This window comes from Benincasa hispida, chromosome 8 (genome assembly GCF_027475165.1).
Source record: "Benincasa hispida cultivar pf3 chromosome 8, pf3_genome.v1.1, whole genome shotgun sequence".
NCBI lineage: Eukaryota > Viridiplantae > Streptophyta > Magnoliopsida > Cucurbitales > Cucurbitaceae > Benincasa > Benincasa hispida.
The window spans coordinates 15,857,568-15,929,656 of record NC_143485.1 but is presented as its reverse complement, the minus strand read 5'-3'; the positions used below and the strand labels follow the sequence as shown (position 1 = coordinate 15,929,656).

The following is a 72,089-nucleotide window of genomic DNA, read 5'->3' as shown; positions in this document are numbered from 1 at the left end:
ATGAATAATTGGTTTGTGATCCAACCACCAAACCGAGTTCTTCTTGGGCCAATAAGAGAGTGGGACCCCTTGTTCAAGACCCAGTGACAACACTTAAGAGAATAACTTATCTACTATCTCTAGAAGTAGGTGGGAGCGAATTCCATCCTGCATAACTATGTCCCCAACTATTTACCTGATCTTATCTTTAAAATGGGAGGTTTATTGAATCGGTGATGATGAGCCACTCTCACCCATGCATATTAAAGGATAATCCTGAATAAACAAGAGTTCATAGTTAGCTCATGATTAAGATCGAGTTGAAGAAAATCGAATATGAGAATTTCCACGGGCAGCGGAATGATCGTTTCAAATTTCATTCGTATTTGAACAACAACAATTACAGTCAAGAAATTGAAACTAACAGGTTCTACACAATATGAAATTACAACGTGTTTTTTATAAGAACAAGGGATAGAATTATACATACCTTTGAAAACTCATCTTCAAACACCCTCGATCACGAACGCTCATGCAAACTCCAAGCCATTTGTCTGGATAAACTTCATATATGTTTAATATTTACAAACTACGAGTTTTAGAACATACAACCCAACATGTTTAACAGAAGCTTAAAACATCATATCTGATGATGGAATTGATGATCCATTATCTTACAAGAAGGCAATGGAAGATGTTGACAAGGATGAATGGATTAAGGTCATGAAACAATAAATGGATTCTATGTACTCCAATTCCGTCTGGGAGCTTGTAGATCAACCTGATGGGGTAAAACCTATAGGTTGTAAGTGGATCTGCAAGAGGAAAAGAGGTGTAGATGGAAAGGTACAGACCTTTAAAGTTAGACTAGTGACAAAGGCTTATACTCAGGTGGAAGGAGTGGACTATGAAGAAACTTTCTCACCTGTTATCATGTTAAAATCTATTCAAATTCCCTTGTCCATAGCCACATACTATGACTATGAGATATGACAAATGGATGTCAAACCTGCTTTTTTCAATGGTAATCTTGAAGAGACCATCTTCATGACTCAACCAGAGGGATTCATTGAACAAGGTTAAGAGCAAAAGGTTTGCAAGCTTAATCGTTCCATTTATGGACCGAAACAAGCATCTCGATCTTGGAATATAAGATTTGATATTGCAATCAAGTCTTATGGCTTTAGTCAGAATGTTTATGATACTTATGTCTACAAGAGAATCATCAATAGCCCAGTAACTTTCTTTGTGATGATATCCTACTCAATGGGAATGATGTAGGCTTACTAACAGATGTAAAGGAATGGCTAGCTGCCTAGTTCCAAATGAAAGATTTGGATGAGACGTGGTTTGTTCTAGGGATCCAGATCATCAAGGATCGTAAGAACAAAACATTGGCCTTAGCTCATACATCGTATATTGACAATATGCTTATCAGATATTTGATGCACAATTCTAAGAAGGGTTTATTACCTTTCAAGCATGGAATTGTTTTATCTAAGGAACAATGTCCTAAGATTCCTCAAGAGGTTGAGGAAATGAGACGGGTTCTCTATGCATCGATCGTTGGTAGCCTTATGTGTGTAATGTTATGTACCAGACCTGACATTTGCTATGCAATAAGGATTGTCAGTAGATATCAATCCAATTCAGGATTAGATCAATGAACAATGGTCAAAACGATCCTCAAGTATCTACGAAGAACAAGAGACTATATGCTTGTGTATGGGGGCTACGGATTTGATCCTTACAGGATACATTGACTCTGATTTTCAGATTGATAAAGATTCTAGAAAATCCACATCAGGATCAATGTTCACTCTGAATGGAGGGGCTATAGTTTGGCGAAGCATCAATCAATGATGCATTGCAAACTCCGCCATAGAAGTTGAATACGTAGTTGCTTGTGAAGCTAAAGAGATTGTTTTGCTAAAGAAGTTCCTTACTGATTTAGAAGTCGTTCCAATTGCCCATCACCCTTTATCATGATAATAGTGGTGTCATGGCAAATTCTAAGGGATCTAAAAGTCATAAAAGAGGAAAAATATATTGAGTGCAAGTATCATCTCGTTAAGGAGATATGCAACGAGAAGATGTGACTATCACATAGATTGCCTCGGAGCAAACGTTGTTAATCCATTTATAAAGTCTCTCATGGCTAAAGAGTTTAAAGGTCACTTTGAGGGCCACTTAGAGGGTCTCGGTCTATAAGATATGAGTCATCTAAGCTAGGACAAGTGGTATATTTTATCGAGTATATTGTATGCCCTGATTTATTGTATAGCATTTGATATTGTACATCCCACTCATGGTATTTGATATTATTTATACTCCATTTCGTTGTAATGCATTTGACATTGTACAACCCACTCGTTTTAGGACAAGTGGGACATTTTGGGAGTTTATATCCTAAATCTCATGTATCTTGTGGTTTGTAAAGACAAATTATACATATAATAAAATAAAAGGTATTTTATTGACGTTAGACTGCATTAATTCAATCCAATAAACTAAGATCCAAGGTTATCTGATGAAACTTAAACATGTATGTGGTGACATACGAGCGGATCATGTTTAAGTGATAACCTAAATGTTTGTAGTATATGGATAAGGTTGGGTACCTTATCCTGGTGACACTATGAATATAGCTCGTTTTGTAGATGTTACAATTGTTGTAAAGTAGTACAAATTATTTGATCATGATCATTCATGTAGATACATGCGAGCAGAGGTATTTTATACAAAGAGTTTGTATAAGACCAAACTATGAAATGAATAGTCTCTTTTTATAACACCATTGCTAGAAGAGGCTTACATTTCATTGTGATGACTATAGGTGACTTGACCTTAATCTTGAGTGAGTTGTGAACTTCTGTCTATGAGGACGATCTTTTGACTTGTATGGGTAGAGTAGCTAGATTCGCCTACTCAACAAGCCCACTATTTTGGGGATTTGTCCGAGTAGGGAGTTGGGAACATAGCTACACAAGATGGAATTCACTCATTCCCGTCATTAGGGGAAGTAGATAAATTGCTCCCTTAATAGCCGATTCTGGGTCTTGAACATTGAGGCCTCAACCTCTTACTGGCCCGAGAGGTGTTAGTTTATAGTTAGACTATAAACTGTTTGTTCATTAAAGGGGTCAGTTGTCACATCCCCTCTCGAGCTTACCTCTCGAATCTTGAAAGAGGCATGATGACAGTAGATACCACCCTTTTATGATATTTATTGCCCAATTGTTCTAGTCTTAGTTATATTTACGAATGAAGTATGAATTCCACATTTACAAAAATTCATTGCCCAACAAATTAACTTAACAATTTCGCACAACTTAGCCTATTGTTTTTACAGACTATAGTTTACTCATGATATCCTAACCTTAGATTTAAGCACATAGCTAAGCAGTGTTGGGTCTTAAGTATGTGGCAGATCTTACCTCTTGTGGCAATTCAGGACCAATATTTGAAACTCCTTGTATGGCTACCTAGGAGGGAAATTTTTTTGAAAACATAAGCCGACAAGATTAGTGAGTGGCTTTCTAAAATAAACTCATAATTCAAAACATTATGGAATCAATAGCTAACATGTGATAAAACTGTAAACATGTTACTGAACGTATGAAAATTGTACTCAAACCTGTACCCTGGGAGTAAACCAACTCAATACTCCATGGTAATGAGGTGGAACCATAATCACACTATCATTTACTGAGGTGGAACCAACTCGATACACACAGTCTATGTTAATGCGGAACCAACTCAATGCATAACATTCGTCGTACGTGCTCGTATAGCTCTTGTCTTGGTATTAGGTTTCATGGATTGAAACTTTCCTTTGGGAATCTTAGCTCAACATTCAAAGTAGAGTTTCAAATAACTCAAATCAAAACAATATGTCCTAAAAGGTTACTAAATCAAGATTTCCTTTTTTAAAAATAGTCACTCACAATTAACTGGTAGCAACTCTCTTTCCCAAGCCTTTGGTGCCCTCTCTAAAGTCTCCCCAAATCTTGAGCCTGTAAGGATTCAAAAACAACTAAAAGTATTGAGTTTAAGCCCAAACTGACCTTAGAATAATTACCAAGTCCCAAATTTGCTTTACCAACCCTAACAAGTGAAAACTTGCCCTCTGGATTAACAACCTCAGATGTGGACACGACGTTGACTTCTCATAACCTTATTTGATAGCCCTTCTCAATGCACAACCTAATTTCTCAATGCCCAAATAGCATTTTGGATGCTTAGTGGGCCCTTCTCAATGCTAGTTGGTCTCTCACCTCTTTTTAAGCCCTTTTTGGGAGGATTTTGAGTTGTGAGGTGAAATGAAAAACTCCCAAGGTATTTATAGGCTCTCTAAATCATCCTTGTCATCACCTACTATCACCAATATCATGATACCTCCTTCTTGTGAACTTTTGAAGTGTCTTTATCTCATTGTGCCACCACATACTTCCATATTACCTCCTACTTACATGTGGGCTTGAGGTGCCCACCTCCTACTTGGCTTTACCAAGATTCCATTTGGTTGAGACACCTAACTCACCTTGCTATCATTTTGTTCCTTAATGCCTAATAATACTCAATCTCAATGCATGTTACATCATCTGGACATATGGTTCTTATCTTCTGCGTACCTTTATAAGTGTTCAAAGCATAGTTCTCATTCTCAACGCATAGTTTCCTAGGTATGCGTTCACTTGACCATGATAGGGTTCCTTGGTATTACTTCTTTTTAAATGGTTGTTTTATGATTTATTCTTACTCCTTATGTGCTTAGAATGGAGCTCTCTATGCTTCTAATTCACCATCTATGCGTTCAAACCTCAAATCCCTAGGATTTCCTCACTTGTGTTATATGTTGTCTAACACTTGGCAAAATTTCCAACCTAAAATTGCACTATGCGTTCACTTTTACCAAGGCTATGCGTCCACCCTAAATTTATGGTTTCTCATCGCATGGTTTCATAGCATACTTTAGATACTTAGGCAAATTTCTTCACTATTTACTATGCTATAAGTTAAACTAGTAATTCTCACGGCATAGTTTGGATACTTAGTCAAATTTCTTTACTCTTCACTATGTTATGAGTTCAACTCTTAATTCTCATACCATAGTTTGCATACTTAGCCAAAATTTAAGATTCCACCCACTATACTCCCATTTTATTTCCCTCAATTTGTCCACAACACTTTTCCTAAATTCCACCATATGATCTCAACACTTAGAAATTTCTAAGTGTTATTGTTTTCTTCAAAGTGTAGTTTAAACACTTAGTTAAATTTTAGCTTCCTTAGTCTAGCCTTCACTTCCTTTTAACTCCTTAACTCGAGTGGTTGCTTGATTTGTACTCTTAATCTAGGTCGGGGTCTTACAACAGTGGTACTTAAGGAGTTAGATATAACTACGGGGGTAAAACCGTAATTTGACCCAACTTTAGTAATGAGCGATTTATGAAGAGTTGGCTCACTGTTGATCGGTTATATCCGTGGACACAAAAAATAGAGTTGGCAATAGACCAGGGTGGGGCAGAGAGTGTCCCCCGTCCCTAACCCCGTGGGGGAAATTCTCCCTCATCCCTGCCCCTGAGTTCCCCCTGGGGATTCCCCATTTTTTAAATTAAAATTTGATTTTATTTAAGTTTTTTAAGTTTGGGCTTGGCTTCTTAGGCTTAGAGTTAGAATTTGGATATTTAATATTGGGCTCCAATTCAACACTATACATTATAAACATATATATAAATAAATTATTTTATATATTATAAATATATCAAGTCGGGGTCGGGGTCGGGGCGGAGATATCGTCCCCATCCTCGCCCCGTCCCTGGACGGGGCCCTAAAAATTTTCCTCAGTTTGACCTCATCCCCGGTCAAACTGGGGATTCCCCACCCCGGACCCAACCCCGCGGGGAATTTTGTCAACCCTAACAGAAATATATCTACAGTGCAACTATCAGTCTTTAATGGAGTGATCGGTAGTTAATGAATATTGATTAATTAGATTGAAGGAGTTTAATCAATTAATCTCATATCATTGGAGCTTCTAATCTGTAGGTCCATAAGGTCCCCTTGTTAGCTCACTAAAAGATATTAATAAGGAATTATTTGAATTATTCAAATCAAATGAGAGAATTTTATATTAATGAGATCAATATATAATGGTTAATTATAAATATGATCTATAATCCAAATTTTGCAAGAGAGATATATTTGAATAAGATTCAAATATCAGATACATACGAATTAGATTCATAAAGAGAGGTATACATATAAATACGTGATATTTATATATTAATTAACTCCATATTAAATATGATTTAATATAGTTAATTAATTAATTAATTAATGGTTGATTAATTTATTAAGAAATAATGGAGATTGGAGGTTAACATAAATATATGATATTTATGATGATTAATTAAACGTATATTAAATAGGATTTACTATATGGTTATTTAATTAATGTGTCAATTAATTAAATAAGGGTTATTTAATTAATTGGCACTAAGGGTATAAAAGAAAATTCTTGGAGAAGGGGTTAACCTTTCTCCATATAAATACATCTTTATAGCCATTTTAGGTAAGGTTTTGATATCACACACGAAAAAAAAAACTAGACTCCACCTTCTCTCTAGAATTCTCTACCCTTTTCCTCCTCAAAGTTTTTGGAGACCACATTTCCAAGTTCTTTGAATCCTAGAGAATAGCAAGGTAACTTCATTGGTGTGTCCTTCTACGATGGAGAAGTCCGAGATTATTAACAATGGTGGAAGAATAAAACTAGAGGAATCAACAAAGGTAAGTTGTGATTTCTCCTATTCTTCTTTTTTCAAGCATGCCTATGTTTCTTTAAATGTTTATCCTAAAATTACATGTTTTATTTTACTTTTTTTTTTTCTTTAAAAAATCGGATTTCTAAATGCAAGGCGTTCACACACTTCCACTTGGGATTCAATCCCTACAAGGATCTCGTACGTGAAGGGTTCAGAATGCCCCGAAGCGGAAGCAATTGACTGCTGTTGTGTCCCATTTTTATTTTATAGAACATGAAATACAGAGGGACAAAAACTTTGATAAACAAAATTAGTTAAGCATGCATTTTTTACAATGAGTTATAGAGAAGAGAGAGTGATTGAAGGACTAACCCTTAAAGAATAAAAATCTTCACGTTTCCTCTCCTCAGCACAAGCACGAACAAAAGTCTTTTTTATCTCTCGAACTCGGCAAAACCAACAACAACATTTGCCCCAAAAAAATACCACAAAAAATCTTCCTCGTTATTCTCAATGATGAGAATCAGTAGAAAGGAATGAGCTTCTATTGAATAATTTTGGTGAGGAAGGGAAAGATTTCTTTAAGAAAAAAAACATAGAGAATTCTTGCAAAAAGATAGTAAATGAAGATGAAGCAGTTGGAGTTCTATATTTCCACGATCTTTATATCACGTTTATATGAGATAGGTGAGTTGATCCCCTTTTATTTTAATTTAAAAATTCAAAAAATTAAAAATCTTAAACTTTAATATATATATATATATATATATTCAACTATATGTTATATCATATATAACATATAACCTACAGTTTATTACTCTCTCATATAACCTATGGTATTAATATAAATCATATTATATCATTTTTAATATATAGTTTTTATATGAGTCACATTCATATAATTAATATTTAAATCATATTCAAATATTGATTTCTCTCACTAAAACTTTATGTTATAATGTATCATATACATTATATTATTTAGTTCCCTTTAATTAATTCGAACGATTCAAATTAATCCAAAATTAATTTGATTCTCATTAATCCTTATTGAGTTAACAACGGGACCTTATGGACCTATAGATTGAAGCTCCAATGATACTTGATCAATTAATTAAACTCTTTAATTAAATTAATCGACTTTCATTAATCGTTGTTCACTCCACTAAAGACCGATAGCTCACTATTCGCATTATACATATATATTTTGTGTCCATTGGATATAACCAATCAATAGTGTGTTGACCCTTCACAAATTGCTCGTAAGTACAATTAGGTCAAATTTACTAGTTTACCGCTATAGTTATATCTAACTCCTTAAGTACCACTGATTATAGACCGAACAGTGTCCAACAAGGTTCAATTTCTCATTTCCGATACACCATTCTGCTGAGGTGTATTAGGTGATGAGAGTGAAATACAATTCCATGTTCTATCATAGTCGTAGAATTTTAAATCCATATACTCTCTACCTCGATTAGTTCAAAGTGTTTTAATTTTTTTATCCAATGCATTTTTAACTTCAGCTTTGTACTCCTTGAACTTTTCAAGGGTTTTAGACTTATGTTGCATACATACCCATACCTCGAATAATCGTCTATAAAAGGGATGAAATATTCAAACCCTTCTCTTGGCTTAACATTCATAGGACCACAGAGGTCCAATTGTACAAGTTTCAAGGGTTCTTTTGCTCTATGGCCTTTTCCAATAAAAGGCTTTTGGTCATTTTGCCTTAAAGGCACGACTCACACAGGTAGGGAATTTTCTTCTAACTCGCTTAGAAGTCTATTCTTAATCAACCTCTTAATCATATTGAGTTTTATGTGACCTAATCTTAGGTGACAAAGTTGGACATTTTCTTGAGGAGAAACATTTTTTCTTTTATTTTGAGTTATTGTAGTTCTGAATATTTCAGTATTAAGGAAAGCCTTATATGCTAACGACCTTATCACATAAAGATTACTTTCTAGGTTTGTTGAACAAATATATACACCATTCTTATAAACAAACGATTTATTTATAAGAAAATTTACAAAATATGATTGTTCAAACAAAACTTTAATAGAAATAAGGTTTCGTTTCATATCCGGAACCACACATACATTATCTAATAATAAATGTGTTCTCTAAGAAATTAATCGAAGGTCTCCCACTGCTACAGTTGAGGAAACTTGCCTAATTCTAACACATATAGTCATCTCACCAGTCGTGAGCTACTGCCAGGAACTAATTCCTTGAAAAGAATAACAAAGGTGATTATTGGCACCTAAATCAATTATCCAGGCAGAATCATTATTTTCCACTAAACAAGTTTCCAGTACTTGTAAATCAAATTACCTTGTTCCTCTTTTCTGCTAAATACTTGGCACTATTTCTCTTCTAATATCCCTCTTGGTTGCAACGAAGCAGCTTTCTTTGGCAACCTTGACCTTTTTGCCCTTCTAGGCCACAACAGGATTAGCTTTCCTATGACCTCCCTTATTTTTTTCCACTTTTTGGTGCTGGAAGAAGAAGGTATAAACTTTGTTTTAGAGCTCGAACCTTATGGAACTTCTTAGTGGAAGTGACAACATTTTCCTCTCCCTTTTGCTCATTGACTTTCATTAAGGATTGATAAGTTTGTAGTTCATTAAAAAGGATGGTCAGATTGTAGTTTAGCTTGTTCATGACAGCGTTACTATGGAATTGGATGAAACTCTCAGGTAGAGTCTTCAGGATGAAGCTAACCTGACTGACTTCGTCGATGACAGACCCATTCATCTCAACCATGTTAAAATGGACCGTCGTGTTTAGAATATGTTCTCGAACAGATGCCCCTTGTTTCAAACGGGCATTAAAGATGAATTTAAGAGCACCATGTCAGAGTTGGGTGGACGATTGTCATATCATTTAAGTATTGATGATCAACTCACAATTGAATTTCAATTAGAACTACATAACATGTTTTCAAACCTATACAAAATGTATAAGATCTATCATTTAAAAAAATAAACAAACAAACAAACATCTTCAAGAACTTGACAACCAAATAATGCTATACAATATGTATCAAAACTACATAATGCCTATGATCTACCAAAATTTCAAAAAATTCTTCAGCAACTATACAAACAAAATGCCCAAGGGATACCAAATGTTTAAAGCAAAAGCCAAATATTGTAGCACCATGCATGCAATCTGATCAAGTGTAGTTTAACATACACTCCGCCTACTGAACTCGGACCTCATCGAGTTCTTCTTGGGTAAAAGGGTTTTTTGGTATTAAACTACATCAAAGTAAATAAATAAAAAATATTACAATAAATTCATTATTGCTAAGTTTGCAATATGTAAAAAGTTAGAACGATGACATACAAGAGACTTGATAGGAGTGTCTGGATGATGTAAAACTTCTCTCCTGAACCTCATCACATAATATCCACACTCCACGCAACCTTTTTGGCGAGGGCACTAAACCGTAAAGTTAAATAACAATAATTAAGATTTTTTTTACATGTAATAATAGCTAATTGATTATTACTCAATTTTATTTACCTTTACGGGGAGCCTGTTCAAGTTGATGCCCTAAAGTCTCGTGTCATGTAGTTTGTAAACAATTTGTACGAACACTTGTGTTGTATAATATATGATATTTTACTTAACATCTTGTATTTTGCTTAGTTGCATGTTTTGTTTGCTTTACCACAAACCAAAAAACTTAAAATCCCTAGTTATCTGTATGTGACTCAAGCATGTATGTGGTGATATACAAGTAGATCATGTCTTGAGTGATAACCAAAATGGTATGTAGTATATGGATATATGAGGGAAATCTTATCCTGGTAACGCTACGAATGTGGCTCGCTTTGTGTAATGGTCACAAGTGTTGTGACTTGTCACAGATAGTCTGATCTTGATCATTCATGTTGGGGACATGCGAGCGGGGGCGTCCTATACAAAGAGTTTGTATAAGATCTGACCACGAAGTGTTAATGTTTCGTTATATAACACCGTTCATGACAAAGACTTCACTTCACTGGAATGACCATAGGTAACATGACCTCAATCCTGAGTGAGTTGGGAACTCCTGCCATTAAGGACGGACTTTTGATTTGTATGGGTGCGAGTGGCCAAGTCACCAATTCAAACCTACCATTTTGGGGATTCGTCTGATCTGGGAGCTGGAAACTCAACTATACAAGATGGAATTCATTCCTTCTCCGAGGTAGGGGTAAGTAGATAGATAGCTCCCTTAAGGGCTGACTCCAGGGCTTGAACGATGTGGTGCCACACACCTTCTCTTGGCCCGAGAGGTGTTCACACATAGTTGGACTATGTTATATTGTTCATTAGAGAAATCAGTGGTACTTAAGGTATGAGATGTAACTATAGGGGCAAAACGGTAATTTGGCCCAGCTGTATTTACGAGCATCTATGAAGGGTCATCGTACTCATGATTGGTTATATTTGATGGACACAAAAATATATCTGTGTAAGATGAGTTCAGCTGTTGGTCTTTAGTGGAATGTCTGACAATTAACGAATGGTGGATCTCGTGGCTAAAGAGTTTAGTCAGCTATTCACGGACCGTTGGAGCTTTGAGTCACAGGTCCATTAGGTCCCCTGGGTAGCTTGGATAAAGTCGAGAATCAATGTTTGGGTTAATTTGAAATGTTCAAATTGACAAGAGAAAGTTCAATTATATATGATATAATTGGACTGGTTAATTATATATGATATAATTGGACTAGTTAATTATATATGATATAATTGGCTAAATGTATGAGATACATTATTTTGGAGGAAATTAGATAAATATGATTTATATCAAGCAGAAGAGAAATTACTATAGTAGATATGTGATATCAAACTATAGGGTAAAAATACAATATGATTATATTTATTAATAATTTAATTGGTTAATTAGATGATAATTAACCTAAAATCTCTCTCGGACGTGCGTTAGTGGGGAACATCCTCGGTTATTGTAACCAATTAATAAAATAAAATTTGTTTCATTTTGAATGGTTTGGAAAAAGATCGGAAGGTTTGCGTTCGTATGAAAACGTAACCGATCGCTTAAACTCGATAGCCTATATGATAGTCGCTCAGTGCTTAAACGATCGCACAATAAGTCCTAAACGATTGGTTAGCTTTCCTAAACAATCGTATAGTGTGTCGTGTTTGCTAAACGATCATCTACTGTTTTCTAAATGACCGTCTAGTAAAATCTACACGTTTGTATAGTTTCTTTTAAGTGATAAGCATTTTGCAATGTGATAGCTTCATATTCTATCCCACTTGCTTATCGCCTACACGATCTATTCTTCCTCCTACCTCTACCAAACTCACTAAAGACCATGCTTTGGGTTCTCACTCCGAGAATACTTGGGGCTCTTTACTGGCGGTATCGTCCCCACTGCGTTCGTTGGTTTGCGGTTGCTCATGCTGCTGTAATCGACGCATCTGCTGGGCGTTGGTTGATCGGGTAGAGGTCTTCCGCTGCATTGAGTTCAATAGTTTGAAGAGCGTCTTCAACTGGTATGAGAACCCTCTCCCTTATTTTTTCTTGTTCAAAGCATGCCATTAATTAATATTTATTAGCATAACTGTGCGTTTGAATGTATATGGTGTATTTCGGTTATTGTGAAATTAGAGCGATCCGAACGCGTTCGTGGAACTCTTTGCTAAAAAATCCTTCAATTGGTATCAGAGCCAGATTCTGATACTCTAATTTCATATTGCAACGAAATGACATTTACGTTCTTGGTGGGTGCATTTCTACATTGTTTAATCGTTAAATTGTTGTGGATGTGCGGGATTAATGGATGTTTTCGTGGATGATTAACATCGGTTTGATTTAATTCTTTTAGATTTGCGGTTGTTTGTAAAGGCTCCTGCATTTTTGTGATTAATAATCGTTATCGAGTCTGTATTCAAAGTCTGTTTGAAGTTTTGAGTCGTTCGTGAAGAAGATCAGAGCAAGCGTTGCGGTTCTTCGAGGAAGGAAGCGATCGAGAGTTGATCGCATCGTGCAGACGATAGGGTACGCGATCGTTGTTGATTGCATCGGTTAAACGATGGGGTATGCGATCAATGGTTGATCGCATCGTGTTGACGATAGGGTACGCGATCACTGAGTATCGCATCGTGTTGACGATCAGGTACGTGATCGCTGAGTATCATGTTGTGTAGACGATGGGATTCTCACGTATCGTTTAACGTGCACGTGCACTGGACGATCATTTAGGTCAACAAGCTTCATCGCTTAGTAACTGACTAAACGATCGTTTGATAACGTAAGGTAAATTGTTTACCTGTTGCCGCGTTAAGCGATCGCATAGACAATCAGGCTTCGCAAGCTCATTGTCGTCTACGCGATCGTTTAATTTTGTTTCTATCATCTAGTGTGCACTGGACGATCGTCTACCTACGACGTTTCCTACACGATGGAGTCTTCTCGACGGTACAAGACCCGATTTGCTTGTGAACCAGTTTGCTCGATGAAAAATGTAATAGATAGGGTTATTTCATTCCGGTTTTTGTAGAGGCTCATCTTGGTCCATTAATCCTTTATTTATTACATGCGATGTATGTTTTTTTATATGTCATTTGGTATGCACATATAGTAAATCCCACCTTAGGTTATGCAATGGTCATGCATCATCTCTTTATTGTAATTGTTATAATGTAGAGAATAGTGATTTAATTATGTAAGAGCATGCTCATGCAACATATAATATAAGAGTTATATTTATGCATGCACATAGGTGGGATTTACTATATGGGTGGATGTTAGCATGTTTGCTTGGTTGTTATGCATTATAGTAATGATCGGAAATTGCATGAAGCATGACACATAGGTTACTTTATAAATATTATAAACACCTCGTTGTGCGCAATGGTTTTAGTTGTTTCTTTTTTAAAGTTAAAGAGAAATTAGAACTAAAAGAAATAAGAAAGACATGCATGCTCACTTAGGTTTAATTCACAATTTTAAAGTGTTTAAAACTTAGATCATATAAACCTAAGATCACGGTTATAATATGATTAGCAACCCTGAGGCTTTAATCTTTTAATCAGTTTAATATGATTAAATTGGCTAATAAAAGGTTAAAGTGTAGCAAATCTATCTAAATACCTCAACCTAGACAGAACCCGCCTTAGACAAAAGGTCCCTTATAGATAGATTTGTTAGGGTTTTGAAGTTGACAGAAACGTAACACCCCTACCTAGGAACTTATCTAGAAAGGTGAATTAGATAGATTTGATGCATACATGCAAGTTAACGACAGTCCATTAAAGTGTTTAAATGTGACTACTTGAACTTGTTCATTTTTCATAGACAAACGTTGTTTATGAGCAAAGATTAAAAAGAAGACTTAGACTAAAATCAATAACCGAATTGTCTATGTTAATGAATCCTAGGTAGAACATTCAGTGGGAGGTACTTGGGGTATAAGATGCTTCATTTAAACCTTTCACGTTTCTCCTAAATAGTCCACACCGTGAGATCTACCTTCGGCTTCGCGGCACCTTTGGCGTGTCCCCCTAACGGATGGTGTTTAGATAGGTCAATATCAAGGTGGATAGAGAGAGTGTTCATAGTAAGTGGGAGCGGGAAGTGTGACAGCATATCTCTCGGTCTCCCTCGTTAGGTTGAATAAAGTTACAGCGCATTGCCTCGAGGCACCCTGGGAGTGTCCCCCTAAAGGATGGCAGTTTTGCACGTTTCTTTTTTTGATCTCTTGTAAGAGGATAAGGTAACTCAGTCTCTTGTCCTAATCTGCTTCTTCCCTACGGTAGGCTCATTAGGGCGAGACTCTGGCACCGAAAGCGAAGGGTCACACTTACACAAAATTGTTAAAGGTTAACAGTTCTGGACCGAAAAATGATGGTTGTTAGGTTCAGTTCCAAGAGTTGGTTCTGCCTAATGGTTGAGAATGTCTCATACCAGCGAAGGCACAATTGAACACCCCACTGATGACGTTTGTCCTGCCTCACTGGGCATCATTGCAAAATAGAAGTCTATAACTTAGGATACTTGAAACTGTTTTGCAAAGCTGATTGGTTTAAAAGTGGTTTAGCAAAATCTAATAAATTTTTGTTCGTATTTTCAGCAACTTTTTCAATGGCAACAGCCACGCTGGCATTGTCAAGCGCCGAAAAACTTATTGGCGATAATTTTGCAACATGGAAACACATGGTCACGACGATCCTAATCATTGAGGATCTCATGTTCGCTTTCACGGAGGCTTGTCCTCCTATTCCAGCTCCTAATGCTGCTCGAAATGTTCGGGAGGCATACGAGCGATGGCAAGGGCGAATGAAAAAGTTTGAGCCTACATCTTGGCAAGTCTTTCTGAAGTCTTGGCCAAGAAACATGAGTTTATGGTCTCAGCGCGTGAGATCATGGAGTCCCTACGGGGGATGTTTGAAGAACCGTCTGAACAACTTTTGCATGAGGCTCTTAAATATATATTCAACTCCAAAATGGAAGAAGGCACCTCTGTTCGTGAACATGTGCTTAACATGATGGTCCACTTTAATGTGGCGGAGTTGAATGATTCTACCATCGATGAGGGCAGCCAGATTAGCATAATCCTGCATTCATTACTGAATAGCTTTCTGCACTTTGTTAGCAATGTGATTCTTAACAAAGTGAAATATAACCTAACAACTTTCATCAACGAGTTGCAGACCTAGTAATCTTTACTGAAAAGTAAGGAGAGGAAGAATGGTGAAGAAAATGTTGCTTCATCCTCCAGGACGTTCTATAGAGGTTCGACCTCAGGAACGAAGTCTGCACCTTCTACTTCTAACTCTGGAAAGGGGAAGGAGAATAAGGGTGGTAAGGGAAAAGGGGAAGGTACCTGCTAACCCACCGCCTGTCGCCTTAAGGAGGCGTCCACCGGTTGCTAAGGGAAAGTGTTTCCACTGCAACCAAGATGGATACTGGAAGAGGAACTGTCCTTGATATCTGAAAGAAAAGAAAGCAGCCAAGGCCGATACTGGTATATATGATTTACTAGTTCTTGAAACTGTCTTAATGGAGAATGATGGTTCAACCTGGATAATTGATTCGGGTGCCAATAACCATGTTTTTTCTTCTTTTTAGGGGATTAGATCTTAGCAACAGCTGGAGACTGATGAGATGACGATGTGAGTAGGCACCAGGCACGTCGTCTCAGCTGTGGCAATGGGAGGGCTCCAGTTAGCTTTACAGAATAGGTTTCTTATTTTGAATGATGTATATATTGTTCCTGAACTAAAAAGGAACCTCATTTCTGTAAAGTGTTAATTACAATGTAAATATACTATCTCTTTTAATGTGGATAAAGCATTTTTCCATAAAGATGGTATTTTTATTTGCACAGTAAATCTAGAATCGAATTTATATGTGCTAAGGCCGTTAGTCATTAATTCCCTCCATAATACTGAATTGTTTAAAACTGTCGTAATTCAATCAAAACGTCGATGTATTTCTAACTTTGGCATCTTCGTTTAGGGCACATCAATCTCAATAAGATATAGAGATTAGTGAAGTGGACTTCTAAGTGAGTTAGAAGAAAATTCTTTACCAGTGTGTAAATCTTGCCTTAAGGGTAAGATGACTAAATAACCTTTTACTGAAAAAGGTTATAGAGACTAGGAGCCTCTTGAGTTAGTACATTCTGACCTTTGTGGTCCTATGAATATGCGAGCCCGAGGAGGCGATGAGTATTTTATCGGTTTTACTGATGATTACTCCAGGTACAGGTATGTTTATCTTATGCAACGGAAGTCTGAATCCTTTGAAAAGTTCAAAGAGTCCAAGGCTGAAGTTGAAAACGCATTGAATAAACGGATTAAAACACTTCGATCGGATCGAGGTGGAGATGTAACGACCCTCCCCTAGGATTTAGGTTAGGTCATTACTAAAATAAATGCATGCATAGAATTTGAAACGACACTCAGTTATGTTGAAATAAATGCTAAATGGACAAGAGAAGTTCAAAAGCCATTTATTAAATGCAATTGTTAAAACAATAATAGGGTACCCATAATTCGTAAATACTATTAAAAATATAAAAAAAACAATCATTCATAATAAGTTTCAAACAATAAAACTAAACATGAAGGGAAAAATAAGGACTCTAAATTTCACGATGCGGAAGCGTAAAAACTAGTCCCGGTGGCATGATCACGAATTTCGCTGCGCCATCGCCGGTGCATCTCTACCCTTACCTGAAACATCAACAAAAGAAAGAATTTACATGAAATACTCAGTAAGTAACCCCACCACTGGGGTCAAACGAGGCATATATATCCTCTAGATACCCACCTATGACACTTTTACACACATGAAACAGGTAAGAGATTGAGTCCTATCCTACTGTAGTTAAGTATGCCCACTACCTCTGGTGAATCCCGTAGGTTACACAAACTGGTGAATCCCGAAGGAGACACAAACTGATGAATCTCGAAGAAAACACAAACTGGTGAATCCCGAAGGAAACACAAAACTGGTGAATCCCGAGGAAACACAAACTGGTGAATCCCGAAGGAAACACAAACTGGTGAATCCCGAAGGAAACACAAAACTGGTGAATCCCGAAAGAAACACAAACTGGTGAATCCCGAAGGAAACACAAAACTGGTGCATCCCGAAGGAAACACAAAACTGGTGAATCCCGAAGGAAACACAAACTGGTGAATCCCGAAGGAAACACAAAACTGGTGAGCATCTAACTAATCAGTGAGGACATTCACATAGTCTCAACATTCAAAAATCAACACCGTACGAACCTATGACATACATGTAATCCTCGATACCATGGCTCTACCATATACACATAATCCTCAACAACATCTTCTACAACATTCATGTATACCTTAACATCATAGTTCCACAACATACAAGTATGCCTCAACATCAGCAGATCAGATACCAACATATGGAAACACATACCATCTCATACTAACAATCAAGTGCCTAGGTGTATATTTAAACAAATCAGAACTCATGCTAGAATATACTTTGATTAAGGTCATACTATCAATCAACATGCTAACATTTACCATAACATACACTCATCATGCTAGCATACAACTAAAGCCTGGCCTGTAGGCAGTTCCAGTGGTAAAATTACTTACCTTAATCGAAATTCCACAGATAAACTCAGACAACCAAACGATGACCGCGGTTTGAAGTAATGCCCTAACATACGAATACAACCATTAAATTTCAGTCCAATAATAATTGCGACATCTCATCTTCAAAACCACAATACCCAAAAGCTTACCCGAAGAACTTGATCAACAACCACTCCAAAATCTCCTTCTAACAGATTTTAAATCCCAATGGACGACAACTTGGAACCTTAAAGATACAAGGGTTAAGTCAAACTTAATTCAGTAATCAAAGCGTGCCCACAAACCAACAATAAGGACTATAACTCTCACCAAAACTCTAATCGAATGATCTTGAATCCGCTGGACAGTCGCTGCTATAATTTCCCAAGCTCAAATCTAAAATCAAAATAATGCAACTAATTTAACCTTTAATCCAACTTAGTGGGCATCCAAAATCTTTCAAGAAACCCAACCACAAAATAGATCTTACCAAAATCTAAGAGTCCGACGAAGACCCACGCAACAAAAGATAGGCAGCGTAGCGATGGACAGTGGAGAACCCGACTAGAGGCGACAACGGCTCAAGCTGCTGGGAGACAGCGACGGAGTGCGACGGTCAGGGGTTTTAGCGGCGGTGGCGATTTAGACCGGCTGGGCGAGATTTGCACGATGAGCAGCAAAGGGAGGCAGTGAGGGAGGCGCGGCGATCGGCAGCGGGTCTGGCCCGTGCGGTGGGCAAAGGCGCGTCTGCCGGATCTAGTGAGGAAGGCGCGTCTGCCGGATTTTTTTAGGGAGGCGCGTCTGGGTTGTGAGGAGGGCTCGGTGGCGATCGGATGGCTGTGAAAGGAAAGTGTGGCGGTCGGATAAGGCAGTGGGGGGGGCGCTCGTGCGAGAGAGGGGTTGCGCGAGGGAGATAGGGGTGGGTGCTCCTTTTTATTTTAAAAATAATAATAATAATAAAGGAAAATAGTATAATTATAATAAATCATTTCCTTATTCCCCTTTATACTATTTAATTCATTTCCTTTTCCAAAGAAAATTAATTCCTGCCATTAATTTTCAACTTGAATAATTTTCACGCTAACACTTAAATTCTCGTACTTACACTTTAAATCCAAAATTCCAAACATGCCCTCCCACTAAGGAAAATTACTGAATTTTCAACTAATAAAGTTACTGAAAATTACATTATTATTAAATAAAAATGCGGGATGTTACAGTTTTTGGACTCAACATTCCAAGACTATTTGATAGAACATGGAATCATTTCCAACTCTCAGCGTCGGGTACACCTCAGCAGAATGGTGTGGCGGAGAGGAGAAATAGAACCTTGTTAGAGATGGTTCGCTCGTTGATGAGTTACGCTTCCTTACCAAACTCGTTTTGGGGTTTCGCAGTGGAGGCTACGATATACATACTCAACTGTGTTCCCTCCAAGAGTGTTGCGAGAACACCTCTGGAGTTGTGGAACGGGCGTAAAGCTAGTTTACGTCACTTCCGCATTTGGGGTTGCACTACACATGTGCTTGAGGCTAATCCCAAGAAGTTGGAACCACGGTCGAGGTCGTGCCTCTTTGTAAGCTACCCCAAAGGTACACGAGGGGGTTATTTTTATGATCCGACGAAAAATAGGGTGTTTGTTTCAAAAAACGCTACTTTCCTAGAGGAGAATCATATCATAGAGCACAGTCCACGAAGCAAAGTCGTGTTGCGTGAGCTTTCGAATGAAACTACTGAAACTTCAACGAGAGTTGTTGAAGAGCCTACTACATCAACAAGAGTTGTTGATGGGAGTACATCCAGTAGGTCGGTTCCACCTCAAGAGTTGAGGGAACCTCGACGTAGTGGGAGGGTAGCGAACCCACCTGTTCGCTATTTGGGTTTCACGGAAATCCTTGCTATGGTAGAAGATGGTGACGTTGAGGATCCGTTGTCTTATAAGAAAACAATGAAGGATGTTGATCAGGATGAATAGGTCAAGGCCATGGATCTCGAGATAAAGTCGATGTACTTCAACTTAGTATGAGATCTTGTAGATCAGCCTGATAGGGTTCGCCCTATAGGTTGTAAATGGATCTACAAGCGCAAACGTGGTGCTGATGGGAAGGTACAAACCTTCAAGGCTCGATTTGTGGCAAAAGGTTATACCCGGGTAGAGGGAGTTGACTATGAGGAGACATTCTCGCCTGTTGTCATGTTAAAGTCGATTCGCATCCTCCTGTCCATTACAGCTTATTATAATTATGAGATCTGGCAAATGGACGTCAAGACGACCTTTCTGAATGGCAATCTTGAGCAGACCATTTATATGGTGTAGTCCAAGGTAAAGAGCAAAAGGTTTACAAACTGAATCGGTCCATTTATGGATTGAAACAGGTGTCTCGATCTTGGAACATACAGTTTGATACTGCGATCAAGTCGTGTGGCTTTGACCAAAACATTGATGAACCTTGTGTCTACAAGAAGATCATCAATGCTTCATTAGTCTTCTTAATGTTGTATGTAGACGATATCCTACTCATTGGGAATGATGTAGGCCTACTGTCTACAGTTAAGAACTGGGTAGCGACCCAATTCCAAATTGTTCTAGATATACAGATTGTTCGGGATCGTATGAACAAAGTGCTAGCACTGTCTCAGGCAATGTACATTGACAAGATGTTGTTCAAGTACTCGATGCAGGACTCCAAGAAGGGCCTACTATCGTTCCGGCATTGAATCACTTTGTCTAAGGAAATGTGTCCTAAGACGCCTCAAGAGGTTGAGGAGATGAGACGGGTCCCATATGCGTCTGTCCTTGGCAGTTTGATGTACGTGATGCTCTGTACTCGTTCAGACATCTGCTACACTATGGGCATAGTCAGTAGGTATCAGTCTAACCCAGGCCAGGGTCACTGGATTGCAGTGAAGAACATCCTCAAGTATCTTTGGAGAACGAGGGACTACATGCTCGTGTATGGTTCTAAGGATTTGTTCTTTACTGGATACACGGATTCTAACTTCCTACATCATGGTCAGTCTTTACTCTTAACGGAGGAGCTATAGTGTGGTAAAGCACTAAGCAAGGGTGCATCGCTGACTCCATTATGGAGGCATAGTAATTGCGAAGCTACTAAGAAAGTCGTCTGGCTCATGAAGTGCTTGACAGAACTGGAAGTTGTTCCATATGTGTCTAGGCCCATTACCCTTTATTGTGATAATAGTGGAGCAGTGGCAAACTCCAATGAGCCAAAGAGTCACACGCGCGGCAAACACATAAAGCGGAAGTATCATCTAATTCGTGAGATAGTGCATCAAGGGGATGTGATCATCATGAAAATCGCTTTAGAGCACAATGTTGCTGACCCATTTACGAAGGCTCTCACGGCTACAACGTTTAAGGGTCACCTACGAAGCATGGGTCTACAGGATCTGTCGTGGCTGAACTAGGGCAAGTGGGAGATTTTCTTGTACTGGGTTTTTATGCCCTAGTTTATTGTTTTGTACTAGTTTATTGTACACCCCACTTCGCTTTAGGACAAGTGGGAGATTGTTGGGGTTGATGCTCTAAAGTCTCGTGTCCTGTAGTTTGTAAACAATTTGTACGAACGCTTGTATTGTATAATATATGATATTTTACTTCACATCTTGTATTTTACTTAGTTGCATATTTTTTTTGCTTTACCACAAACCAATAAACTTAAAATCTCTGTTTATCTGTGTTGGGTTTTATTTTCTAAAACTTGTGGTATGTAAACAATGGAACTTATTTTGATAATTCAATAAAGGTGTTATTGAATGGATCTATTGCTTGAATAGAAATCCAATAAACCTAAAAGTCCCTTGACTATTGGATGAGTACTTGAACTTTGTGTGGAGACATAAAGGTGGATCAGGTTTGAGTAAATAGTTAAAATGATCTATAGTATATGGATAAGGTTGGGTACCTTATTTTGATAACACTATTGGATACGACCTGCTCTGTAGTTGTTACAAGGAGTTGTAAAGTGCTACAAATAAAATGAATCTAATTCGTTCATATTGGATATGAGAAGTGGGGGTATCCTTGTGCAAAAGATTCTGGACAAAATCAGACCACGAAATGAGTCACTCTTACTTTACAACGCTGTTTACTGTTTAAGACTGACTATTTCAAAGCGATGACCTATGTAACTTGACCTTAATCCTGAGCTAACTATGAACTTCTATTTATCTGGGATTGCCCTTAAACTTGTATAGGTGAGGGTTGGCTCAACCGCGCCGGCTCAATATGACTGCCATTTTAGAGGTAAGACAGGATAGATAGCTGGGGACATAGGGTGCAAGAGGAAATTCACTCCTACCCGCTTTAGGGATAATAGAGAGGTTGTTCCCTTAAGTGTTGATTTTGAGGCTTGAACAAGGAATCTCACCCTCTCATTTGGCATGAGAGGGACTCGGTTTTGTGATTGGATCACAAAATAATTGTTCATTAGGGGATCAGTGGGGACTTAAGGAATAAGAGGTAATTTTGGGGGTAAAATAGAGATTTGACCCAACCGTTATTACGAACAACCTGTGAAGGGTTAACTTACTAATCATGGTTATATCAAGTGGACATAATATATCTACAGTGAGGATAGTTCAACTATGGGCTTTAGTAGAGTGACTCATTAGTTAATGAATGGGGATTAGATCGGTCTAATGAGTTTAATCGACTAATCTCGGATCATTGGAGCCCATGATCTATAGGTCCATGAGGTCCCCCTACTAGCTCAAAAATGGATTAATCTAGAGTAGCGTGATAAGTTAATTTGAAACGTTCAAATTAGAATCAAACGAAATTGGATAAAATATATTTAAATATGATTTAAATATATGGAGATGCATTTGTGTAAAAATTAATTTAATATTGAAAATTAAATTAATTAAAATTATTTAAATTGTTTAAATAATTATTTATTAATTTTATCAGAAAATTAATTTGTAAAATTAATAAAATTTTGATTTTAGAAATAAAATATGATTTTAAAATCAAAATAGATTTTGTAAATTGAAAAATCACACAAACTTGAAAAATAGGTTTTTCAAGTTCATCTTCAAAGTTGCTCACTAGGAACCCACAACCTCTTCCTTGATCTACTCCAAGCATGAGTTGTATCCATGCAGCACATCTCTCTGCATGATAGTCTACAATATATTGAAGAGATTAGAGTGAAGAAAATGGTGATGAACCGATTAAATTTTTGCTAAAAAATTCGGATGAAGAAGGTGTTCTTCAATGGATTGGTTCAGTGAGATTTCTCTATATTCCCTTTGATTCTAGCTTATTTTGAGTCCCACAACTCAATCTAGAGCACCAAGAGAATAGTAGGGAAGATCTTGTGGTGGTCTACACAAGGATTTGAAGGATTTAGCAACTAGAAATGGAGATTTCAATGGTCCGGCCAAGGTATGTTCATGAAACCCATTAAACTTTGTTTTAGCATGTTTCTTTTCAATCAAAATTAATGAATTAGAATACTTATAGATCCTGCTCCTTTCCGTTGCATGTTGGTGTTGATCCAACAATCTGTATGTGACTCAAGCATATATGTGGTGACATACAAGTAGATCATGTCTTGAGTGATAACCAAAATGGTCTGTAATATATGGATATAGGAGGAAAATCTTATCTTGGTAACGCTACGGATGCGGCCCGTTTGTTGGAATGGTCAGAAGGATTGTGACTTGTCACATATGGTCTGATCCTGATCATTCGTATTGGGGACAGGGTGTCCTATACAAAGAATTTGTATAAGACCTGACCACGAAGTGTTAACGTCTCGTTATATAACACCATTTATGATAGAAACTTCACTTCAGTGGGATGACCATAGGTAACACGACCTCAATCCTGAGTGAGTTGGGAACTCCTGCCATTGAGGGCAGTCCTTTGATTTGTATGGGTGTGAGTGGCCAGGTCGCCGATTCAAACCTACCATTTTGGGGATTCGTTTGATTTGGGAGCTGGGAACTCAGCTACACAAGATGGAATTCACTCCTTCCCCGAGGTAGGGGTAAGTAAATAGATAGGTCCCTTAAGGTCTGATTCCGGAGCTTGAACGATGTTGCGCCACACACCTTCTCTTGACCTGAGAGGTGTTCACACATAGTTGGACTATGTTGTATTGTTCATTAGAGGAATCAGTGGTACTTAAGGAGTGAGATGTAACTACGGGGGCAAAAAGGTAATTTGGCCCAGTTGTACTTACGAGCATCTGTGAAGGGTCATTGGACTCATGATTGGTTATATCCGATGGACACAAAAATATATCTGTGGTAAGAAGAGTTCAGCTGTTGGTCTTTAGTGGAATGCCTAATAGTTAACGAATGGTGGATCTCGTGGCTAAAGAGTTTAGTCAGCTATTCACGGACCGTTGGAGCTTCGAGCCACAGGTCCATTAGGTCCCCTAGGTAGCTTGGATAAAGTCGAGAATCAATGTTTGGGTTAATTTGAAATGTTCAAATTGACAAGAGGAAGTTCGATTATATATGATATAATTGGACTGGTTAATTATATATGATATAATTGGCTAAATGTATGAGATATATTATTTTGAAGGAAATTAGATATAAATATGATTTATATCAAGTAGAAGAGAAATTACTATAATAGATATGTGATATCAAACTATAGGGTAAAAATATAATATGGTTATATTTAGTAAAAATTTAATTGGTTAATTATATGATAATTAACCTAAAATCTCTATCGGACGTGCGTTAGTGGGAAACATGCTCGGTTATTATAACTGATGAATAAAAATGAAATTTGTTTCATTTTGAATAGTTTGGAAAAAGATCGAAAGGTTTATGTTGGTGTGAAAACGTAATCGAGCGCTTAAACTCGAGAGCCTATAGGACAGTCGCTCAGCGCCTAAACGATCGTATATCTCACGCCTAAACGATCGCCTACCTAGTACCTAAACGATTGCCCACTAAGTCCTAAACGATCGGTTAGCTTTTCTAAACGATTGTATATTGTGTCGTGTTTGCTAAACGATCGCCTACTGTTTTCTAAACGATCGTTTAGTAAAATCTACACGATCGTGTAGTTTCTTCTAAGCGATAAGCATTTTGCTATGCAATAGCTTCATATTCTCTTTCACTTGCTTATCGCCTACACGATTTGTTCTTCCTTCTACCTCTACCAAACTCACCAAATACCACGCTTTGCGAGAATACCTGGGGCTCTTTTCTAATGGTGTCGTCCCTGCTGCGTTCGTTGGTTTGCGGTTGTTCGTGCTACTGTAGTCGACGGATCTGCTGGGCGTTGGTTGATCGGGTAGAGGTCTTCCGCTGCATTGAGTTTCACAGTTTGAAGAGCGTCTTCAACTAGTATGAGAACTCTCTTCCTTGTTTTTTCATGTTCAAAGCATGTCGTTAATTATGTTTGTTTGCATAACTGTGCGTTTAAATGTATATGGTGTATTTCGGTCACGGTGAAATTGGAACGATCCGAACTCGCTCATGGAACTCTTCGTTAATATATCCTTCAGAGCCATGACGTATTGGCACTTTTTTGTTTTTAGTGAATACTTTGAGCCTTATACATTTTCATTGTTCTAATAGAAGATAAGAACGTCAAAAAAAAAAAAAAAATGCAAACCTTTTAACAAACTTAAAGAATTGAAAATTTAACTATATTAATACAATATTTGACAAACTTACATATTTATAACATGTTTCAGATCGTCCAACCTGCTAGAGTGTAGTGAGTCTAAAATATATATTGTATTTGTATGTATGTTAACAACACACAATATCCAATGACCCTTATCAGAAGGAATGAAAATGAATATGATTGTGTTCTTATCAAAAGCTAATAAAAATCCAACTGATATACAATAATGTAAATTCTTACCATATCCGTTAATGATAGCTTCTCTAGTTTAATGTTTTAAACTGAAAATCAAGAGATCCACTTAAATAAATGAAAAGTTTAAAGGGATTGGAATTCCCCACAGTAGAAGCAATTGGATGCATCGGTCTTTAGATTTCGTTTTACAGAACATACAACATAATTTAGAGCGATGGAAACTCATAAATAAACAAATTTTTAACTTAAGCATGATACTACTGAGAAAATACAGAGAGGATAAGAGGGATAGGATATCACATACCTATGAATAATATCATCTTCTCTCTTCCTCTCCTAATCATGATCACTGGATGCTTCTTTCGATCTTCCAAACCCGCAACCAAGAACACAACGTACAAGATGAAAAGGACAATACCATGAGGTCTTCCTCGTTATTCCCAAGGACGAAAATCATTAGAGAGTCGTGGACTTCTAATTATCGATTTTGGTTATAAGGGAGAGGGTGATCTTTTTGAGATCTTGGTTGAGAGATCACAGAGAGATTGAGATGAGGAAGCATATTGTCTTCTCTCTATTTTTTTTCCTTTTTCACGTTCTTAAGAGGTTAAGGTGGGGTTGGGCAAGTTAAAATAACTTCCTCCCTTGTATCTATACATTAACTAATTTAATATATATATAAATATTAAACTGTATGTTATATCACATATAACATATAACTTATAGTTTTTATATGAATCATATCCATATAAATAATATTTGAATCATACTCCAATATTTATTTCTCTCATACTTTATAATATATCAACATACATTATTTAATTGTATCTTATACAATTGATTCTCTTTAATTAGTTTGAAAAATTCAAATTAAACCAAAATTAAATTGATTCCCATTAGTCTTTATTGAGCTAAAGATAGGATCTTATGGACCTATAAATTGAAGCTCCAATGATATTTGATTAATTAATTAAACTTTTTAATTAAATTGTTCAACTTTCATTAACTGTCCGTCACTCCACTAACTACCGATAATTGTAGTCACAAATTGCCCGTAAGTACAACTAGGCAAAAATGATTGTTTTATTCCCATAGTTACATCTAACTTCTTAAGTACCATTGATCACCATTAATAGGGAATGTAGTTATATTCCCAGCTCTTCAGACGAATCCCCAAATGGTAGGCTTATTGGGCGACGAATCTGGCCACTCTCACCCATACAAATCAAAGAAATGCCCCCATAGGTTAGAGTTCACAACTCGCTTAGGATTCAGGTCAAGTCACCTACGGTCATTCTGGTGAAATGTAAGTCTCTTCTAGCAACGGTGTTATAAAGAGAGACTGTGTATTTCATGGTTCGGTCTTATACAAACTCTTTTATAGGATATCCATACTTACATGTCTTCACATACATGTTTAAGTTACACAAGATAATCTTGGATCTTTGTTTAATAGATTATTACACATAAAATAATCAACCATTGATTCAGATAACATGAAACTACGAGGCTAACTTTACAGATTGATGTTTATTAGATCAATCATCAAAGAATATTAATTAATAATATTAATACAAATTCTATTCACAACTATCAAAGAATGAGCATGCAATTTGATCTAAAAATTAATAAATAAAGAAAAGATTAAAGAATACCTTAGAAAATTCTTTGCACATTAAAGTTAACCATTCAACATTGTGAGCAAGTCGTCAAACCCCAAGCTGCCGAACTCCAAATGCCACCAAACTCCAAATTCCGTCAAACTCTGAGTCGTGAAACCCCGCACCATTAATACCACATTGAGAACTCCGTGTTGTCGAGACCCATGCTGTCAAAACCCACGTCGCGAACTCCGAGCCGTCGAGACCCACGCTGATGAACTCTCACGGCGAACTATTATGAAAACCTGCGCCGTCGAACTCTTGGTCAGCTGAAATCGTCGATTGAAAACAACTCTTGGCCATTCAAAATCGTCGTTGATGGAAGAAACAACGCATGCGAGAGATGATGGATATAGGCGCAACTCAGAACGACGCACGCAATCAGAACGACGCACGCAAGAGATGAGGGATAGAGGCGCACTTTTGGTTTTTTTCCTTTTAATCTAACGGCATCGTTTTGATTGAAATAAGATGGCTTTTCCAAAATTTAGTAAATAAAATCTATATTTTATTGTTAAACAATAGAATAATAATGAAAAAGTAGTCAGGCATAAAATGGAAACCAAAAGAATTATTAAACACTCTAATTACACTTGATTTGAGTATAAGACATGCTGAAAAATAGTTTTAACAAATAGGGTTTAAGAAATATATAACCTTTGTAGATTTACTTCAAATCCTTGCAATCTCCACGAGTTAGATCTCCAAATCTCCAATAGACCACCAAGAGGATCTTCTCTACTATTCTCAACTTGGATTGAGTGATGAAACTCAGAATTGAGAGCAATTGAAGATGGGATTGGAGAGGGTTTGAAAGAAAAACTTCCTGTAGAATTTCTCAAAATTCTGATTACATGCCTCCAAATTTCAAAAATTCAAAGTATTTATTCACTTAATTCATGCAAGCACTATAAGGATCGACTGATTGACACTTCAATTAGCACTATCTAAGTGGGCTAGGTGTTATTTTATGGATTAATCCACTCAAATATAATTTTGGGATAAATCCACTTTGATAATTTAAAACCCTTTTTAAATTCTTTTTTTTTTTTCATCTTAAAATCAAATTTAATTTAAAGCTAAATTAAATCTAATTTAAATTCAAATTCTAAAATTGAATTTCTTTATTTTAAAAAATGAATTTTAATTTATTTAATTAATTAATTAATAATAATTTAATATCAAATATTAAATTAATTAAACACCTAGTTTAAACATGAATCCTATTCATGTAATTAATATTTAAATCATTCTTTAAATATATTTAACTCTCCAAATACGTTTAATTTCAATAAATTTAAATGTTAATTATATCGAATATAATTATCCAAACCCTAAAATTGAATTTAAACATTTCAAACTCCAAACCCTAATTTTGAATTTAAACGCTTCAAATCGGCTCGATATTCTAATCCAAGGTATAATCTTTTACGAGCTAGTAGAGGGACCTTATAGACATACAGATCATGAGCTCCAACAATTTGATATTAATTGGCTAAATTCTTCAAACCGAATTAATCAATATTTGTTAACTACCGAGACATATCACTATAGCTTAGTAGTTGCACGCTCATCACTAGATATATTTTTATCCACTTGATTTAACCATAATCAATAAGTCGGTACTTCACAGGTCGTTCGTATTTACAGCTAGGTCAAAATTATCGTTTTACCCTTATAAATACATTTTGCTTCTTAAGTCACCACTGGTCCTCTATTGAACAATTTGTTTATAGTCCAACTAATAAACTTTGTCCCTCTCTACCATGAGATGGCGGGCCCCTTTTTCAAGACCGAGAATCAATAATTAAGAGCACAACCTATCTGCTAACCCTAAATTGGGTAGGAGTGAATTCCTTCTTACAGGACCATGTTCCCAACTATCTATCTAGTTTTATCAACAAAAAAAAATGGGAGGCTTATTGAGCAGTGATGATGAAGTACTCTCACCTATGCAGATTAAAGGATAATCCCAAATAAACATGCATTTATAGTTAGCTCAGAATTAAGATCGAGTTACACTAGGTCATCGAATTGAAATAGTCAGTTTTAACAGTAAACAGTCGTTATAAAGAAAAGTGACTATTTCGTGGTTCGATCTTATTCAAACTTCTTTTGCATAGGATGCTCCCACTCGCATGTCTCCATATGAACGATTTCGAGATCACATCGTTTGTATTGGTATACAAAGTGAGTCGTATCCATAGTGTCCCCAGGATGAGGTACCCAATCTGATCCATATACTTATAGACCTTTAGGCTATATACTATAACTTGGTCATCTTTTATGTCTCTACATAAAGTTAAAGTATTCATACTATAGCCATGGGTTCGTTAATTGGATTTTATAACACAATGTAATTTCAATAATACTTTTATTGATAAATAGAGTATGTCTCCAAAATTACGAGCTGCGAGTTTTAGGACATTCCCAATAAATAAAATAATAAATTATTAAATTAAATGGATCGTTGACAATTTTAAACAGTCGTTATAACCTCTATTTTGATGGTGGTTTTAAACTGCCATCTTATATGCTTCAAGTTTTGGCGTGAATTAAAAAAAAAAAAAAAAAATCCCGCCATATTATGTCTATAAATGGCGGTTCACAACCGTCATTATAACCTTTGTATTGACGAAGATTTTAAACTGTCATCTTATATGCTTCAAATTTGGGGAAAATTAACAATTTCTTTCCTGTCATTTTGTGTCTATAGATGGCGGTTGACAACCACCATTGTAAGTACCAGTTCGATGACAGTTTAAAGTTGACATCATATATGTATTTTTTTGAAACTAACATCATATAGTCAATTTGTCATCGTGTATGAAATGCCAACTGACATCTAAAGCCAAGATTATTGTAGTGCTACAAATTAACGATTAATAAATACACAAAAAAAAAAAAAATTGCCTTCAATTAAGCTTGAAGCCACGATCTGGAAATGGCCTCAGACATGCACTGAACATCTAGAACGTTGCAACACTCCAGGCGAGCATTGCGACATTGGCTTTTGTCCTACCATAGTGTACCCCTACACTGCTTGCAGCGTCATGATGCTCCATACAGCGTTGCAACACTGCTATTAGAGCGTAACGATGCTGGGATTTTTGCCTTATAGCGTAGGGCAAGCGTCGCGGTGCTCTAGCCTTGCACTCTAAGGCAAAAAGCTTCCTTTGCTTTGCCCGTTCATTCGATTTGCTCCATTCTTGCTTCAAATTTCTCCAAATTGAAGCCGAAAGCTCTCTATGAATGACGTGGACTAAATACATACTCGATTGCAAGAATTAAATGGCTAAGAATACATCATACCCTTACAAACTGATTGATGAAACTAGTAAAAACTATGCCAACTTTGAAACATCCAATGAGCAAACCATCAACATTCAAAATGCATATTATACACTTACCAACAACTCTAAATTAATGTTCGAAAATGAAAATTAGAGACACAAACGGGCTCTGATATCAATTGAAGGGTTTGGAATGTCCCGAAGCGGAAGCAATTGACAGCGTCATGTCCCGTTCCGTTTTTACAAAATGAAATACAAATGAACGAAAAATTTGATAAACAAAACTAATTAAACATGCATTTCTACAATGAATTGTAAAGAAGAGAAAGGGAACAAGGGACTAACCCTTGAAGAATCAAAATCTTCACGTTTCCTCTTCTCGACACGAACACGTACAAAATTCGTCTTGATATCTCGAACTCAACAACACTTGCCCAAAAAGAACACCGTCGTAAAATCTTCCTCATTATTCTCAATGATGAGAATCAATAGAGAGGAGTGAGCTTCTATTGATTAATTTTGATGAGGAAGGGAAAGCTTTTTTTAGAGAAAAAACACAGAGAATTCTCACAGAGAGATAATAAGTGAAAATGAAGTAGTTGGAGTTCTATATTTCCACAATCTCTGCATCACGTTTTTTATGAGAGAGATGGGTTGGAGGAGTTATTAAACCCTTTTATTTTAATTTAAAAACTCAAAATTCAAAATTTTGAATTTTAATTATATATATATATATATACACACATATACATATACATATATATATATTCAACTATATGTTTTATCATATATATATAACCTATAGGTTATTACTCTCTCGTTGACCTATGGTATTAATATGAATCATATTCATAATAATTTTAACCTATGATTTTTATATGAATCACATTCATATAATTAATATTTGAATCATATTTAAATATTTGTTTCTCTCATTAAGATTTTATTTTATAATGTATCATATACAATATATTAATTATAACTTATATAATTAATTTCCTTTAATGAATTTGAATCATATATACGTACATACACGCATATATACATCGACAATCTCTGTATCACATTTTTATGAGAGAGGTGTATTGGGGGAGTTATTAAACTTTTTATTTTGATTCAAAAATTCAAAATTCAAAATTTTGAATTTTAATAACATACATACACACACACACACACATATACATCCACAATCTCTGTATCACGTTTTTATGAGAGAGACGTGTTGAGGTAAACTCTTTTATCTCGATTTAAAAATTCAAAATTCAAAATTTTGAATTTTAATTATATATATATATGTATGTATGTATGTATGTATGTACATACGTACGTACGTATATTCAACTATATGTTATATCACATATAATATAACATATAGTTTATTACTCTCTCATTAACCTATGGTATTAATATGAATCATATTCATATTAATTTTAACCTATAGTTTTTATATGAATCACATTCATATAATTAATATTTGAATCATATTTAAATATTCATTTCCTCTCATTCAAATTTTATATTATAATGTATCATATACAATATATTAATTATATTTTATATAATTAATTCCATTTAATTAATTTGAACAATTCAAATTAATTCAAAATTAGTTTGATTCTCATTAATTCTTATTGAGCTAACAAGGAACCTTATGGATCTATAGATTGAAGCTCCAATGATACTTGAATAATTAATAAACTCTTTAATTAAATTAATCAACATTTATTAATTGTCGGTCGCTCCACTAAAAATCGATAACTATACTTTTTGCACTATAAATATATTTTTGTGTCCATTGGATATAACCAATCAATGATACATTGATCCTTCAGGAATTGCTCGTAAGTACAATTGAGTCAAAATTACAATTATACTCATGTAATCTAACTCCTTGAGTACCACTGATTCCTCTAGTGAAAAGTTAGTTATAGTCCAACTATAACCGAAACCTTATCGGGCCAGGAGAAGGTGTTGCGCCACATTGTTCAAGCCTCGAAATCAACCTTAAGGGAGTAATTTATCTACTTACCTTAATAATAGAGAATGAATGAATTTCTTCTTGTGTAGTTGTGTTCTCAACTATCTAATTAGACGAATCCCCAAAATAGTAGGCTTATTGAGTCTGTGAGTTTGACCACTCTCACCCATACAAATCAAAGGACCACGCTAATAAGCTGAAGTTCACAACTCACTTGATATTTAGATCAAGTCACCTATGGTCATCCTAGTGAAATGTAAGTCTCTTCTATCAACAGTGTTATGAAGAGAGACTATTCATTTGTGGTTCAGTCTTATACAAACTCTCTGTATAAGACACTCCCTCACATGTTTCCACATGAATGATCATGATCAGATTATTTGTAGCATTTTACAACAATTGTAACAACTATAAAACGAGTCGTATCCGTAGTGTCACTAGGATAAGGTACCCAACCTTATCCATCTACTACAGACCGTTCAAGTTATCATTTAAACACGATCCACCTGTATGTCTCCACATACACGTTTAAGTAATATCTAATAACCTTGAATCTTAGTTTATTGGTTTTTGGGTTAATGCAACTAATTGTCCAATAAAAATACAACTTATTTTATTAGAAAAACAATAAGTTTGTACAAATACAATTACAAACTACAAGATCACAAGATTTAGGGCATCAACCCCAATAGTACGTCCACACTTAAATATGAAATAGCATGTATTTAGAATTATGGTTATGTTAAACCAATGATAAACATATGTTAAGGAAAATCTACCTAGAATACTTGGGGAAATCCACACAGAGAGTACTTCATAACATAATTTTTATTTCCCTTCACATTCTCCTTGTATACACCAACCTTATCATTCAAAGTAATCTCGATGGCATCAAGTGTCATTTTCCAAATAATTGTACTCCAATCTATATTATTGTAATAATCCATGTTGACAACATCCTCAAATAATCTACGATCGACTGCACTTTTATGTTTGTTCTTTCCCATCATTGTAACCTCCGTGTAGTACACTAAGATGATTTTAACAACATCGTCCTCATTTTCGAACTCCAACTTCTTGTATTCTTCTTCTAGTAAATTGACGTGGAATGAGTTCAAAGTCAAATCGATTACTAAAGTTCAAAGTCTCCTTACTTTGAACAACTCGTGTTAGGGACAGTCATAAACCAGTAATAAAAAAAAACGTCTTTCGAAAATGTGACGACATTTCCTCTAATAGAGAAGCTGATCGAGGTAACTCTCTTCTTCTTCACTTCTCTAAAAAACATATGATGGACAGGTGAGTTGTTGAATACAATATCAATATCTATGAATCACCCAAAAAAATGTTCTCCCAAACACCTCTAACTATTGTTTGGTAAGCTTCTCCTCCACAGTCTTGTTGGCATTCACAATGTGGGCTAAGCTCAATACTTGCTTGAGAAACCGATCAACTTCATGTATTTTGAAATATTTTGACATCTTAATTTACTCCTGCATGAAATGAACATTCAATCTATCAGGTGAAAGGTTCTTAAAAAAATTAGTAAACATACATTATATTTAAGTCTCGCTAGACTCACTTTTGCTAATAACGCTCTCGCCGATCTCACTATCAAAAATCTCACTCTCACCTATCTCGCTCGCCTTAACTGAACCATATCTTTCAATATCCTTCATCTTATCTGGCTCTACATATAACTCGTCTTCATCCTTAATGCCACATAACACATCGAAACCCAAAAAATAGACGAGAACCATAAAGATGTGACCAATTACTAAACCCCGTAACCCATCGAGACAATCGATCGATTCCAACCCAAAATCTAAATAGACACAACATGCAAGACAAAGATTAAATTCACTTACCCAAGAGCTTCATTGTCGGCAACAGTGGATAGTTTTACAAGGAATGTTTGATGGATTTCAATTCAACGATGTCGTTTGAAGATGGAATGAGCGACACAAGATTACTATTATGTTTGAGGAAATTTCAATAAAACGTATAGAAGACGAAAGGAGAGAGCAATTTTATAATTTGGTACGATGACGATGTCATCGTAGGGTTATTTGACCTGGGGAAAGCGGGAGTCGAATTTTTTATTTATTTATTTATTTATTTTTTCGAAAAGAAACTTAATTTAGCTGCACCGTCCAATTCACACTTCACAGTACAAGATTGAATGCAATGGCAGTCTCTTCTCTGCGACTCCCGCTTTCCCCATGGATAACCAAAACTTCATCTTCATGCTTTCTTTTTCCCTACCCTACTTTCGTTTCACGGACCCATCGTCTTGGGCCTACACTTTCGGGCTGTTCCGCATCTTCTACTGCGTCCACTGATGCCTTTTCCACTCAGTGCGCTCCGAACCAGCTTCGGAAATGGGAAGCTTTCCGTAAGAAGAAGGTCGTTTTGCGGATTGGCTATGTTGGGACCGATTATAGAGGTCTCATTTGATATTACTCTCTGCTTCTCTTGACAATCCTGTTGTGAATCATTCACCAGTTCATTAACTCTTGAGTTTTCAAAATTCAGGGCTGCAAATGCAACGCGAGCAACAGTCACATCCAAGTAAGTTTTTGCGTGATAAATTTCTTCTTACATCATTAACATATTGTCATGCAAATGCCTGTCGGTGGATTGGCAATGCCATCCGCTGAATATTCTGTTGCCGTGTTTGATCTGTCTACTTTCACAGTGAATTTGATAGTGGTTTGCAGAATGACTTACTTAGCCAAATGTAGGGTACAACAACTAACTTAGTTCACAGTGACTAACTGAAATAATTGAGATTCACTAAGCAATTAACAACTTTATAGCTGATTAATTACATCGTGACTAATTGACCTACTAATTACTTGACATTCCCCTAACAAGCTCAGTGTAGGGGGGAGTGAACAGGGGATCTCAAACAGTAGTTGACTACCGAAAGTGGCTTTGTGAGCATATGAACCAAGTGGGATTTTCTCAAGCTCAATGTATTCCATTCAAGAATGTTGAACTGAGTTTACACTTAAAAGCACCGCAGTTAAGCTTTGACACACTAACGAATGGGATCCCGTGAAGGAACAGTATTGATCTCATGCAGTTAGGATTGAATCCATACAAGATTAGTTGTGATATTGGTAATTTAGTTTCTGTAGTAAAGTGTGCCTAACACAGTTTGTGTCGAAAATCAATTATGGTCATAAGAGGCATAGGTCCATCTGCATTAGCCAATCTATAATAAAGACCAATTTAACAGCACCTTTGAAGAACCGAAAAATATGTTTGTCTTTCATCGAATCTCTGACTCTAAGGGCCGTTTGGATGCCCAGAATTTGGCATGGGATTGGGTTTTATAAACCCATGCATCTGGCTTTACATTACGTCATATGAGTTTGGGGTTTTGTAGCCTTCTTGCTAGCATTCAATCCCATGCGAAAATCATGGGATTACTTAACTTCGCAGGAAGTTCTTCTATCAAAGTTGACTCTTGGAGCTCACCCAGCTGCATAACAAGTGCAAGGAATTTCATTTTTCTAAAATAGTTTTACATTGATAAACTGCCTTTACTTTTGTTCTTGAACTTGATCTTTGTACTGCTTGGCCTTCACTTTACACGTCATAGTGAAAACCTTTTCCAAAGTACTCCACAAGATGCAGAAATATTCACTACTTGAGTCCTAATGCTTTCAATTCTTGAGGCGAATAACCATGAACATCATTGTTTTTCTTAGCTCCAGAGCCAGGAATCTGGATTTTGATTTCACTTATCAGCATTTTTAAGTCTTTGAAGGTGGGTGTTGCATCCTCAATGGTGTGTCCTTCGTAGGAGGGAGGAGGATGATCTGGACCATTTAGTACTGACAAATTGGATTCCATGTATTAAAGACAATGCAATTTAATAGGCAAATTTCCAAGGGGAAGTGTTAAACAAGCTTGCTGTTACATGTTTTGGGAGAACCAAAGATGTGTGGCAGAATAGTTACTGCTAAAGGAGTAGATAAAAGGACATGTAAGCAACACCAATGCATTTAAACTTTGTCAGCGACCATGAAATTTTGCGCTCACCATGTGTTAGTTCCTAACTACAACTATTTCATTACAATCTAATTGATCGACAGAAATAATAATCATACTTATTTCCAAGAAATAATCGAACTTAGTATGTATGCCACCAGATCAAAAACTGTTTAAGTACACTTCAACTAATTATCCACTTAACCATTTAGCTAACCTTGACATTGATATATTATTTTACGTACATTAATCACAAAGGATTTGGTTAGACTTCCATTTATTTTATTTAGTCATTTATTGATTCTTTCTTATTTAAAAACTCAGTTCTCTCACCTGAGACAATATAACCAACTGAAGAAGGCTTTAGATACATTTATCCTGTTTACTTTTCCCGTACATTGACAAATATGTTATGGAAATTGCCCCTTCTTTACACCCAATAATAAAAAAGTTGACGGCACTGGATAACCACTGCTTATTTTTTTCGCACTTCTCCAAGTATCCTAAAATAGCATTTCTTCTCCTTCAATGTTTCTTTTACCATTAAACAGTATTAAGTGCTTCCGTTGGCTATGATAATAAAGTACTAATAAGAATGGAATATGAATAATACTGTTTCTCTCTCTCGTCCTTCCTTTTTCTTCCTTTTGCTGGGAATTACAACACAGAAATTAACCTTATACAGTTTTGATGTATAGCAATCGAACAAGAATTGGAAGCTGCAATATATAAAGCTGGTGGAATTCGTGAAAGTAACTATGGAAATCTGAACAAAATCTCATGGGCGAGGAGTAGTCGAACTGATAAAGGAGTAAATATCTTGAATGTCTTTGTTGTACCCCTTTTATGACTTTTATGATCTTATTTGTGGTTTTGATTTGTTTTCTCATTTCTTTCATTTTCAAGGTCCATTCCTTGGCTACAACTATAGCCTTAAAAATGGAAATCCCTGAAAGTGCATGGATGGGCGACCCTTGTGGTATTTCGCTTGCTAATTACATCAACTTTTATCTTCCTGATAATATCAAGGTTTTTGGCATTGTACCTTCACAGAAGTGAGTGTTTGAGTTTTTCTCATTGGTGTTTTTAAGTGAGTAAATGAAGTTTTAGCATTAGCATGATACACTTTTACGCATTTACTACAAAGTGGTAACATTACTTCAATTTTGTCGCTTGTCAAGGAGCTTTGATCCTAGAAAGGAGTGTGATGTTCGGAAGTATTCTTATGTCCTCCCTGCTAAGCTTATTGGAATTGGAAATAAACTTAAAACTACTGAAGTTGATTACCACATCTCAGACTTTAAAGATATATTAAATTCCTTTCAGGTAGGTTATTATCTCCTTCATTTAATTATACAAAGATCAGATTGTCCCTTTCTTCGCTGCAAGAAGCATGATTTGTTAGTATTTGATATTGTATAGTACTGTTATTTGGGAAGACAATTGTATGGCATTGAAGAACAAAGGTGGATTCCTTTTGGGTACAGGGGGAGCACCCTTTTCATAACTATACAATACGTTCCAAGTATAGAACAAGAATTCGAGCCAAGCGATCTCCAGGATATGGCCATGAGGTATCACCTAGTGATGTCTCGAACTCCGAGTTTGAGGAAAGTGATGGAGAAGATGATACTTTTGTTGAAGGAGTCAAGGAACCAGATCAAGGTTCTCCAAGCTTAAGTGTTTGTTATGAAAATCCAACTGAAGTATGCAGTAAACTCGGAGATGGATCAGAACTTCCGAAGGATGTTCGTGCAAGATGGCTTCATGAGCCAGATGAGAAGGATCGTATAGGTGCCTCACACTTCAGAAAGATTCTTTGCTGTTCTTGTGGAAAGCTGGAAACATCTTTTGGATATGATTTCGTTGAGATCTCCATCTGGGGAGAATCATTCATGTTGCATCAAGTTAGTCTTTCTCTAACTTGTTTTTATGGTACATAATTTGTTCTCATCCATTTTCATTCCAATTTATAAGTTATCTATATTTACTCCATTTATGCTTAATTTCAGTTGGCAGCTCTATTACTTAGATTTGGGGTTTCCGTTCTAACGCCTCTGGTAGCTTAGATCTTGCTTTTGGCCGCGTGGGAGCCAAAACTTGGTTTTATAATTGTTCTCTTGTGTCCACTCGACAATTTTTTTGCAGCATTATTTTACTTTTTAAACTCTTTCCCCCCTTCAAAAATCAATGCTGAGTGACCTGGTGGGAGTTTTCTGTGCTAGTAGTCCTTCAAAAAATTAAGAAATAGCTATGGTCATATGAAATTTATGAGGGCCCTCCAAGTACACGTTTGTGACCATTGTGCAATTAATCCTATAGAAGCTGATCGGGCTTTTCTTAGATGCGAGGATGGGGAACAAACTCAAACCCTCAGGTCGATCAAAGATTGGTACAAGGTTGGTCGGTTCTCTCTCAAATTCACCCCATGGAGTAATAGCTCGGCCAAAGCGAATCCTGTTGTTCCCTACTATGGTGGTTGGATCAGAATCAGAAACCTTCTTTTGGACCGTTGGGACGACCATACCTTCAAGGTTATTGGGGACACCTGCGGCGGTTTCGTTGAGGTTGCAAAGAAAACATTATCTCGCCTGGATCTTTTAGAAACAACGATTAGAGTTAAGGAAATTTCCACAAGTTTCAATCCGGCCGTTGTTGGGATTCTTTCTCCATCTGCGTCTTCGATAGTGGTGCAAATCAATCCCTTATTTAATAGCAACCAGTTTCTCAGTTTTGTTGTCGGAATCCATGGCTCTTAGCCATCGGACGGATGCCCTTTTCCAGGTGACGCGGAAAACCATGCGCGATTTGACTTGCAGAAGGGTCTCCTCGGACCGTACCTCGTGTCAGCGTCTGCACATGTTCCACAGATACCTCCCTTTGACCCCTTACCTACCCGTTCTATCTCACTCCCATCCCTCAGCCTATACCTATCCGTTCGTCTCCTTCACTAACCCAATAGGTCGATTTTCCTCCAATCGGCCTATCTACCCTTTCTAAAAAGCCCATCCCCCAGCCCATTAACACACCTGTTGGTCTTCCCCTCGCCCTACCAAACTTATCCCAACAAAAGCCCACTTCTCTCCAACCCACCATTTCTCAATCAAAGCCCACTCCTCCTCAACCCAACCCTCCCCTTGCTCCCTTCCTCCATTACACTCTGGTGAAGACTAAAGAGTCTTGGAGAATTCTTGGAGCTGAAGTTTTTATTCATTGATTAAAATGAGTGATAAGTTCCCTTTAAATAGGCCCAAAGGGAAAGGGTTTGTACACACCTAATTAACTAACCAACCTAACCTCCTTTAAATAGACCCAAAGGAGAAGAGTTTTGTCACACCTATTCTAAAATTAAAACTGAATTTAAAAAGAGAATACAATCTGTCATTTTACAAGAAATATCTAAAATACCCTTTTCACAAGAAATATCCAAGTGGAGATAGGCCACTTGGGACCTTAGTAATGGAGGGAAACTTGTCTAAAAGGTTTTGCACTTTATTGTCTATAGGGGTTGGTAATAAGGCCTTGGGTTTGACATGGAAAAATAAAGTTAGTTTGAATGTGTTTGCATTTGCCCAAGCTTGTTTATAAGGCATGATAGAAAATAAGTTTGCCTTGTGCTTTTCCTTGATGATATGTTTGCTCATAGAAGTTTTTAAATCAATAGGTACAAGGATCACCTTTTACCCATCCATTCAAACTCATATGTGTTGGCATTACCATTATGTTTGGTATGATTATCGTATTGCCAAGGTCTTCCAAGTAGAATATGACAAGCGTCCATGTCTAGGACATCGCATAGGAGTTGATCTTTGTAATGTGTTCCAATTGACAATGGAATCGTACAAAGTTCATTAACAATGACCTCTCCCCCCTTTTTAATCCATCCTACCTTATAGGGGCTTGGATGGGGGTCAACTTTTAGCTTAAGGTGGTGTACAAGTTTCTTAGACACCATATTTTCTGAGCTACCACTATCAATAATAGCGTTGCATACCTTCCCGTTGATGTTATAACGGGTTCTAAACAACGCATGCCTTTGAGGATTTGTTTCGGTTAACAAAGTCAAGAGAACCTTTTGGATTACACAAGAAAGAATGTCTCCCTCATCCGGTTGGGCCACATCGATATCTTCCTCAGAGTAGTCTTCATCTTCTTTATTCTCACGTTCTTCTTGAATTGTGAGGTTCTTCCTTTGGGGACAATCGTTAGAAAGGTGTCTCATTTGACCACACCTAAAGCATTTGCCAGATTAGGTCTATTATAAGATTATTATTATTTTTAGAAGAAAAAGTAGAAGGATTTCCCTTAGATTCAACTTCTTTCCCCTTGTTTTTAGTAGATACTTCACTGGACTGCTTTTTTGAAGTTTCTGCCATGGATTTTCTGGTGGTTGTTGAATTTCTATCCCGATTGCTCCTTTGGCCAACTCATCGTTTCTGTTTTAATGCTTCATCTTCCTCAATTGTAGATGCCACAGATACTGCTTCTGCCAAGAAAATAGGGGCTGTAAATGTAATTTTTCCTTTATGTCGTCTCAAGCCATCGACAGACCGAGCTACTTGTTGGCTATCACTTTTGGCCAAATTGTTCCTAGCACTTAGGTGGTGAAATTCTTCCGTATAGTCTTCAATTGTACGAGTTCCTTGCTTGCAATGGTGAAATTGGTTGTAAAGGAGTCTCTCATGATTAGCCGGCAAGAATCGTTTTTTTCATTAATTTCAACATTTTTGGCCAACTAGTGATAGGTCTTTTACCATACAAACATCGATTGCCTTGAATTTGATCCTACCACACCGATGCGCCACTTTTAAGTTTCAAAGAAACAAGTTTTATCCTCTTGTGTTCCGGGGTTCCCATATAATCAAAGAAATTTTCCACACTTTTCACCCAATCCAAAAAGATTTCGATATTCATCTTGCCATTATATGTGGATATGTCGATCTTCATTTTAAAGTCATTTTCTTGCCTCCAATTTGGTTGTCCATGCCAATCTTGATAATAATCTTGATTCCCATAGCCCTGTGCTTGTGCAAAAGGAATTTGTTGTTGAAAAAGTGGGTTATTCCCATGAGGTGGATGCATCATTCCTGCTTGGTAATATGGTTGGGGACTAGCCGAGTTTTCATCCTTGGAAGAATCAGAATCCAGCCCCAACAAATTTGGTGGCACGGGTCTAGAAGGCGGGTAAACTTGCAGATGTTGATGATTATGAACAAGATTTGGCAGCCACACTCCTCTATCTTCAAATCTTTGATGTATTCTTGCTGGTTCTTGAATTCTTGGAGGAATTTCTTAGACCCTCTAGACAAATCTTGGTTTCTTTGAAGTAATTGATGCTGGTTTCCAGGCCTTTATTGAACCTTTTGCAGCTGATCTTGATTGTTTCCACCAGCTTGGAGTTCGGCTGGTGCTTCTTGATGAGTTCTTGGTTGATTTTCAACCATTCTTCCCACGTCCAAAGTCAGTTTTTCAATTGCTTGTTGCAAACCCGCCATAGAACTTTGCGTAGCACTCATATGATCCATGATGTTGTTGACGGTAGTTTCTAGATTGCCTAATCTTCGGTTGGTGGTTCAAGGAGAAGTGGAAAAAGATACTTCTGCATGATTAGAAGAGGGGGGAGAAGAGTGGGGAGTTTACCGAGCTCTTTACTCGTCATGAGGTCCCTTCACGAGGTCGCTCTGATACCAAATGGTGAAGACTAAAGAGTCTTGGAGAAATCATGGAAGAATCTTGGAGCTAAAGTTTTTATTCATTGATTAAAATGAGTGATAAGTTCCCTTTAGGCCCAAAGGGAAAGGGCTTGTACACACCTAATTAACTAACTAACCTAACCTCCTTTAAATAGACCCAAAGGAGAAGGGTTTTGTCACACCTATTCTAAAATTAAAACTGAATTTAAAAGAGAATATAATCTGTCATTTTACAAGAAATATCTAAAATACCCTTTTTACAAGAAATGCCCAAAATACCCTTAATATCCCTACATCACACTCCCACCATCTACTTCACATCAGCCCAACTTTTGCCTCGATAAGCCCATAGACCTTCCCATAGCCATCAAAATCGACCTTCCATCAGCCTCGGCCCATCCAAGCCCTTTTGCCAATCTTGATACGAACTCATCCTTGCTTCCTCACCCATCGGTCTCTAATGTAAACCATCCTCTCACTTTGCCTCCTCCTTCCGACCTTCATAACTCCCCACACAAACTATCCATCACCATTCAAAACAAAAGGTCATACCTTGTACTCGACACTAAATTCAACTCTTCGGCATCTTGCCCAAACTTCTTTGACCACGAAGACTTAGACTATAGTTCTTTTCCCCTCTCCATCGCTCCACCTTCCCCTTTCAGTCATCCCACCTCTCCTCCTCTCGATTTCTCCTTACAAAACACGTTAGTTGGTGCCTCTTTATTGGCTGAGAGCGACGTTGAACCAGAGGCTGATCCTGTTTCAAGCTCTTCTGACCCTGCATCTCACCTTCGGATTGTGGTTCCTTGGCTTTTGGAACATAATCTGTGCATTACTGCTATTCTGTCCACCTCAAAGAAGGTCAAATGATCCCAGAAGCAAAATAGAGGCATAAACGAATTAAAGAGGCTTTTTGTCTTTTTACTATATTTGCTAAATTAGGGTTTCACATTATTCTATTTATATTTGAGGTTGGGTCTATTGTAAAGATGACATAAAAATAATAAGTTCTTTTCTACCGTGGTTTTTCTTCCCTGAATTAGGGTTTTCCACGTAAACTCCTTGTGTCGTCTTCTTTCCCTATTTCAATATGGTATCAGAGCAAGGTGATGAAACCCTAGCCCCGGTAGAAGAAACTCAGTCATCAAACTTAATAGGTGAAGGTACGTTGACTAATGAGGCTGTGATTCAAGCAGCGGTTGACCGCTATCTCCGAACCATCATCCCAGGTGGCTCAGCCGAACAGATCCAGCTGGCGAGCCGAACAGCAGGTGGTGGGATTGCTCCAGCTGGCGCGCCGATTAGCTTCCAGTCTCAGCCGTTCCAACTGAACACCATCGATCGGATCTTTCCAGCCGAACAGCAGGTGGTGGTGGAAGGTCACGCCTTCCAGCCGGCGCACGCGATCGGGTCACAACCGATCGGACCCTCAACTTCGCACACAACCGTCTCAGTCTCGCACGTTCTCCAGCCGGCGCACGCGATCGATCTACAGCCAGTAGGTAACTCAGCGTCGCACAGAATCGGATCTACACCAGACGGTCATGGTCTTGCTCCAGCTGCCGGGTCGGGTCAGATCGGCGCGATTTCTTCAGCTTCGCAGCAGATCGCCAAGCCGTTTGTCTTTTTACTATATTTGCTAAATTAGGGTTTCACATTATTCTATTTATATCTGAGGTTGGGTCTATTGTAAAGATGACATAAAAATAATAAGTTCTTTTCTACCGTGGTTTTTCTTCCCTGAATTAGGGTTTTCCACGTAAACTCCTTGTGTCGTCTTCTTTCCTTATTTCAATAATTATGAACAAAGACGGTACACCCAAACACCCTAAGTGGAACGTCCGGGAAGAGACGAGTGGACGCGAACGACTCTTTAAAACACTGAAGGGGTGTTTAGAATCTAAGCACACGGGAGGGCATTCGATTGATGAGGTGAGCTGCAGTAAGTACAACATCCCCCCATAGATATGAAGATAAGGATGCAGGAATCATGAGAGATCGGGCCACCTCAATATGATGACCATTTTTCCACTCAGCCACCCCATTCTGCTGAGGAGTATAAGCACAAGAATTCTGATGGATGATACCCTTCGAAGTAAAAAATTCACGAAGGGTCTGATTAACAAACTCCCGTCCATTATCACTTTGAAGAATGACTATTTTAGCATTAAACTAAGTTTCGATAGTAATGTAAAACTGTTGGAACACAGACATCACTTCAGATTTGTCAGTAAGGAGAAACATCCATGTAAGACGGGTGAGATCGTCAATAAAGGTGGCAAACCACCATTTACCGAACACAGTCGTGACGTTGGACGGACCCCAAACATCACTATGTATCAAATGGAAGGGTAGGGAAGGTTTATAAGGTTGAGAAGTAAAAGAGACCTTGGGCTGTTTCGCACGAATACAGACATCACAAGATAAAGAAGAAACATTCACATTACGAAATAAATGGGGAAACAAGTATTTCATATATTGAAAGCTTGGATGTCCAAGTCGAAAGTGCCATAATAAATAATCGTTTTCAAAAACAGTAAAAGACGATAACAAGCTAGTCCCAGGAAAATTCCTAGAGGAAGTTTCATCGGAAAGGAAATAGAGTCCTCTATTTTGCCGGACAGTGCCAATCGTCGTCCCGAGCTCAAGTCCTGAAACGAAACATCATTTGGTGAGAAGATCACTTTGTAGTTTAAATCTCTGGTTATTTTACTTATAGACAACAAATTGTAAGAGATCTTCGACACATGCAAGACATTCTGTAGAATCAATCCCTGAAACGGAGACAAGTGACCTTTCCCAGCAACATGAGCAAAGGATCCATTTGCAATTCGAATTCTCTCATTTCCAGCACTTGGATAATAGGAGATGAATTGATTAGATGATCCAGTTAAGTGATCAGTTGCTCCATAGTCAAGTATCCATAATTCATTTCCCTCAATAAAGAAACCAAAGGACTGAGGAGTACCTGGTTGGACAATAGTGCCGATCCCAATAGTACCTAAATCAATAGAATTAGTCCCTTGGGATGCAACATCAACAGTTTCACTTATGAGAGCACGGCTGGACTTAAACTTGTCTTTCGGAGGGCGACGTTTGCCATTTAGGGGTAAACTGTGTAGTTTCCAACATTGGTCCATTATGTGCCACGGTTTCTTGCAGTGCTCACATATCGGAGGAGTCTTTCCGTTTTGCTTGTCACTATCAGATCCAGAGGATTTGACCCCAAAAGCAGCAGAGTCCATAGTAGAAACAATGGAACCATTCATAGCGCTTGTCTTGTCCTCCTCTAATCGGACTTCAGAGCACACCTCCATGAGGGACGGTATCGGTCTTTATCTCAAAATCCGACTCCTGACTGTGTCAAATCTCGAGTTCAAGCCAGCCAGGAAATCATAGACACGGTCAGCTTCCTAAATTTTTGCATACTGAACTCCGTCAACCGGGCAATTCCAGATAACTTCACGACACAAGTCCATCTCTTGCCATAATAGAGACAATTTATTGAAGTAGGACGTCACATCCATGGGCCTTTGCTTGCATTAATGGACTTGTTTCCGTAGCATATACAACCGTGAAGCGTTCTGCCTTTTCGAATACAATTTCTGGACCGCCTCCCAAATGTCCCGAGTAGTAGCTGAGTAAAGCAGGGGCTTTCCGATCTGAGGTTCCATGCCGTTTATCAATATTGAACGGAGGAGGGAGTCCTCCCCCTTCCAGATCCGCTCCTGAGGGTCCCCAGGATTTGGTCTCGGTATCTCCCCAGCCAGATATCTGAACTTATGTTGCCCCTCGAGGACCATTTTAACAGATTGAGACCGGGAGAAATAATTCTAGCCATTTAGTTTCTCTCCGATGGTTATCCTTGCAGAGTTTTCCATAGAACCAGACAAAATATTCGTAGTAGGTAAAGTAGAGTAAGCAGTTACCAGGTTTTCCGAGTATAACGGAAGGCCAGAAGACAAATCTGGATGAGGATTTGTCGGATGATTCGCTGTGGTCCCACAATATGCCCCAAGTGCTGCAATCTGCTGTTGGAGGCTAACAATTTGTTGTTGAATTCCAACCGGAGTAAATCCCAGTGGTCTAGGGCTACCATGATTGATTGACCCGCTTAGAACAGAGGCTGTAGGGTGCTGCCCGATCGGAACAGAGGAAGAATACTGACCAGTAGGCCCGGCATGCTTGGCGGCATGGATCTAAGGCTGGATTGGATATTGCAGGTCGGCAGCGTGGATCTGGTGTTCTGGACGAGTTGCAACCTGGAGGCCATTGGAGAAGACAGCCACGCTGAAGCTCGTGGGATGCAAAGAATTAGAAAATTGAGGATTAGCATTAAAGCGTGGGTTCAAGCCTTTTGAGCTTGACTTGTTCAATATCTACCATCATAACCTTCATTTACTCTCTGGGGTTCACAATTTTTAGGATTAGCATGCGCCTCTAGACAAATATACCACAATTTTTCTGCAGTTACCTATTGCAATTTGAAATCAATTCATATGAAATTAAATTCTAATAGTATGAGAACCATTAAATAATTTCATGGTCCCTGTGCATTGGTGGACAGAAAATACGAGTTGATGGGTTCAGGCTTTATGAGCTTGACTTGTTAAATATCTACCACCATAACCTTCATTTACTCCCTGAGATTCATAATTCATGGGATCAGCTTGCACCATTAGACATGTCTAGTTTAATTTTTCTGCACTTAACTATGCTATTTGAAATCAATTCTTATTATCTGTTTTAGAAGGTGGATATAGAAACTCTATCGAGACAATTTGATTTGTTTGAAAACCTTTCTCATCTCTGTTACAGACTAAACCATTCCACCGAGGTCAAAGCCTCAGGAAGAAACCCAAAATCTCATGTACAAACGGTACAAAAATGTAGAAATCTTGATTGGAGAGAAACTAGAATCTATTAGTGTAAGTTTAAAATTTGTTTGAAAAGCTTTATCTTCTCTGTTAGAGATTAAACCATTCCATTGAGGTTAAAGCCTCAGGAAGAAACCCAGAATCTTTTGGACAAATGGCCGCACTCCCACATTTGTTGTGCTCAAAATGTTATGAAGGTAAAGACACTATTGCAGCAGATTTGGGCAGAGAGAAACTATAATCTATTAGTAAGTTCAGGAATTGGAATGAGATAAGGGAGGCGGAAAGGTAGCGGGCTTTCTTTAGACAGATTTCTCATTTCCACTCTTTTTGTACCTTTTGAACTCGTAATATGGGAATTTTTCCTATTAGAAAATAACAGCAATAACATATCCTGTCAACAATGAAGTTGGTTTCAATATTAAATATTTGGTAGTTAATGTTCTACGTTTAAATCAAAAGGGCCATTCTGATGCGACTTTTATTACATCCTGTACAGATTCGGAAAATGATAGGAACCGCTATTGCAGTGAAGCGGAAACTGCTCCCAAGAGATGTTATAGCATTGTCACTGTCCAAGTTCTCTAGAATAGTTCTACCCATTGCTCCAGCTGAAGTTTTAGTCCTAAGAGGGAACAGTTTTTCCAACAGAAAACGACCAGGAGTTCCTAAGAGGCCAGACTTGCTCACACTGAACGAATCAGACGACATTGTCAAGTCAGTGAATGAATTCTACAGATCAGCGATATTACCCGAGGTAACTAACTTCCTGGACACAGAAAGACCCCCTTGGAAAGAATGGGTGGAGAAATTGGACAAGTACACAAGCATTCCCAGTGAACAATTGGATGAAGTTAGGAATGCTTGGAAAGCATGGAACTACAGGGTACATTGATCATGGAGAATTAAGGCAGCCTTTGAATTGTCTTGATGTGTCTTTTGTTGGAAGTAGTAAAAAACTTGAGGATTGAGAGGATGGGAGGTAGTTGAGTTGAGTTGGGGGAGTTATTGATGGTACAAATTATGGGATTTGGGCATTGAATGGATGGTGGTCTGCGGCCACCCACCAGCCGCTGGGGCGTTTAATAGGGCAGCATCAACTGCAGACAACCCACTCGGCACTCGACACTTGACCCTCGGCACAACCATAAGGGAGTGAACTCACATTCAATGTAAACGGCTTAAAAGGCGAAATATGTTGGTGAGCCTTTGACAGGGCTGTACTGATGTTGATTTAACTTGATTTGTGAAGACAATTTGGATCAAAACTTGACTAATCGCCATTTTGAAGGTTTCATGTTGCTTTCCTCTTTTAATTTACAATGATGTTGTTTATTGTATATTATTTTTTTGAGATGCCCATATATATACATTTTGTTCATACACATACACACATACATTTGATTTCTATTGTGGCTCAAATTTTTGAACTTTACAAATTCCAAAATAAGGTTATACTTTCAAATTAATGCATATTATTAATTTACGATGATCATATGTGAGTGTACATTTGATTACTTTAACGAAGAAGAAATTAAAAAAGTTCAAATGAACCATTTTGACGTGAAAAAGTATTTTTATTAACAGTTAACTAAGCTTCAATTCTCGAAGAGGAATTTGACGAATTTGTTAGGCTCATGTTGGCCATGTACATTGATCTAATTTTATGGACGGACTCTCTCTGTTACAGTGTTTACCATTTTTTTACTCATAATTTTCCTTTCTTTATTACCTTGTTTGCTATTTTCTACACGTATTAAAATAATCTACAACTCAAACACAAGTTATTATAGTTTACAAACTATTATAACTCATAAGTTATAATAGCCACTGACTATAATATCCAGCTCAGACCCGAAATGCCCTTAAAATGTTCTTGTAAATCAACAATTTTGAGAACTTTGTAAAAGTTAAAACAAGAAATTCAAAGTCCTGAGACCAAATTGAAACAAAACTTAAATCTCAAGGATAAAATTGTAACAGTTTGAAGCTAGAGATTAAATTGAATCATTTTGAAACCTAAGAACCAAATCGAAGTTAAACTCAAAACCTATGAATAAAAAAGATATATTTTTTCTTTCTAATTTTATCAACTAAACTCCTAAATAAACAAATCAATTTAGACTCCCAATTGGAATTTTTTTAAAAATTGTGAATGGATCAATTTTAATAGTCTAATTTAACAATCTGATATTTGAAGAAGTCTACACACGTGTAACTGTTAGAATTGATTTCGAGATAATCTTAATAAAGAGTCTAAATCGATATCTTAATAAAGAGTCTGAATCGATCCATTTATGATAATTTAGTAACTTGATTTATATAGTTATAGGTCTCATATAATATTTTTCGAATGAAATATGAAGAAGAGTGTAAAATGACATAAATACAAAAGTTTAAGATTTAAATTGATACAATTATTAGTTCAAAGTATATGAGTGTAAATTGATACTTTTCCTATCCTTTCTTTTATTATATTATTGTATTATTATTTTAAAATAATTTATTTTTTTTTTCTTTTTCGGATTTTCGGAAATCAGTTTTTTTTTCCTCTGTAATTTCTTATTTGACATGTAACTGGTGGGAAATTTTCCTATATTAGGTTTCATACTCTAGTCAACATCCTTTTAAAAATCAAGTGTGATCCATTAAAATTAATCTGTAAATAAATGAAGTATGATATTCTCATAATATCAGAAGTTTTATCTAACTCTGAAGCAGATGTATATGGCAGGAGGCAAGGTGGGTGGTGCGTCAGCCTGAGGTTATGTTTACATGAGCCAAAACGGTGCCGTCTCGAGGAAATATTTGACAAATGCGTCTCGTAAATGCAAAGAATCTAGAAAGGCCCATGTCTCGAAACAAAATAATTAATGCTGCAGGCCCCAAATTTGACTACAACACAAAACATTACTTCATCCCAGAAAAAAGATTTTATAGATGATTGAGAATATTGAATATTTAAAAAAAAATGTTCGAAAATAAGATGTCTTATAATTAATTATGAATGTTTATTATTGGATATGAAAAATATTATCAAAATTTTATAATAAAAAATTATATTTATATTTAATTTATGAAATTATGTATGATAATTTTAATTATAAATATTTAAAAATTAAGTAATTTATAATTAAACGTAATCAATTAATATATTTAGTGAGTGTCATACTAATTATAATCTAATACTCAATCATTTTCATCAATTAAGTTCAATATTAGTAATTTTAATTTTAATAAAATAATATAAAAAATATATTTTAATAAATAATATATTATATAAAATGTGAAAAATGAGATAAAAAGATGATATGTTAATAAAAAGTATGATTTTTTTAAAATAAATATGAGAGGTTAATAATGAATGATGCAATAAAATTTAATCACAATAAATGATTAACTGAGATTAAAAAAAATAACTAATTATGAATAATCAATAATGATTATATGTTTATAATGAACGATCATATTAAAATTAATCTCAATAAATAATTATCTAATTATAAAAAGACAGTAAGTAATTGACAGTAAATAATTAATTATATCTTTTGTACTAACTAAATTTAACTAATCCCAATTTACTTCTTCGATATATTGTTAGCTAATCAACTACTAGTGTATGTAAAAAATAATTGCATTCATTTAATAATTTTTTTAAGTTGAGTAATTATTTTGATAGATTATTATTGATTTATTAAAACAAAGATTATATTTATTTCGTTAAATTAATATTAGGTATTAATTAACTAGTCAACTATATTCAAAATGATATTATATATAAAATAATTAAAAAAATGTGGAAAAGAAAAAACCCACCGTTTTAGAATGAAAAGAAAAATTCTTATTTATAGGAAAGGAGAATGCTTTGGAATAGGGGGGTTCATGGATTGGGTTGGGTTGGGTTAAAGACTTTTTAGACCCAATCCAATTGTTCGGGTTGTAAATTTTTTCAATCCAAATAATAACCAAACCCAACTCAACCATACAATATTTGGGTTGGGTTAGATTAATCAGGTCATTTATTTAAAATTTTATTCTAAAAAGAAGCAAAACATAAATATATAAAAATCTAGTTTAATTATTTTCATATATTGAATTAAGATTAACAACTCAATTCTAAAAATTTTCTTTCTAAAGTGCAAAGAAACTACTTTTAAGAGTTGTTGAAAAATAAATTATTAAAAAAATATTGGAATTAAATAAAATTAAAATCAATATATGTATAAATAATAAAAAAATATTTTAAAGTTAACAATAAATTCGGGTTGGTTTGGGCTATATTAGGTGAACCCATGAAATAACTCACCCTATAAAATTTTCATTTATTTGAACCCAACCCAACCCTTGAAATTTTCATTTATTTGAACCCAACCCAACCCAACCTAAACCGCACGGGTTGGGTTGAGTTGATCGGTTTTTTCGGGTCATCGGATTTTTTCAACACCCCTACTTTGGAATAGCTTACTTTCAAGCAAAGTGTTAAAAACTGTGAAATGAATATGATTCTTGCATATTTGTATCAATTCTCATTCAGAAAAACTTTCAACCAAATGACTCATTTTCGTCAAGATGAAATCCTTTTATGGGCCTCAATTCACCATTTTTTTAAAAGTTTATGTTAAATTATAAATTTTCTGTTTTTAATATTATAAATTTAATCTATTTTTAAATTTATGAATATACTAAGCCTAAAATAAAAATTTATAATGTTATCTACGTATAATTTAAATTTATATCTAATCGATCAATTGTCTTTTAATCATTGTGATTTTTTATAAACCTATTAATTAAAAAAATTAAAAGTTCAGGAAACTATTAGTTATTTTTTTAAAATTTAAGATCCTAATAAACACAAATTATCACACCCCCCGAGTCTTATCTCCCAGACTCGAAAGGAGGGAGGGGAGGGGAGAGTAAAACATTGGAAAACGTGAGCTAGAAAGCCCAATGAGTTGTATCCTTCAAATGAAAAATGAGTTTTGTTTAAGGAGCACATTTGTGGGGAAACAATTTTCACACTAAGAATAATCACCACACACATTAATGCAACCCTTTCAGCCTAGTAACTGGATAACCCTGACATGATCATGTACTTCCTCTGGTATTCTTGTGAATTCCCAATATGAATGATGTGGAAACAATTCTAGTACTCTTATAGTTCGCCGAATGTGCACATGTCGACATTATCCCATTAGACGTGATATAGACAAGCTAATAATTCCTCAGGGTACAATCCCAGTTTCCAATGCAAGTCACAACAATCAAAATATCATGAATTAAATCAACCAATAAAATCCAAAAAACACACTTCCCGATCATGTCAACTTTCAAATTTCACACACATATTATAACAATTAACACATATATATATATATATAATTCAACATAACAAAATAATAAAACCACTTATAGTCCTCCTGTTTATCCTTCAAGAATTTTCCTAGCACAGCTCCTGGCCCGAGTTTCCTTGAATTTCATTTCTTTTCAAGAAATCCCAAATTAGTCAAAAAATTCCTCCAATAATTCTATTTTAATCCAAAAATAAATTAAAGGTAAAATAACCAACTTACCCCTTTAAAAATACCAAAATAGGCATAACTTCCCAAAAATACAGCCTTTGGAGGTTATTTGGTGGGCTGATGGGCGCTGGGGCTGCGCCAGGGGGGTGTTGATGCGCGCAGCTGGGCGTCAGACGTCGCACAAGGTGGGTAGGATGCAGTTCTAGGCGTTGCTGGTCTGGGTGTGCGCCTGGGCGATCGCGTGCGCTAGGCTGGTGGTGGGATGAGTGCAGGCATGAGCTGGGGCGCTCAGCCGCACGGTCGAGCGTGCTGACGAGTGTTTGCGCGCATCTGACATGGAGCGTCTGCACGTTAGTGATGATGCACGGGTAGGGCTAGGCGATGGGGCTACTGGGCACATGCGCAGGCACGAGTGACAAGCGATGGGCGTCTGCGTGCTGTGCTATGCGTCCATCAGACCTTCAGCCTTCCAGCGTTGATTCCTCTTTCCTCACAACTCCAACTCAAATAACAGCCAAAAATCCCTCACTTCATTCCCTTCTGAATACTCTCACTCTAAAATCACTTAAAAGGCACGAGTAAATTTTGAAAACCAAGCCCTCGAAGCTGCTCTATTTTTAGGCGTTCGAAGTTTCCCTCAACTTGACACCTCTACCTTTTTCACATGTCCAAGTGCCCTTCCCTGCTGCCGACGCCTACCCTTGTCACCTCTGCCCTAAAGTGTCTTTACCTCCCTTGGCAAACACAAAGCCTCCCCTTTGCATGTCTTCTCACGCTTCCACCTTGCCTTGGCTCAATCCCAACTTACCCTTGATCAGTCACTTGTCTCAATGAGTTGCCAACTTATCCTTGCTCTCCAAAACACACCTTGTCAATTCATACTTCATTCTAATGGTCGTATGCCTCTCATGAACGCATTCTATGTCCTAACGCTTGGCCCCTTATGTCCACACTACTTCAAGACCATCACATATTTCTTCCCTTTGTCGCACACTCTTCCCACAAATGGACTACCCTTGGCATATAACCTCTTTGGCCAACGCATCCTCATGCACTCATCCTATAGGTCGTTGTATGCTCTTCAATGCATACCACACAACCAACACATGCAAACCTCCTCGCCTAGGCCATAACCTCCAATGGTTTAGCCATTGCATGGCTTCAACACAAAGGCATTGCCTTGCTCCCTCATGCGATGGCCAACGCCTTGCCCTAGTCTCACAAGTCCTTGTGTGTCACATACTCTTACTCTCGGTCACACCTTGCATTTGACATGTCCTTCATGCCCCCTCCTAGACAACTCTTGAATGTCATTGCTCGGCCACCCACATCATGCGTCCATCATAGACTTTGCCAAGCACAACACTCCTTATTTAGTGTCTTGGCTGTATGCTTCACACCAATGCATGGTTTCCTTAAGCATTCCACACTTAATAAGCTTGCCTAACCTCTAATGACAATGTCAATGCCTACACTTGAATTGACAATGCCATTGTTTTGCACTCCCTTATCGTAATGCATGACATCAACACATGCCTTCCATACTTAGCAAAATCCTGACTTATCTATAACTTATGTTTTAATCTTTAAGGTCTAGATTTAAACACTTAAGGCATTTTCCTCCTCTTTTATCCTTCTCTGAGCTTCCTTACTAACCAAGTTCTAACCTAATTTACTTAGGTGAAATTCAGGGTTTTACAAAAATTTAAATATTCATATACTAAACTTATAATTTAACCATTCATTTACCTTCTTATAGTGATTCATATCTCAAGTTTGCTCTTTGTACCTTCAAGCTTGTTTCTATTTTCATTCCTAAAAATTCTAAAAAGTATATGAATAGTTTCCGAACTTTCAGTTGTGGCTAATAAGTCTCAAAACTTTAAAAATGATCAATAAGTTCTCAAATTTTTATTTTTTTCTGGCTAATGTGTCTTCGACATATTTGAAATTTTTTAAAGTTAACTGTTAGTTCTATATATATATATATTTTATACTTAGTGGGACTCTAAATTTCAGTTTTGTATTTACTAGGGCTGTAATTTTTTTAAATATCATATAAGTAAAAAATTCATTAAACACAAAATTAAAATTCCATATAAAATTACTTTTTCACCCCACTCCAACCATTGGAGTCAAGTCATTCCTACATTGTGGAGGTGTTTAGGTTTATATAATAAAATTAAATAAACAAAGAAGAATGAATGATTATTATAAATATGTTAAATTAGGTGTAATGTAGATACCTCTTATTAGTGTCCCTTGACCATGTTTCACTTATCTATTATAACATATGTTGTTCATGTGTCTCAAGACTACCCACTATTAGTGTCCATGTAATCCACCTCCTTTTTACCAAATTTTCTATAAATAGTGACATTTGATGGGTTTTGAAAGACACACATGATGGTGATCAATCCAAAAAGATTGGACAAAGTGGAGAAATTCATCTTTTGTTGTTTTTATTTATTTTATTATATATTATTATATTTTATTGGTATCAATGTTCCCGTTATGCTCTTCAAATTCACAACACGTTATTAGCACGAGCTCATATCGTTTTCTCCGCTAAAGGTAGGTCATAAAGGTATGTTAGTTTTTTTTTCCTCTTTATTATAATCAATAAATTTAATGTTATTTTGCATATTTAATATCTATTAAATTTCTAATATAAATACAATAATTTATAGTAGTGTTTCCATGACAAATCTTACAAAATTAAATGTTTTCGCCCTTGATATTAACGACAATAATTATTTGTCATGGGTGCTTGATGTCGAAATCCACCTGGATGCTATGAATCTTGGAGAGACTATTAAAGAAAGAAATACGACATCTAGTCAGGATAAAGCAAAAACTATGATTTTCCTTCGTCATCATCTCCACGTGGGATTGAAAATGGAGTATTTTATAATAAGAGAGCCCCGTATCTTGTGGAAAATATGAAAGAGAGGTATGATCATAAAAAAAACAATTATTCTTCCTAAAACTCTTTATGAGTGGATGCACTTGAGGCTACAAGATTTCAAATCAGTAAGTGATTACAACTTCACATTATTTAAAATCAATTCGAAATTGTTGTTATGCTGAGAGAAAATTACTGATGTTGATATATTAAAGAAGATATTTTCTATATTTCATGCCTCGAATATACTCATGCAGCAGCAATATCGAGAGAGATTTTAAACAATACTCTGGACTAATTTCATGTCTTCTCATAGCCAGACAAAATAACGAGTTATTAATGAAAAATCATGAATTTTGACCAACTGGGATGACACCATTCCCTAAAGTGAATGCTGTGAGTGGTCGAGGTCGTGACCGTGGCAGAGGAAGAAATAATTATTATTTTCGAAGTGTTTATTGTAATCATTAAAATTTTTTAAAAAAAACCACATAAAATAATGATCACAAAGTAAAAGCTCCACAAGATAAGAGTTCAAAAAGTGTTGAAAATAAATACTTATGTTGTAGAATGATTGGACATTGCTCGCGTACCTATCGTACGTCAAAACACTTAGTTGACTCTATCAAACATCCCTGAAGGAAAAAGAGAACAATGTGGAAGCATATTTTGCATATTAGGATAATGATATATTTGACCCATCCCATATGACAAATTTGGATGTGACAGACTTATTTGAATCTCCTGAAGAGAAAATTGACAGAATTGATGGAATATCAAGTGTTTCTTTTGACTTTGAAAATATCTAGACTTAATGTCTTTTTATTCATCTCCATATTTTTCTCCTCTTAGAAGATTTTGTATATCCAAATGTTGTTTTTCTTAATGTAATTATTTTCTTTTAATGAAGAAACTTAAATCATTTTCATATGTCGGGTGACTAAAAAATGAGTAAAGAAGATTTATGTCTGGCAGACAGTGCAACTACACATACAATACTTACAAGTAGAAAATATTCTTCCAAACTGACAATACTGGAAACAAAAGTCAATACAATATCAGGTTTTGCAAACCTAATCGAAGGATTTGAAAAAGTAAATATTATTTTACCTAGAGGAACAAAATTTACAATTGACTAATGCATTGTTCTCTAGTCAATCAAAGAGAAATCTACTTAGTTTTAAAGATATCATTGCAATGGTTATCATATTAAGACTAATAGAAAGAATAATATAGAGTATCTTTATATCATATCTATTGTCTCATATGAAAAACGTATATTGGAAGAGTTGCCCGCTTTATATTCTGGATTATATTATACTCATATACGAGTAATTGAAATATATGCAACAATGAACCTGAAGTTCATGAATCCAGACATATTTACAATTTGGCATGACAGATTAGGTCATTCAGGGTCTATAATGATGAGAAGAATTATTGAGAATTCAAATAGACATCCATTGAAGAGTCAAGAGATTCTTCAATCTAATGAATTATCATGTGATGCTTGCTCTCAAGGCAAATTAATCATTAGACCATCACCCGTCAAAGTGGAGATTGAATCATTTGTATTTTTAGAACGAACTCATGGTGATATATGTGGACCTATTAACCCACCAAGTGGACCATTTAGATATTTTATGGTATTAATAGACACTGGTCACACGTATGCTTATTATCAAGTCGAAATCTTGTATTTGCAAGAGTACTTAATAATTAAGTTAAAAACAAAATTTTCAGATTACACAATCAAGATCATTCGTCTTGATAATGCTGGTGAATTTACATCCTAAGCTTTTGATAATTATTGTATGTTAATTGGGATAAGTGTTAAACATCTTGTAGTTCATGTTCATTCACGAAATGGTTTAGCAGAATCATTCATAAAACGTTTGCAGTTAATTGCTAGACCATTGCTTATGAGAGTTAAGCTTCCTACATCTATATGGGAATATGCTATTTTGCATGTAGCGTCACTTGTATGTATTAGGCCAGTATCTTCTCATAAGTACTCACAATTAGAATTAGCTTATGACCATGAGCAAAATATTTTCTATATGAGAATTTTCAGATGTGCAGTATATGTTTCAATTGCTTCACCACAACGTACTAAGATGAGTCCTCAGAGAAGGCTATAAATGTATATTGGATATGATTCTCCATCAATTATCAAATATCTTAAACCCTTGATGGGTGATGTATTTACTGCACGATTTGCTGATTGTCATTTTAGTGAGCCAAAATTTCCAACATTAGGGGGAGGAATTAAGAAGTTGGAAAAATAAATTACATGGAATGCATCGTTATTGTCTCATTTAGATCTCCATACAGATCAATGTGAACTTGAAGTTCAAAATAAAATTCATTTACAAAATATAGTAAATAAGTTATCAGATGCATTTATAGATGCAAAGAAAGTAACCAAGTCACATACACCAGCTGCAAATGATCTATCGAAAATTGATATCCTAACGCAACAATTTGTCACCAATGAGTCTAGAACATGCCAGAAGTGTGGTAGACTAGTAGGTTCCAAAGATAAAAATCCTCGAAAATAAAAAATAATTAATAGTAAAAAAGACTTGGTTGAGGATGTAAATATCCATGAAGAAATCCTCGACATGACTAGTGAAGAAGGTAAAATATCTAAAGATAATAATGAGATCTTAATAAACTATGTCATGACAGGAAAAAGATGGAGTCGAACTAATGTAGTTATTGACAACATTTTTGCGTATAATGTTGCTCTTTATATTATATCTGAAAATGAGGATCTTGAATCAAAATATGTTGAAGAATGTCGGCAAAGAAAATATTGGCATCAGTGGAAAGAAGCAATCGAGACAAAATCAAACTCACTTTCAAAATGATAGGTTTTTGGACTAGTAGTTTGAACACCAGAAGGTGTCAAACCTGTGGGATACAAATGAGTATTTGTGAGGAAAAGAAATGAAAATAATGAGGTTATAAGATATAAAGCAAGACTAGTTGCACAAGGTTTTTCACAAAGACCTAATATTGATTATGAGGAGACATATTCTCCAGTGGTGGATGTAATTATACTAAGATATTTAATTGGTCTAACTGTATATGAAATTCAGGATAGTATCTTATGGATGTAGTTGTTAGCTTTAGGGCTTCAATCAAACCAAGTATTTTGATGATAACAAACTCAGATTTTTTGTACTAACATTTGCAGTGTTTCAGAGTCACTATCTTGTAGAGCTCGGAAAGACGATTCCAACGCAATTTGAATCGCTCAAATCGGAGTTCAAACGAGAAAGTTATAAGCAAAAGAAGATTGGAGAGGAAATCCAACGTGGCAGTGACACGTGGCACCTTGCTGACGTGGCACATGATGTGGCAGTGACGTGGCGACCGTGGACGAATGAGATAATGACAAGTGGCGGTCACCCAGCTTCACACGTGTGCGCCGCACGTGCCTGCGGTTTCTTCACAGAATGGGGCGCGTGACGCTCAATCCTCTCCCCTGTGCGCGTGATGCTCATTTCATCCGGCTATTTTTTTATATTCATTCTTATTTTCCTTTAATTTTCTGATCCAATTTTCTCCAAATTCTCACCAAGTTTCAGCCTTTTCAAATTTGATTTCCTTCCTAAATTGTCATCCTTCAAATCCTTTTTATTCTCCAAATCTCAATAATTCCAATCTTTCAAAATTCCTCTCTTAATTACAAATCCTTTCCTTTTCTATTTTTATTCAATCTCCACCCTTCATTTGCAATCATATCCAATGGCCAAAATTTATCCCCCTCGCCTATAAATTCGACTTGATTTTACTCTTCATTGACACACACACCAAAAAAAAGCAAGTCTCAAGCTCTCAATTCTCTCTACTCTCAAATTCTTGTCCTCCTTGCTCCTAAATTGGCCTAGAGTTATTTTTGTGAGTTTTTTTGAGTGCTCAACTTGTGTATTTAGCCTTCAAGAGGTAATATTGTGAGGTTTTCTTTTAATTTTTGGGAATTGTATTAAGGTGTGGGTACACCTTGGGTTGTGAGAAAAAGAAATTGGTTTGATCCTGAACCAGTAAAAAGGATCTTGGGTTTCTCTTTAGCCTAGAAAAAGAGGGTCGTGTGTCGGTTTGGTCCTCACCTGCAAGAGGATCACTTAGTGAAATACCCAAGAAGGAGTCTTGGAGAGTGGAGTAGGCAATTTGCCGAACCACTATAATTCCGGTGTTTTCTCTTCCTCTCTCTCTTTTATTTCTTGTTTTCAAATTTTTTGCTTCTTGTCTTAGTTATTTTTTTAATCTTTCCTAATTGCATGATTTAATTTTTAGTGTGTTATTTAAATTTATCCTTGATTAAATTGTCTTTAAATTTGAAGTTATCATAGCTTGCATGATTTAAGTTTTGTCTTGCATAAATTTTCTTTAATCAAATTAGTGGGTTAACTTTATTGAGCATTGTTTGAAGATAAAATTATTTTTTAAAAATTGGTAGTCAACCCTATTCACCCCTCTAGTGTTGCCTTTAGATCCTACAATTGGTATCAGAGCGGGTAGCTCGGTTTTCTTATTTCAAAAAGGTTTTGTAATTTTTTTTCTTGATTTTACATTATGTTTTTTTAATCTTATTAAATCTGGAATTTTTCTAATTTTTGCAAAAAGTTTGAAAATTTGAGTTTTAAAAGCCGTTTTCATTAGAAATTTTTTTCTTGAAAATTGGTTATTAAAACCTTATTTTTTTTCTCTACTTCTTAATCTTTGAAATCTTTTTGATTAAAATCTAAATTTTGGAAAAGTATTTCTCTTTATAAAAATCTTTAAAAAAATTATTATATTCTCTTCCTTTTTCGAAAAACTTAATTGTTCGAGCTTATGGCAACTACTGGAATAAATGGGTATGGTGAAGGTCAATCTACCACTAGGCCACCTTTGTTTGATGGAAATAATTATGCATGGTGGAAAACTAGGATGAGAATTTATTTGATTTCTATTGACTATAATCTATGGGAAATTGTTTCTAATGGTCCTTTAATTCCTACTAAGATAGTTGATAATAAAGATATTCCTAAGGAAGAAAAAGAGTTTAATGATGAAGATAAAAAGAAGTTTTCTATTAATGCTAAAGCCATGAACTGTCTGTTTTGTGCTTTATGTCCTGATGAGTTTAATCGAGTCTCTGCATGTAATTCTGCTAAAGAAATTTGGGATATGCTTGAAGTAACTCATGAAGGAACTAATCAAGTTAAAGAGTCAAAGATTAGCATGTTAGTTCATAATTATGAATTGTTTAAAATGGATGCAAATGAAACTATATCTGAAATGTTTACTAGGTTCACGAATATTGTTAATGCTTTGAAGGGATTAGGAAAATCTTATACCACCTCTTGAAAATGTGAGAAAAATTCTTAGATCATTGCCTAAGAGTTGGGAAGCTAAGGTGACGGCGATCCAAGAAGCAAAAGACCTCTCAAAACTTCCACTAGAGGAGCTCGTTGGATCTCTCATGACACATGAGATAATCATGAAGGCCAATGTGGAAGAAGATGTCAAAAAGAAGAAGAGCCTAGCATTAAAGTCCACTCAAGTTCAAGAGGACTCTGAAACTGAAGCTGAACTAAATGATGAGGAGTTCGCTTACTTGACCAAGAAGTTCAAAAAGCATTTTAGGAAAAGGAACTTCTCAAAGAAAGTCAACAATCAAGAAGGCAAAGGAGAAAAGAGCAACAGAGATACAATCATCTGTTATGAATGCAAAAAGCCCGGACACGTGAAGTGGGACTGTCCTCAAAGAAAAGCCATTTCAAAGAAGAGCAGGAAGGCCATGAAAGCTACTTGGGACGAAAGCGATGAAAGCGAATCTGAAAGCGAGGAAGAAGTAGCAAATCTGTGCGTTATGGCTTTTGGAGACGACGACGACGACGAACGATGAGGTAAGTCCTGAAAACCTTACTTTTGATGAGCTCATTGATGCATATAATGAAGTTAAAATTGAATTTGAAAAACTAGGTTGCAAATATATGTCTCTTAGGAAGAAAAATGCTAAATTAGCTCTTGAAAATAATAATTTATTAATTGAGCTAGATAATCTAAAAGAGAAAAATGAGACATTAGGAAAAGATCTAGATTTATCTAAATCAAATTTGCATGCTTTAAAAGAAGAGTATAAATTATTAGAAAATAAAAATGAAGATATTTCAGCTACTCTTTTAAAGTTTACAAATGGGAAAAAGAATTTAGATATCATGATGGGTAAGCAACAATGCATATTTGATAAAAGTGGCTTAGGTTATAAACCTCACCAAAAACAAAAGAAATTTACAAACTACTTTGTCAAAGAAGGTTCTATTATTTGTCATGCATGTGGAAAACATGATCATAAAGCTTATGCATGCAATTTAAGAAAAATCAATATTATGAATGAAAAGAGATGGATTCCTAAATTTTTGTTAGCTAACCCCCAAGGACCCAAACAAATTTGGGTACCTAAGGTTACATCTTGAGAATTAATTCTCTCAGGTATGTTTGAGATCCATAAAGAATAAGTGGTACTTGGACAGTGGATGTTTAAAACATATGACTAGGGACCACACAAAATTCACATACCTAGAAAATAAAGATGGAGGATACGTTACCTTCGGTGACAATAAAAAGGGTAAGATTGTTGGCAAAGGTAATATTAGTAACGGTTCAAATTTTCTTATTGAAAATGTTTTGTTGGTTGATGGTTTAAAGCATGATTTATTAAGCATTAGTCAATTATGTGATAAAGGATATAGAGTAATTTTTAGTGATAAAAATTGTACAATAGAAAATGCATGTGATGGAAAAGTTCTGTTTGTAGGAAATAGAGATAAAAATGTTTATATTATTGATCTATTAGATTGTCCTATAGTAGAAAATAAATGTTTATCTGCATTGCATGAAGATTCGTGGTTATGGCATAGAAGGTTAGGTCATGCTAGCATGCATTTAATTTCAAATATTTCTAAGAAATCCCTTGTTAGAGGTCTTCCAAAATTAAACTTTGAAAAAGATAAAGTTTGCGATGCTTGTCAAAAGGGTAAATAAATTAAGTCTTCTTTCAAACCAAAGAAAATGGTTTCTACTTCTAGACCTTTGTAACTGTTATATATGGACCTTTTTGGACTTACTAGAGTTGCAAGTCTAAGTGGAAAACATTATGCTTTTGTTATAGTTGATGATTTTTCGAGATTTACTTGGGTTTTATTTTTATCTCATAAGGATGAAGCTTTAAAATCTTTTATTAGCTTTTCAAAAAGAATTCAAAATGAAAAAGGTTTTATGATTTCGAAAATTAGAAGTGATCATGAAGGAGAATTTGAAAATGCTTCTTTTGAAAATTTTTGTGAGGAAAATGGAATTTCTCATGATTTTTCCTCTCCAAAAACACCTCAACAAAATGGTGTTGTAGAAAGGAAAAATCGATCTTTACAAGAATTAGTTACCTCCATGCTTAATGAATATGATTTACCAAAATCTTTTTAGGCTGAAGCTGTTAATACTGCATTTTATGTAATGAATCGTGTTTTAATAAGACCTGTTTTAGATAAAGCTCCCTATGAGATTTTTAATAATAAAACTCCAAATATTAGCTATTTCAAAGTCTTTGGTTGCAAATGTTTTATTTTGAAAGACAAAGGAAAACTTGGAAAGTTTGAGTAAAAACGGACATTGGCATATTCTTAGGATATTCTACATGTAGTAAAGCATATAGAGTTTTTAATAAAAGAACTCATGTACTTGAAGAGTCAATGAATGTTGTTTTTTATGAAACACATGTTGTCACTAATAAAGTTTCTGCTAGTGATGAATTAGAAATCCCTGTTGAAGATCTTAGTACTAAAGATAAGGAAGTAGTATCAAATGAATCTCAGAAAGAGCTAGGAAAATCCCTCCCTTAGGATTGGAGATTCTCCACTCACCATCCTCAGGAGTTAATAATAGGTGATGTATCTCAAGGGATAAGAACCCGTTCTTCTTTAAATGCTTTAAATAATGTTGCTTTCGTGTCTCAAATTGAACCAAAATCCTTTAAAGATGCTGAATCTGATGAGTTCTGGTTAATTGCTATGCAAGAAGAATTAAATCAATTTGAAAGAAATAATGTGTGGGAACTAGTCTAATCTAAATGGATATTTAGAAATAAAATGGATGAATCTGGTAATATTGTTAGAAATAAAGCTAGACTAGTTGCTCAAGGCTATAGTCAAGAATAAGGAATAGATTATGAGGAAACATTTGCTCCTGTTGCTAGATTAGAATCTATTCGCATGCTACTTGCATTTGCATCTCATAAGAATTTTACTTTATTTCAAATGGATGTAAAAAGTGCTTTCTTAAATGGTTTCATGATGGAGGAAGTGTATGTTGAACAACCTCCTGGTTTTGAAAGCTTTGATAATCCAAATCATGTTTTTAAATTAAATAAAGCACTTGATGGTCTTAAACAAGCTCCTAGAGCTTGGTATGACCGTTTGAGTAAATTTTTGCTAGAAAATGGTTTTAAAATGAGACTTATTGATACCACTCTTTTTATCAAAATTAAAGATAATGATATTTTATTAGTGCAAATCTATGTTGATGATATTATATTTGGTGCTACTAACTCTTCTCTTTGTGAAGAATTTTCTAATTGTATGCATAGTGAGTTTGAAATGAGCATGACGGGAGAACTTAAATTCTTCCTTGGGCTTTAAATTAAACAACTTGAAGATGGAATCTTCATAAATCAAGAGAAGTACACAAGGGATCTACTCAAAAGGTTTAAGTTCGATAATGCAAAAGTAGCAAAGACCCCGATGAATACCACTACAAAGCTTGATAAGGATGAAAAAGGTAAAAACGTAGATATTAAAGCTTATAGAGGTATGGTCGGATCCTTGCTTTACTTAACTGCGAGTAGGCCTGATATTATGTTTAGTGTATGCATGTGTGCTAGATTTCAATCATGTCCTAAAGAATCGCACTTGCATGCTGTAAAAAGAATTTTTAAATATTTGCTTGGTACCGTTGATTTAGGCTTATGGTATCCTAAAAATGCATCTTTAGATTTGATTGCATATTCTGATGCTGATTTTGCTGGTAGTCTAACTGATAGAAAAAGTACTAGTGGAACATGTCATTTTCTAGGTAGTTCTTTAGTATCTTGGTATAGTAAAAAACAAAATTCTGTTGCATTATCTACCACTGAGGCTGAGTATATTGCTGTTGCTAGTTGTTGTTCTTAAGTTTTATGGATGAAACAAACGTTGCGTGATTTTGGTTTAAATTTTGAACAAGCACCAATCTTTTGTGATAATACTAGTTCAATTAATTTAACTAAAAATCCCATTCAACATTCTAGAACAAAGCATATAGATATTAGGCATCATTTTCTTCAAGAGCATGTGCAAAATAAGAATATTGTCATTAATTATGTTAATATTGAGAACCAGATAGCAGATATTCTTATAAAGGCATTAAATGAAGAAGCCTTTTGTAAAAATAGACTTGCACTTGGTATTATTAGAATTGCCTAATTATGTTTGATAGGGGGAGCATTATTCATATTTATATGAATTTATGTTATAATTTATTGAGGGGGAGAAAAATCACTTGTATATCTTTTTGTTGATAACAAAAGGGGGAGAAGTATTTTTAGTATTATGGTGGCTTGTCATCATAAAAGAAGGGAAGATGGTTAGCTTTAGGGCTTCAATCAAACCAAATATTTTGATGATAACAAACTCAAATTGTTTGTATTAACAGTTTTAGTGTTTCAAAGTCATTATCTTGTAGAGCTCGGAAAGACGATTCCAATGCAATTTGAATCGCTCAAATCGGAGTTCAAACGAGAAAGTTATAAGCAAAAGAAGATTGGAGAGAAAATCCAACGTGGCAGTGACACATGGCACTTTGCTGACGTGGCGTACAAACGGTCAATATTGATGATATGGCAGCTGATGTGGCGGATGACGTGGCACTCCAATCGGTCACTTTTTGCTGATGTGGCAGTGACGTGGCGACTATGGACGAATGAGATAATACAAGTGGTGGTCTCCCAGCTTCACGCGCGGATGCGCGCGTGTGTCGCACGTGCCTGCGGTTTCTTCACAGAATGCGGCGCGTGACGCTCAATCCTCTCCCCTGTGCGTGTGGTGCTCATTTCATCCGACTATTTTTTTGTTTTCATTTTTATTTTATTTTATTTTCTTTAATTTTCTGATCCAATTTTCTCCAAATTCTCACCAAATTTCAGCCTTTTCAAATTTGATTTTCTTCCTAAATTATCATCCTTCAAATCCTTTTTATTCTCCAAATCTCAATAATTCTAATCTTTCAAAATTCATTTTTCAATTCTTCTCTTAATTAAAAATCCTTTCCTTTTCTATTTTTATTCAATCTCCACCCTTCATTGGCAATCATATTCAATGGCTAAAATTTATCCCTCTCGCTTATAAATTCGACTTGATTTTACTCTTCATGGGCACACACACAAAAAAAAAAAAGCTATCAAAAGCTATCTCAAGCTCTCAATTCTCTCTACTCTCAAATTCTTGTCCTGCTTGCTTCTAAATTGGCCTAGAGTTATGTTTGTGAGTTTTTTTTTGAGTGCTCAACTTGTGTATTTAGCCTTCAAGAGGTAATATTGTGAGGTTTTTTTTTTAATTTTTGGAAATTGTATTAAGGTGTGGGTATACCTTGGGTTATGAGAAAAAGAAATTGGTTTGACCCTGAACCAGTAAAAAGGATCTTGGGTTTCTCTTTAGCCTAGGAAAAAAAGGGTCGTGTGTCAGTTTGGTCCTCATCTATAAGAGGATCACTTATTGAAATACCCAAGAAGGAGTCTTGGAGAGTGGAGTAGGAAATTTGTCGAACTACTATAATTTCCGGTGTTTTCTCTTCCTCTCTCTTTTATTTCTCGTTTTCAAATTTTTTGCTTCTTGTCTTAGTTTTTTTTTAATCTTTCTTAATTGCATGATTTAATTTTTAGTGTGTTATTTAAATTTATCCTTGATTAAATTGTCTTTAAATTTTAAGTTATCATAGTTTGCATGATTTAAGTTTTGTCTTGCATAAATTTTCTTTAATCAAATTAGTGGGTTAACTTTATTGAGCATTGTTTGAAGATAAAATTATTTTTTTTAAAAAATGGTAGTCAACCCTATTCACCCCCCCTCTAGTGTTGCCTTTAGATCCTATAGTAGTCACTATTGGATTTAATGCCCTAAAACTCGTAGATAGTAGATATAACATTTGACCGACCATTAATAAAGTGTTATCAATGTTTATTACAATAAATGTTATCAATGTTTAATTGGTCTAAATAGTTATTGCTTATCCTAATCCAATAAAATAACATCCTAGATTGTTGTCTGAGCCTTGAACTTTATGTGGAGACATACAGTGATTAGTGTTCAAGATACAACCTAAAAGGTCTATAGTATATGGATAAGGCCAAGTACAGTATCTTGGTGACACTATAGATACAACTCACTTTGTATTCGATACAAATGAAATGATCCAACACATTCACGTTCACATTCGTACTCGGAGTCGTACATCCAGTCGCGCTCAGAGTCGTTCATCCAGCCACTGCTCGGAAGTTCCAGTTTCATTTTCATTTTGTGCAACTTCCAAGTTTCATCTTCCATCTCAGGTATCATTCTCCAAATTAATGAATCTATTGATTTTAATTTTTTTATTTACAAAATTGGTTGAATTCTTTTTATTGTTTTTGGTAGAAATTGTTTAGGGAAATAAAAGAGATTTTAGAATATCAATTCTAGAAAATCATTAATGTCTTTTTTATTTTGTTAAAAAGTTGTTTTCTATGGAGGGTGTGATTGAAAATACAAGTCCAAGCACAAAGAAAAACGAAAAGAGGAAGTCACAACCCAACTCGCCATCCATTGAAACAAAAGTGGTGAAGAAGAATAAGGCAACTACTATGAAAAAGACCTCAGATGCGTGGGAACATTTTACAAAAGTTGAAGGCAAGTCTGATTTCCCTAGAGCAAAATGTAACCATTGTGGTGTTACCTATGCATGTGATACTCAAAAGAACGGTACCACAAACATGTTAAAGCATATTTGTACTATGTGTAAAAAATATCCAGGAAGAATAAATGACGCTAAAAAAAAAACTATTGCTTTTTGAAAAAAACAGAAAAGGAAGGAGAAGGAAGTTCTAGTTTTGTTGCCATAACTTTTAACACCGAGAAATTTAGACTGACACTTGTAAAATTTGTTATTGTTGAAGAGATGCCATTTAGGGTAGTTGAGTCGGAAGGATTTCGTGAATATTCTAGTACTTTGCAACCTAAGTTTATTGTGCCATCAAGATGGACGATTACAAGAGATTGTCTTCAACTTTACACGGATAAAAAAAAAGTTGAAATAATTTATTGAGAAGAAAGAGTTGAAGGTTAGTTTGACGACGGACACATGGACCTCAATTCAAAATGTTAGTTATATGGTTCTCACAGCACATTTTATGGATGATAATTGGAATTACAAAAAATAATTTTAAACTTTTGCTTGATTCCAAATCATAAAGGAGAAACCATTGAGGAAAAAATTGAGAAATATTTGTTGGATTGGGGGATAGATAATGTTTTGAGTGTGACAGTAGATAGTGCTAGCTCCAATGATGTGACCATTAATTATTTGAGAAGAAAAATGAGAAATTGGAATGGGATTTTAGATGGAGAATATTTGCATGTAAGATGTTGTGCTTATATTCTTAATCTTATTATGAGGGATGCTTTGAAAGAATTCAATGATTCAATTGTTAAAATCTGACATGCAATTCGATACGTAAGATCTTCACTATCTAGACTAGCTACTTTTCAAAATTGCATGAGAAATGAGAAAATAACTAGTAAAAATTCACTTTGTTTGGATGTTCCTACTAGATGGAATTCCACATATGTTATGTTAGACGTTGCTAAAAAAATTCAAAAAGCATTTGAAAGATTAGAAGTGGAGGATGAACAATATACTATGGAATTTTTGGAAAACAACAAGAAAAAAGGAAGTGGTCGTATTATGAGTGAAGATTGAGATAATGCACATGCTTTAATCAAGTTCTTGAAGTTATTTCATGATGTTACTGTGTTAATTTCTGCTTCATTAACTGTAACATCAAACCTCCATTTCCATGAAATTTGTTTAATTCAACAACAAGTTCAAGATTATTCAATATGGGATAATCTTTTGTTGTCCACCATGGTGAGAAGAATGGAAGAAAAATTTGACAAATATTTGAAGGAAAATGATAGGATAAATCTTCTCTTGTATGTTAATGTTGTTTTAGACCCTCGTTATAAGTTGGAATTTTTGATATTTATGCTTACGACTTTATATGATGAAGAGATGACAAATGAAACTGGGAAAAAATTTGAAAATGTGATTAGAAGAATGTATAAGTAGTATAAAAGTGCTGATGAGGAGGAGGATAGCGCAACAAATCAAATTGAGAAATTGGAGAATTTGATGGAGAAAAACAATGATGATGAATCTTGAGCTGCTCATAATTATTTTAGATTTGCTAAACACGTGAGTAAAAAAGATAGTCAAGGGAGTAAGACCGAGTTCGATAAGTATATCATTGAGCCATGCGAAGAATCAAAGACTCTAAAAGTATCAGTTTATCCCATCGTAGATAGTCAATTTGACATCTTAACATGGTGGAAAGCAAATTTTGGAAAGTACACGATTCTAGCAAAAATAGCTAAGGATATATTTTCCGTTCCTATCTCAACTGTAGCTTCAGAGTCTGCTTCCAACACAAGAGGTCGGGTTTTAGACTTATATTGGAGTACATTGTCTTAAAAAATGGTTTAAGCTCTTATTTGTACACAAAATTGGATGTGTTCTGCACCAATTATACATAAAGATGAGATAATTGAGATAACAACCGACCGTATTGAAAAGCTTGAGTCATGTAAGTTTTTCAATCTAGTATACTTTTTAATATCTCATTATTTATATTTCATAAACTAATTTTTTTTCTTGTAGAAATCATTAATGGAGAAGCTGAAGCATCCACGGTAGTTACTAGCTAATCAAAGTGATTGAAGAATGGAGTGGGAGAAACCTTGGGCTTGCTTTGTCTGGAATTCAATTTTACCGTGTTTGGAATTAAAAAATTTGTAATTTTTGCACTTTAATTTCATGTTTTGATATTAGGTTGTGTTTGAACTTTGAATGGGGACTTAGACTAGATGGATGGATTGTATTTTATGTTTGAACTTGGATTAACTCAAGATGGATGTATTCAATATTGAACTTTTATTGAGATTTTGGATGAAATTTTGTTGAGATTTTGGATGAACTTTGATTTATATTTTGATGAACTTTGTTTAAGATTTTGGATGAACTGTAATTTAGATTTAGATGAACTTTAATTGAGATTTTGGATGAAATTTTTATTAAGATTTGGATATTCTTTAATTTAGATTTGGATGAACTTTGATTGAGATTTTGGATGAACTTTAATTTAGATTTATATGAACTTTAATTGAGATTTGGTAACAAGGAATAGTAAAAAATCTAGCTGAACAGAAGGCACACCGCACCAGTAGAAAATGATATTTTATTTTTTTAAAAAATCAACGGTTGTAAACCGTGAAGGTTCCATGTGAGTGGAAGCAGATCATTCCAAATCCCATTGAGAAAGAACACAAATAATTACAGTCTAAACGGAAACGATTATGCATAAAACAATAAATTACAACATGCTTCTTTAAAAGACTGAACAAGGGATAAAGTATGCAAACCTTTGAAGAACTTTTCTTCAAGTATCCCTCGATCGTTCAACAACTCGTTTAACAGCACGAACTCGAACGCAACGATTAGAACACGATCTCAACGAACAACTGGATGCACCTCGATCAAAATCGAGTTCAACCCAATCCTCGAACGGAATTAGAACATCACCACAATGGTTACCTTGGTATTCTTGGTATGAGAATCCAGGAATTGTGGGCTCTGTATGATTTTGGATTGAGGAAAGCAGGAGGTAGACGATCGAGTAAGTGGGAGATGAATGAAGTCTATCATATAGACTAAATACTCGATCGTTTAGAAAGAAGAAGCCTATCGTATAGACTTTACTATTCGATCGTGTAGCAACGAGTAAACGAGTAACTACATATAGTAAACTCGGAACTCCTGATCTTTTAGGCTGTGAGACACTATCAAAACACTTTTTATACGATAGCCTCTTTGTGAGATTATTCCGAATGAATCATCATCTCTTTAATTTGGAAAATAATTTTCCTTTTTATCTCACAGTTACCATAAAACTTCCAATAACCTCCCACTCAATTTGGTTATTAGAGAAAAAGAACAATTAATTATCATATAATTAATATATTATAATAAAATATAACAACCAACTTATCATATTATATTTATAACCTATAGTTTTAATATTTCATCATATGAAACATATAAACTATAGTTCTTTTTCTATTTTACGGTATTTAATATAAATCATATTTATATTAATTCCTCCAATTAATGTATCTAATACATCATATCAATTATATCACATATAATTAAATTTCCTCTTGTTAATTTGAACACTTCAAATTAACCCAAAATCTGATTCTCAACTTGAACCCATTGAGCTACCAAGGGGACCTCATGGACATGTAGCTTGAAGCTCCAACTTTATGTGAATAAATTATTAAACTCTTTAATCACAAGATCCACTATCCGTTAACTGTTGGTCACTCCACTAAAGACTGATAGTTGCACTCTTCGCACTATAGGTATATTTGTATCCATATGACCAATCAACAGTATGATGACCCTTTATAAATCACCCGTAAGTACAACTGGGCCAATTCACCATTTTGCCCCACGTAGTTACATCTAACTCCTTAAGTACCACTGATTCCTCTAATGAACAATAAGTCATAGTTCTACTATGACTAAGTCCTCTCGGGCCAGGAGAGGGTGTGGCCACTATGTTCAAGATCCGGAATCAGCCTTTAAGGGAGTAATCTATCATTTACCCCCGCTTTGGGGAAGGAGTGAATTCCATCTTGTATAGCTGAGTTCTCAGCTCCCCAATCAGACGAATCCCCAAAATGGTAGGCTTGTTAAGTTGGCAATCTGGCCACTCTCACCCATACAAATCAAAGGACCGCCTTCATAGGTAGGAGTTCCCAACTCACTTAGGATTAAGGTCATAACACCTATAGTCATTCTAGTGAAATGTAAGTCTCAAATATCAATGACATTATATAAAGAGACTAATCATTTTGTGGTCCGGTCTTATACAAACTTTTTGTATAGGATACCCCGCTCGCATGTCTCCACATGAATGGTCAGGATCACACCATTTGTAGCACTTTACAACACTTGTAACATTTACAAAGGAGACCGTATCCATAGTGTCATCAGGATAAGGTATCCCTCATTTATCCATCTACTATAGACCATTTAGGTTATTACTTAAGGCATGATCCACTTGTATGTCTCCACGTACATGCTTAAGTTACATGAAA

General features: G+C 35.7%; 2 protein-coding genes across 5 annotated transcripts; one reads left to right on the top strand and one right to left on the bottom strand.

Moving 5' to 3' along the window:
- The first annotated feature begins 34,732 nt into the window (after nucleotides 1-34,732).
- LOC120083200 (Pseudouridine synthase family protein) lies at nucleotides 34,733-50,251 on the top strand. 4 transcript variants are annotated; one of them, XM_039038849.2, is made up of 7 exons: nucleotides 34,733-35,040; nucleotides 35,130-35,165; nucleotides 37,295-37,407; nucleotides 37,503-37,651; nucleotides 37,778-37,922; nucleotides 38,084-38,503; nucleotides 49,904-50,251. In XM_039038849.2, exons 1-7 carry the CDS (start codon nucleotides 34,782-34,784, stop codon nucleotides 49,946-49,948), a joined length of 1,167 nt encoding a protein of 388 aa, XP_038894777.1. In that variant the 5' UTR covers nucleotides 34,733-34,781; the 3' UTR covers nucleotides 49,949-50,251. The 4 variants fall into 4 exon arrangements, with proteins under 4 accessions (XP_038894777.1, XP_038894776.1, XP_038894774.1 ...); XM_039038848.2 differs by lacking the exon at nucleotides 49,904-50,251 and adding an exon at nucleotides 47,669-48,554 and having other exon boundaries at nucleotides 34,734-35,040; nucleotides 38,084-38,531; XM_039038846.2 differs by lacking the exon at nucleotides 49,904-50,251 and adding an exon at nucleotides 47,669-48,554 and having other exon boundaries at nucleotides 34,737-35,040.
- LOC150034393 (uncharacterized) lies at nucleotides 44,465-46,225 on the bottom strand. Its single transcript, XM_090316370.1, has 2 exons — nucleotides 45,261-46,225; nucleotides 44,465-44,943 (listed from the first exon to the last, which is right to left on the bottom strand). The coding sequence occupies exons 1-2, from the start codon at nucleotides 45,607-45,609 to the stop codon at nucleotides 44,465-44,467; spliced, it is 828 nt and encodes a 275-aa protein (XP_090172496.1). The 5' UTR covers nucleotides 45,610-46,225.
- Nucleotides 50,252-72,089: the final 21,838 nt, after the last annotated feature.

Excerpts from the sequence above, each read along its gene's own strand:
- LOC120083200 (XM_039038846.2), top strand. The coding sequence starts at position 34,782 with ATGGCAGTCTCTTCTCTGCGACTCCCGCTTTCCCCATGGATAACCAAA. Across the intron at positions 35,041-35,129 it reads TGTTGGGACCGATTATAGAG|GGCTGCAAATGCAACGCGAG; the intron begins GTCTCATTTGAT and ends TTCAAAATTCAG. Across the intron at positions 38,504-47,668 it reads AATCATTCATGTTGCATCAA|ATTCGGAAAATGATAGGAAC; the intron begins GTTAGTCTTTCT and ends CATCCTGTACAG.
- LOC150034393 (XM_090316370.1), bottom strand. The coding sequence starts at position 45,609 with ATGGAGGTGTGCTCTGAAGTCCGATTAGAGGAGGACAAGACAAGCGCT. Across the intron at positions 44,944-45,260 it reads CGGCACTATTGTCCAACCAG|GACTTGAGCTCGGGACGACG; the intron begins GTACTCCTCAGT and ends GTTTCGTTTCAG.